Source organism: Leiobunum rupestre, chromosome 9 (assembly GCF_980474605.1).
Source record: "Leiobunum rupestre chromosome 9, qqLeiRupe1.1.hap1, whole genome shotgun sequence".
In the NCBI taxonomy this organism is placed as follows: domain Eukaryota; kingdom Metazoa; phylum Arthropoda; class Arachnida; order Opiliones; family Sclerosomatidae; genus Leiobunum; species Leiobunum rupestre.
In genome coordinates this window covers 26066877-26120095 of record NC_143392.1, presented here as the reverse complement: position 1 = coordinate 26120095, position 53219 = coordinate 26066877, and the positions used below count along the sequence as shown (strand labels likewise).

General features: G+C 36.7%; 2 protein-coding genes, 2 long non-coding RNA genes and 2 pseudogenes across 4 annotated transcripts; 2 read left to right on the top strand and 4 right to left on the bottom strand.

Annotated features, from left to right (window-relative positions):
* Positions 1–7575: 7575 nt before the first annotated feature.
* Positions 7576–8928, bottom strand: LOC149927015 (uncharacterized). Its single transcript, XR_016474137.1, has 3 exons — positions 8833–8928; positions 8461–8600; positions 7576–7628 (listed from the first exon to the last, which is right to left on the bottom strand). It is a non-coding gene; the product is annotated as an uncharacterized LOC149927015 (long non-coding RNA).
* A 3384-nt stretch (positions 8929–12312) lies between these two features.
* Positions 12313–13384, bottom strand: LOC149927014 (very long chain fatty acid elongase 6 pseudogene; annotated as a pseudogene).
* Positions 13385–21749: 8365 nt separating this feature from the next.
* Positions 21750–23046, bottom strand: LOC149927013 (very long chain fatty acid elongase 6 pseudogene; annotated as a pseudogene).
* A 4502-nt stretch (positions 23047–27548) lies between these two features.
* Positions 27549–30753, top strand: LOC149927012 (uncharacterized). The gene is made up of 2 exons (XR_016473768.1): positions 27549–30352; positions 30522–30753. It is a non-coding gene; the product is annotated as an uncharacterized LOC149927012 (long non-coding RNA).
* Positions 30754–33921: 3168 nt separating this feature from the next.
* Positions 33922–38133, top strand: LOC149927011 (uncharacterized). The gene has a single exon (XM_090157787.1). It carries the CDS (start codon positions 33922–33924, stop codon positions 38131–38133), a length of 4212 nt encoding a protein of 1403 aa, XP_090013913.1.
* Positions 38134–42640: 4507 nt separating this feature from the next.
* Positions 42641–49684, bottom strand: LOC149927010 (uncharacterized). The gene is made up of 10 exons (XM_090157786.1): positions 49622–49684; positions 49323–49369; positions 46124–46296; positions 45851–46064; positions 45559–45771; positions 45151–45422; positions 43525–43750; positions 43225–43341; positions 43060–43161; positions 42641–42982 (listed from the first exon to the last, which is right to left on the bottom strand). Exons 6-10 carry the CDS (start codon positions 45390–45392, stop codon positions 42641–42643), a joined length of 1029 nt encoding a protein of 342 aa, XP_090013912.1. The 5' UTR covers positions 45393–45422; positions 45559–45771; positions 45851–46064; positions 46124–46296; positions 49323–49369; positions 49622–49684.
* Positions 49685–53219: the final 3535 nt, after the last annotated feature.

Sequence of the window (53219 nt, the reverse complement as noted above, 5' to 3'; positions counted from 1 at the left end):
GTTTTAAAACTTAGTGAGACCGAGCTCGAGGCATTCATTTTATTTTATTTTTTATTCGGGATTGTATCGTGTGGGACAAATTCAGTCCGCTCGTCCACCTGATTAATCAGGGTGAGATATGTGTAACGGCCACGCCAACGTGGGGATACGTGGGGACAGGGGTGGGGACACCCGTGGCCGAAGTATTCCGATCAACCGTTGATCATTTTATTTGTAAGTAACTATTGTGAGCCTGAGCCTGAGATCACATGTCGAAATGTAATTGTTGCGAGCCCTAGCCCGAGACCACCCATCGATTTGTAAATATAGTGAGCGCGAGCCCGAGAGGGTTTGTAGGTTTTTAATCTACTGAGCTCGAGACCTCACATCAGCGGGGAAATTTAGATTTCGAGCTCGAGCCCGAGACCCGGTCAATAATTGGTGAGACCAAGGTGAGCCCGAGACCATCCGTAAGCTCATATACGAATTCAGTGAGGTGAGATCGAGTCCAGCTCTTATCGTTGACCTATGGTGAGAATAACGTTTCATAAAATAATTTATATTTATTGTAAATAGTACACTATTATTATTGACTGTAAAAATGACAATTTAGAGGAAACTAACTTAAATTTAGTTGTAATTAGAAATTAAAATTAATTTAAAATATAGCTTACGTTATCCATGCACCCACATTATCAATCAATTTGTTAAGACTAAGATTTATTACACGTTAAAAAATCTAAAATATCAAATAGAATGCACAAAAATCCGATTTAAATGAAATGAAGTTTGTTTTGTTAAATGAAAAAATCAACAGCCTTGGCCTCAAGTCGAACCGACTTTAAATCACCCTAACAAGGCAATATAGCGCAAAGCTCCAGGAGCCTTTAGGCAGATACCAGTACTAAAAACTAGTTGGGTTTTACCTTAATTAAAGATAATGCCGTGGTATTAAAAGCTATTCTCGTAAATGAAAGCGGATCGAGACTCGTTAATGATCTTCAATATAGAGGTAAAGCAGAGCACTCTACAAGTTTGAACTACAACGTCGGGAGTCACGTGAGCCTTTTACACATTTTTACCTCTCCGAGAGGTTTATAACCTCGGAGGGAAATTACAATCACCGTGTCTGTTTGTCTGGAGGCACGCGTTCGCAGTTTTTGGGATTTGGTAAAACGATTTTTAAAACTTTGTTATTTCCAAAACCACGTATCTCTTTTTTTGCGGTTTGTGTACATAGCTCAGGGGTTACGTGTTTTTGGAAATACGGACGTACTTTTTTCATGGTCCTGTAGTTGAATGATATGCGAGTTTGTGTTTTGTATGCACTGACAAGGAGACGACCCGAGGTGTAAACCTCCGATTTTGTTTAAACTCGGCGAAGTAGTAGACCTTAACGTAACTTCAAAATTCCCAAAGGGAAAAGTTACGCTGGACTTTCGTTGTGCCATGGCAACCGAAAAAGTTTTTGACAACACCAAATACAAACTTCTCTATGTGATTTAACATTGGAAAATCACATATTTCCAGGGTCCCCCCCCCCCCCTATGAAAAGACAAAAAAAAATTCAAAAAATTAAATTTTCAAAAAATATGTAAATTGGGAAAGAAAAATTATTTTTGGGTAAGATAGACTATTTTTGGGTGATTTGGTCGTCGTTGGGTAAAAGCGAGCGAGGTAGGGTAAATTGAGGTAAGTTAAAATATTTCTGAATAATTGCTAATTAAACTAACAAAATAGAAATTTATTTAGATAAATTCGACTAAATGGGACCAATTTAAAAAAATTGGGTAAACCCGAAAAATAAATTTTGGTATGTTTATGTTAAACACGATAAATATTCGACAATATAAGTAATAACGTGTAAATTTTTATTATTTTTAGTTAATTCGTCTGCATTGGACAAAATCGATTAAATTGGGTAAATTCTGATAATTTAAGGTAATGTTAATATATTACGGAAAATCCGAGTTAAATTCGGTAAGATAAAGTAAAGTTCGGTAAGTTACGACTAATTTGAGTAAATTCATCTAAATTGGACAAAGTTGATTAAATTGGGTAAAGTCGATTAAATTGGGTAAGTACTAATAATTTAAAAGAAATAATGTAAGTAAATGCAAGTTAAATACGATAAGATGAAAACCTAAAAATATATAAATTGGGAACATTTTACTATTTTTGGGTAAATTATTCTGTCGTTGGGTAAATGAGAGCGAGCTATGGTAAATGTTCATAAATTGAGGTAAGTTAAAGTATTTGTGAATATATAACAAAATATAAGTTAATTAAGATATATTTGACTAAATTGGATCAATTTCCATAAATTGGGTGAAACCGAAAAATTCAGTAAAATTTGGTAAATTTGAGTGAAATACGATAAAAATTCGACAATATAAGTAATAAAGGATAAATTTTAATTTATTTGGTTTAAATCGTCTAAATTGGACAAAGTCGATTAATTGGGGTAAATACTGATAATTTAAGGTAAATGTTAATATATTACGGAAAATACGAGTGAAATTCAGTAAGATAAAGTAAAGTTCGGTAAGTTACGACTAATTTGAGTAAAGTCGATTAAATTGGGTAAAGTTGCTTAAATTGGGTATAGTCGATTAAATTGGGTAAAGTTGATTAAATTGGGTATAGTCGATTAAATTGGGTAAATTCGATGAAATTGGGTAAGTACTAATAAATTAAAAGAAATAATGTAAGTAAATGCAAGTTAGATACGATAAGATGAAAACCTAAAAATATATAAATTGGGAACATTTTAATATTTTTGGTTGAATTCTTCTGTCATTGGTTAAATGCGAGGAATTTGAGCAAATACGAATACAGTAGGGAAAATATGTAAAAGTAAGATAAATGCAGGCAACATAGGCAAGACCAAGTCAAGTTGGGTGAACTCTACCTAGTTTGGGTACTTTACTTTACTTTAAAAACTTGTCGAGGTTAACGGTAATAGTTAGTGTAGGGAGCTGTTGGCTCGATCGCGTGGCATGCAGGGCTTGCCACCACCCTCCTACGCATTGTAACCCGGCCACCTGAATTAAAGGCTTCAAAAGTCACTTGATGACTTAGGCCTAAGGTGGTGCCTTGGGTATTAGCCTAGCTGATTATTATTATTTTTTATTATTATCTGGAAATTGCAAATTAATTTTTGGAAAATTCATTTCATTTGAGAGCTGTCAATTTATTAAGATTAAATCTAATAATTTGGTTAAAGTTTAATAATATGGGTAAATTTAAGTAATTTTAATAAATTATTATTAAATATGGTAAGTAAGTGCTAATAAATTTAATATTTTCGGGTAATTTAAGATAAAACATGTAAACAGTTTAAGTTCACGGCCTGATTGGTAAATCGAAATAATTTTCGAAAAAGTAGGTTAAAAAGTATTAAAAATTAATTTTGTTCTTAAAACACAAAATCAAATTCTAAAAATGCATGTGGTAAACTGGTATCGTAGTAGAAGCATAAAATTCCTCTGCAATGAGAACATTTTATAAATCTAATTTTGGGGCAGTCAGGTCGTGTATATAAATGTGAGTCACTGGTGTTAAAAGTAAAACAAGCCTCTTTAACAGGGTAGTATAGTGGCTTGTTGTTACTAAGTCCGGACGAAAAACATTAATATTTTATAATTGCTTGAAATATTTTAGCGGAAAATGTATTATGGAGTAATGAATGTAATCTAATTTTCCTAAATTATTTTTTAATTTACTAGTTTTCACCCAATTTAATCGACTTTGTCCAATTTAGGTGAATTTACTCAAATTAGTCGTAACTTACCGAACTTTACTTTATCTTACCGAATTTAACTCGGATTTTCCGTAATATATTAACATTACGGTCATAACCTTAAATTATCAGTATTTACCCAATTTAATCGACTTTGTCCAATGCAGACGAATTAACTCAAATTTACACGTTATTACTTATATTGCCGAATATTTCTCGTGTTTAAAATAAATATACCAAAATTTATTGTGTTTTTCGGGTTTACCCAATTTTTTTAAATTGGTCCAATTTAGTCGAATTTATCTAAATAAATTTCTATTTTGTTAGTTTAATTAGCAATTATTCACAAATATTTGAACTTACCTCAATTTACCCTAAATCGCTCGCTTTTACCTAACGACGTACCAATCACCCAAAAATAGTCTCTCTTACCCAAAAATCCAAAAAAAAATTCCAATTTACATATTTTTTTGAAATTTTAATTTTTTGAAATTTCTTTGATTTTTCATAGGGGGGGACCCTTGAAATATGTGATTTTCCCATGTTAAATCACATAGAGAAGTTTGGATTTGGTTTTGTCAAAAACCTTTTCAGTTGCCATGGCAAAACGAATGCCCTGCGTAACTTTTCCCTTTGGGAATTTTGAAGTTACGTTAAGGTCTACTAATTCACCGAGTTTAAGCAAAATCGGAGGGTTACACCTCGGGTCGTCTCCTTGTGAGTCTTTTTTTCGATTTTGAGAGACATTCGCGAATGCCTTGTCGAAGGCTTTAGTGCCACATCCAGTAACATATTTTTAATCCAAGCTGCTGCCGTCTGGATTCAGGCAACTAGGTGCCGTACCGTCAGGTCAGAGTCTCACGCCACGGTCAACTTTGACACTCGTGCAATAGCGCTACCACTAATTTAATAAGACATTTGAGAAACAATCACAACTTGGAAATAACTATTTCTAACGAACAGGCAAAAACAAAGAATTACATAATAAAAGTCATCGAAATCTGAAATCGTTAAAAATACTAGTCAATCTAACCAAGGCCGAAAATTTGAATTGGTAAAACAAATGCGATTGAAGACTTCTTTCGACATCATGGTATAATCCAAGAAAATGAAAATTTTGCCCAGTGATTGAACCTTGGCACAAACCGGTCGACATGATGTTTATGATTTTACCATGAAAATTATGAAGCAAATAATTCAAGAAACTCCAAAAGTATTGGGAGGGAGGTTTTCCTACATCCCCTACACTCTTCAGTGCAGTGTTCCTAAGTGACTTCAACGATACCAAGTCAATTCTTAAACCGTGGTGGGTTTTAATATATAAATTCAATTTTTCTAAAATTGTTCTTTAGTTTTAATGTATATTTTCCAAATATTCAGTGGTGTAGTCCTAAGAAAAAAAAGAACCGGGGCCAGTGTGAGAAATAAGGCACTATCACAGGCCAATCGCCAGTTTAAAAATGAAATGCTTGGGGTGTTAGTGGCCCTGGTGACCACTTAATTATTTCAAAGTTTTTTCCCTTCAAGATTTTAGTTCATTCAAGAACGTATATATGTATAAGAACGTTGAACAAAAGGCATAGCTTGGGTCATGATGCAATCGGTTTCAGTATAACTCCACCCTAAAATCCGCGTGCAGCGCGCGCTGGCACTAGAAACGGTTTTAACCTTTAGCGAGCGCCACATGCGGTTTTTTTGAGCGGAGTTATTCTGCAACCGATTGAATCATGGCACCAGGCGCCAATTTGATCGTTCAACTCTCTTATACATATATACGTTCTTGGTTCATTAAAAAAATACTATATTAATCCTAAAATTGTTTGGTATTTGCTTGCTATGCTGTGTGCTTGGTCTTGTGTCAATTGTGTGTATGGGTGGGGGACTGGGTGTCGTGAGTCTGTCTATTCTACACTCTACACATAGTTTAGAAGAAGCCTTTGACTGTATTAGCGTCTATGGGAAGATAACATGGAGTGCCAACTCCCTATGGGTCGTGCAGCCCGAATTGACCTCGCGAGTCGCCGAGGTTCGGGGCTTCGGGCGCCTGGTGCATTGTAATAAATACCCATAATAACTAACCTAACTAAGCCTATGCCCTAGCACATATTGTCAAGAATAGATAATTTGACCATAAATTATGAAAGAATTGAAATTGAAATAATTGCATCGAAGAAATTCTAATTTAGCGTTTCTCTATTGATTAAAAACATATGCGCCACCCAGGTTTCGAACCCAGACCATTCGGCTTGACAGGCGGACGTTCTACCACAGAACCACCGACACTTGTTACGCCTTATTGAAAATTAGACCTTCAGCTTTGTCGGAAGCGTATATAATAGAGTACGATATTTTGGTTTAATTGAAATAGAATTGAAATTGAAATTATTGCATCGAAGAAATTCTAATTTAGCGTTTCTCTATTGATTAAAAACTAATGCGCCACCCAGGTTTCGAACCCAGACCATTCGGCTTGGCAGTCGAGCGCTCTACCACAGAACCACCGATAGCTCCTTAGGTTCACTGAAATTAAGACACGCATCGTAAGCATAATAGGTAATAAAGTCATTTTTTATTAATGAATTTATGAAGGCCTAATCTGGTTTTTTTAAAGGTTAAATCTTGTTTTAGCGCAGTCAGCCGAGATAAGAGGGTTAAAGGGTAGACCCTGTGCGTGGTCCACTTTGTTAGTTTTTTTGTTATTTATTTACGGGTATTTTTAATGACCTATATATAGTTGTGTTAATTCGAAGGAGATAATTTAACGTTAATTGCTTTAAGAGCTGGCGGTTAGTCAAGTGGCTCTCTGTGCTTTGTTGATGGTATGGTTTTTGCTTCTTGTAAATTTATTTGGTGTGGATATTTGGATATCTACGATTTCTAACGCAGTCAATGATTTCCTGGGTGTGCGAGTCATTATATGATATTGGAAATTGGACGGCATTGGTCTTTTTCATGCGGTATGTGTCACAACGTCAACTGGAAGTCTACGAGCGTTGAAATAAAATGAGCGTTAAAGATGCGGCAAGTACTTCGTAAGCGAGAAAAATACAAATACTATCTGTAGATATTTCTTTCATTAAAATTTGCTTAGTATTATATTCAACTGATAAACATGTACTGTAAAAAGGGTTAAATTCAATTGTGCATTGTTTTAGTAAGTCTACCTCGCTGTTGTAACTACTAAATTTATAATATTCTGAATAAATTAAACTCGATTGCTTCGTCTCAATTATTTAAATTAAAATTAAAATTTTATACCGGGCAGGGTTTGAACCGAGAATACGTTTTTCGTAAATAACTCTGAATTGCGGAGATATCTTTGGGGTTCGTGTCGAGAAATTAATACCACTAGGGACCATTCTTCCGAGGAGAGGTATATTTTGGCTTGCCAACTTGTTATAAAACATACTTCTGTAAATATGGCACACATTTCTGTATAACAAACTGAACAACCTGTGTTTTTAATAAACGTACTTCTGTAAATATGGCATACCGACACCGTTCTGTAGGACAAACTGAACAACTTGTGTTTTTATAAAACGTTCTTCTGTAAATATGGCATACAGTTCTGTTGCAAAAAAACGGAATTCTATAAACATTTCAGATAATTTCGGTAAAAAACACTTAACCCAGATTTTCTGAAATACTTTGAATTCGGTTTTTTAAGGAAACGTCTTTTGAAAAACGAACATTCCGTTGTGATAAAAAACGTATATTCTGCAAATATTACAAAATATTGGATACAATTTCGAAAAAATCATTTATTCATGAGCCAATTTCCCAAAATTACTACAAAATTTTATTTTTAATTAATATCCAATCATATTGGGATATTTTGTTTATAAAAAAAAGGATCTTCACGTTTATAACCTCTTTCGGATTCTCTGGATTTATCTTGGCGATGCATCTATAATATTGAAAAGAAAATTAGTTAAACCTTGACCTCAATAATTTATGTTTAGTAGTAGAGTCAGCCCGCATTCAAAGAAAGGACTTATTATACAAGGAAAGATTATTCCCTCTTAATGTTAATACGGGTTGCCAAAACGTTTTCATTTAAAAATTCCCCAACTTTTCCAGGTTTTCCCTGGCCGTCTAAAACAATTTTCATGGACCAATCAGTAGAGTAGCTAGGGGGGCGGCACTTTTCACTTCATGGCAACTGAAGCGACGGTCAATACTCCATTTTAAACTAGTTTTGAAAACTATTTCTCTGCAAAAGGTCTAGCTACGCCACTGGGACCCATAACTTCTTTTGAAGTGGTAATTAAATATGAACAAGAGCACATAATATGCTGACATTAGAAAGCTATAAAGAAGTTAAAGACAGTAAATCTAATGTGGTCACCGGCCAGTGATGGTCGTTGTTCTACCCCTGTGAGAACAGTGTCAGAATCTGACAGGCGAGATGCGCGAAACTTCAAAGGGAGAGGAGCGTGAGAGGAGTTTCACAAAGTACGCGTTTCAGATTTGTCAAAAACGTCCAAAATATTAGAAAATAATTCAATATTATTGTAGTACAGTCCAAAAGAAATAATTCAAACAATGTCATCTTCACGAGTTCTACTACAGTCGAACTATGGTCCCCAGAAAGCTTAGTATGGTTTGCACAATCTTTGCGTCAATGTCCGTCATGTGTTCTACGGCACCCACTCCCATATAGTAAAATTTAGCCAACGGGTTTACTTAATACAATAGGTGTTTCAATAAAATAATAAATAAAAATTAATTAAGCTTACTTTTAAATTAGTGCCTCACCACCTAAGCTCCAGTCTACGTCACTATTTACATTCCTTAACATCAAAACTGGAACACTAGCTTCAGTCCGGAGTCATGAGCAGTGTTGCCACTCTATGATTTACAAAATTCCAAGATCGAGCTCGAAAAAATGCCAAGAAATTAAAAGCGCGAAATTTGAAAGCAGAAACGAAAATTAAGCGTGAAAATTTTGTTTTATACAGGTCACCATGTTTTATAAAAACAAAGTAGTGGGCTCAAAATGACTAAATTTAATTACATAAATTAACTATTTATGTTTTACGTTATTTTAATTTTGGTAATTTTTGCGCAAGTTGTTAAACTGTAATTTAAAAAATAAGACATTCGGTTACCATAGAACTTTCCAGCGGCCAACGCGAGAAGTTCGCTAAACTACTGGATTTCCGTCTGCTAATTCGTCTACTCACAGTCTAGAGTAGAGAAAAAACAACGCAATTTTATTTGATGTTGTGATAACTGACCGCTCTTTTTCTGATACATCAAAATAATCACGTGCTTGGTTGATACTTTGCCGTGGCGTTGTTGATTTCTTTTTTTTTTTGCACTAAAGGTTTGAATAGTTCTTTCTATAAAGTAACATGGCCTTCTTGTTTTAATGTAGCTCTTACGTCACTGCATTTACCTTCTCCAACACTACGAGCGCGCGCTTGCATCACGAGGAGCTTCCTATTTTCTAACGCTCGTGCAAATCGCGCGTGCTCACCAAAGTAGTACAAATAACAGTTCTGTAAGTAAAATATACATAAGGATATTGTACAAAAATAAAATGACTGAACTGTTTTACTTGCTTACAGAAACGTACTGCAAAAATTTCGCACACATTAATACTGTACAAAAACTCTGTAGAAAGTACAGAAATTTCTCTCAGTGTAGTACCCAGGTCGCACTGCCCATGATTTACGAAATAGAAGCCAGGCACGCCCTAGAAAGTTGGAAAAAAAAGAGAGGCAGGGCGCGCCCTGGCAAAACGTAAAAACCAAGGCGGGGCGGGGCCCTGCCTTTGAAAAAAACCACCGGGGTGGTGCCCTGGCCCGCCCTGGCCCCACTACACCACTGAAAATATTACTATTTGTAAATATTTAAAATTAATCCTGTGAGCTTAGCTCATCCCTGATGTAAAAGGGACCCCAAGTTGGGGTGTCAAATAATATGGCTAAAAGTGGTAAATAACGACATGGCGAATAATACTTTTAATGGCTAATATGACAAATAATATATTTTAATAAAAATAAAAAAATACAAATGAAAAATATATTTAAGTTAGTTTAAAAGTTAGTTCAATATTCCAATTAAATTCATTGTGATTTTAAAAGGAAAAGCTTTAGTTACTCTATTTAGTCAAGTTACTTTCCTTAGTTGTGACAGATATTTTTACCTTCAGTGTTTACTAGTGATATCATCTGAGGCTCGCCAAGAAAGTCTAGATAAATTTATTTCACCATCATACTTATGATGATAATAAACGTTTGTGAAATAAACTTGTAATTACTTATTTTGGCTTATTTACATCATTTAAACGCATTTACTGATAATTAGTAACTTTTTGCCGTATTTGCCACTTTTTGCCATATTTATCTCTTTTTGCCATTGACATGGACTTTATTCTATAAAAGTGACATTTGGGTAACGCTGCTTCACTGGCTTGATAAGAAGATATGGGAAAACCAAGAAATATCTTTGGGCACCTCTTACTTTTCACATCCCCACACTGGAGAAGAATTTAAAAGGGATTTCGAAGAAGCAGTGAGGTATTACGGCTTGGAAAAAAAGACAAGTTGCTGTAACAGACTGTGGAAGCAATGTAAATAAAGCGTGCACTCTGTTAAAGATCACAATACTTCCATGTGTCGCTCATGGCCTACATAATCTAATAACTGGGGATTTGCTAAAGTTTTGACAACCCAATAAAGATCCTTATCCCGAATTCGCTAACAATAGGAACAAAATTATAAAACTACTACAGAAAATGAGAGATACCTACAGAAAGCTAATCTACAAACAAGACAAGAAGAACATCAAGCCGCTGACAATGATAAAAAAAATTTCTTCTGTCGAAACTCGAAAGTTTGTCGAAACTCTTGTTAAATAACATTTTTAAAGCAACACGACCCCAGTCTAAGTATTCGGCTTAGTAGTTAGTTCCTTTTGGTTGTCATGTAGCCATGTACCCCGTTTCTTTTTGTCGTCCTGTAGTCATGTACCCCGTTTCTTTTCGTAGTCATGTAGTCATGTACCCAGTTTCTTTTTGTCGTCATGTAGTCATGTACCCCGTTTCTTTTTGTAGTCATGTAGCCATGTACCCCGTTTCTTTTGATCGTCATGTAGCCATGTACTCCGTTTCTTTTTGTCGTCATGTAGTCATGTACCCAGTTTCTTTTTGTCGTAATGTAGTCATGTATACCCCGTTTCTTTTGATCGTCATGTAGTCATGTATACCCCGTTTCTTTTGATCGTCATGTAGCCATGTACTCCGTTTCTTTTTGTCGTCATGTAGTCATGTACCCAGTTTCTTTTTGTCGTCATGTAGTCATGTATACCCCGTTTCTTTTTGTCGTCATGTAGTCATGTACCCAGTTTCTTTTTGTCGTCATGTAGTCATGTATACCCCGTTTCTTTTTGTAGTCATGTAGCCATGTACCCAGTTTATTTTTGTCGTCATGTAGTCATGTATACCCCGTTTCTTTTTGTAGTCATGTAGCCATGTACTCCGTTTCTTTTTGTCGTCATGTAGTCATGTACCCAGTTTCTTTTTGTCGTCATGTAGTCATGTATACCCCGTTTCTTTTTGTAGTCATGTAGCCATGTACCCCGTTTCTTTTGGTCGTCATGTAGCCATGTACCCCGTTTCTTTTGGTCGTCATGTAGCCATGTACCCCGTTTCTTTTTGTAGTCATGTAGCCATTTTACCCCAATAATTAACTTTATCTCACAATATTGGGATAAATTGAGTACGTGACGACCAAAAGAAACGTTTTAAAATATACTAAAATCTGAATTCTTAGTTTTGGCCCGCGCTTTGCTTAAAATTATTATTCTTGTTAATGTGGAAATCAATACGATGATGGACACTGACGATGAGAGTTCCATGACTAAAGATATAATATCAGTTGCTACAAATTCGTCGAATTTTCATTCTTTCAAGCGAGAAGTAGCTAGTCGATAGAATTCAATTCTAACAATGGTTTTTCGGAAAAGTATGGTTAGTCTTTCTTTTAATTTCTTTAATGCGTAGTTGGACAGTAGAATTTCAGAGTATTTCTGGATTATATCCAGATTTATTGAAGACATTTCTGGAAAAAGAACAGTTTTATGACCTTATAATGAATTCTTAAAACAGAAAACTAATGGTTTTGCCTTTTCGAACTGAAATAGAGCGCACCTAAGGCCTTAAAAGGTATAACAAGGAGCGGCCATGTTTGAAAGTAACGTAAACTACCCATCTTACAGTTATTAACGATATTACTTTTTCTCAGGCGTGGTTCTAGATAATTATAAACTAATCATTGTAGGCTTATTTTATGAACGAGAGAATTCAAGGAAAAACTACTCTTTTTATCTTATAACAAAACTTTAGTTTATTATTGTGGCAAAGCATAATGCGCGTTCCGAAAATAAGTATCAATATAAAATGAGAAATTATAGCAAAAGTTGGCCCTCCGGTATCTAAACGTGATTATCTATGCTGTTCCCCTTTGGATGACGAAAGCCCTTAGAATAAGGCACCATCTACTATCGTATAAAATAAATAGTTCACAAGTCTTTAGCTAACATCTCTTAAAGGAACTATAGTGATATTTTAATATAGGCCGATATTAACAGAAATTGCGCATTTGAAATAAACAAATGTATAAGAGAAAAATGATTACCATAACTTAAAAAGATAGTAACATTCAATGCGTCCACTCGCTCTCGCATCTCACGGAGACTTTAATTGCTACTCGCTAGGGGAAGATTGCCTTCGCGTGATGACGTCACTGCGTAAAATATTTAGCAAAAAGACTTACATACGGAACAACAGATCGTCGCTCTGGCAGCTTAAGAATGTTTCTTTCGTTCAAATGCCAAGGTCGTCGATCTTTTGTCAAAAACATAACTATGGACAAAGAAATTAACGAAGAACACGAAGAAAGTGCCATACCCGAACAAAATGGCCGCGAGAGTTTCCGGGCTCATTTGACACTCCCCACCATTTATCAGAACGAAAGCCGCGTACACACCGCAGGCGAGAATAATTACCATTTGGGATATTTGGGCTGTTGTGATTACAAAGGCGATGGCACGGGGAATTTGGATGGTCATTGCTCGCAGGGCGTAGTAGCCGTACATCACCGCGTGTATGGAAAGGTTCAAGCTCATCATCCATCTGGATATGGACGGGTAATCGGACGAAATATAAAAGGAGAGGCACAGCGTGACGACATGGTGGAACCAATGAAGAGCCTCGAGTTTCTGCTTGCGGGCGACGATGAAAGCCGTGTCCGCCAATTCGGGAATTTTGGACAGGATGAAGGCCATTCCCCAGAAGCCACTAATTTTGTTGGCGTCGGGAGTTCTTGTACAAACGGAATAAAGAGGACCGTATTCCTTCAGGACGTGGATCAGTTCCGGGACCACTCTGTAGGCGCCTATCAAACTGAACACGGACAGGACGACGTTCCAAACGATCAGGAATTTGCGAACTCTCAGTGGTGGACGGTTCCTCATGTACGCTTTGCCGGCAAAAACGGCGCTCAGGTAAAAGGCGCCGATGTACCAGCAGAGGTTCCTATTTTGGCTCAACCATTCTTTGTTTTTCAAGACGTCGAAACTCTCCTCAAACGGAAATATGAAATCGTACGTCGGAGAGTTTGAGAAGCGGATTATTCGGCTGGCGTTCGTCTTCATGGTCGCTTTTGAAGTGAGTTTACGCCGTTCGTTTCAGGGTCGCTACGGAATTTATTATGTATTCTTTATCAGGTGATAATCATTTCAAAAATTTTCCTTGTCAAACTACAAAGTTGTCTAAAATTTTATATCCCTTCCCAGACCGTCAAAGAGTAAATATTCTTCCTCAAACGCGTGCAACAACTTGGAATTAGGACCGGGACATCGATGCCGAATATGAAAGTGACGCGAAGCAGTATACACGTTAAATAAAACCCCTGTGGAATACATTTCTCGCCTAGCTGCCGAAATTTAAGTGTATCTATCAATATTTCATACAAATATATAACGATATATCATAAGTATATAAATAAACAAGAAGTGTACTTCTTGGAATTTTGTTGCGCCATGTAATTTCGTTTGCTCTCCCCCCTTTCGCGCGGATGGAAATAGTTCGGTAATGCTGCTACAACGATCACTTGACTTTTTCGGCCACTTTACTAGGTACATAAGAAAAGTAGTGGCAATGAGCTAAAAAAACAATTCCTCTGATTGGTTGGTAGATCGGTTTTTTTAGTAGACGCTCCCAGAATTTAGAAAAGTCGTTGGAGATATTTTAGAACTTGGAAAAAGGTATGTAAGGTAATTTTTTCTTATTTATAGTTATTGTGTCAATAGTAATATTTTTATAATAATAATAATAATAATAATAATAATAATAATAATAATAATAATAATAATAATAATAATAATAATAATAATAATAATAATAATAATAATAATAATATGTATATTATTAGCTAAATATGGTTGACAAACCCAAATTAGGCCCAAAATTTTCTGTAGACTTAGTAAATTGTGATGATGAATATTTTAAAACTGATGTCAATGGTCTTCGTCGTGGTTTAATAGATAAGTTAAATTCTGTAAATAAGTTAGAAGAATTAATCAATCTGCTAGGTGAAAGATATTTGTCGCTGAAAGATAGTCACAAGGCAGACTTAATTACGACGTAATTGTCATGATAACTAACAACAACTTGTTTCAACCGGTTATAAACTACTAGGGCACAACCAACGATATAGAGATTAGTTCGAAATAACACTAAAAACCGGGATAAATTCAATTAAAAATAAAACATCATAACAATAAACACCTTTAATATATAAATCGCGAATAAAATTAAGAAACACTACTTTTAAAATTCATACAATGTTTACAACACGGGAACCGTGAAAATTCGTATCGGGTGACGCGAGGGGCTGATCACTCCGTGTAATCAGTGTACAGAGCCGTACCTTTGACTGTACTAATGGGATTACGCGTAATCTTTGAAGTCCCTGCCTTTGGTAGTGCTAATCTAAGCGTAGTCCGGTGTACAGACTTTCTAAGAGTGGTTAGCCCCTCGGGGTGACGCCATTATTTGTTTACTGACCAGTGTTGCCAATGTTTGAAAGTCGAATTCCCACACCCCTATTTAGCCCCGCTCCCAACGAAAACTCAACGGAAAACATGCCCTTATTTTAAAAAAGTGTGGAAAAGGAACTTTTTAAAATTAAATTTTATTGATTTAACCATTTTTAAACATTTTGGTTGTTAGGACTTTGCATTGATTGATTGTAGTATTACGAGGCGCCTCCTTTATATTGTTTTTAAAATCCCAAGATTCACGAAAATACACTGCTCTAAATAATTTTGAGCTTTCTATTGATAAAAAAAAACATAAGATAAATACCCACTGACGTGAAATTCCCACAAAATCTACGTCACAAATTCCTTTTTCCCACAGAGCCAAAATGTACCCCAAAAATTCCCACAATATGGGAAATTTCCCACAGTCGGGCAACACTGTTACTGGCTTCGGAACCAGACTTGGAAATAGTGATATTTTTAACAGGGGTCCTACGGGCTCCCGACCCCCCATAACTTTATTTTTATTGAGAGCCACTGGCCCAAGGGGGTTCAGAAGCGGCGTAAAAAAAAATTTCCAGAAATGTCCATGATATTTGTAATAAATATTTTTTATTTAATTTGGGAGCCACGGTGGCCCGCAACCCCCGTTCGAATGATTTATTTTAAGGGCCACCTGATTTTTTTTAAGAGCCATTGGCCCCAAGACTCCCGCTATTTCCAAGTCTGTTCGGAACACTACTTTTTCTAACCTCTATTCTTAGTGGTGACCTCAATTTTACCATCGTCTGCTTCAAAAATTTCATGGAAGGCTGGATATATTAATTTTTATAGAAATATTTTTTTTGAGCTTTAAGGAAATTTTTCTAACACTTCAGGTAAACCATTGCGAAAATGAGGGTTTCCAAAATTTTGTAATACATTTCGTAGGCGCTCTAATTATGATAGAATTATTTGGTTCTTAGGACGTGAACTACAATATGCACTCAATATTCCAAAGGAACCCGATTTTATGATAATTCTTTTGTTTGAAAATTCGAAATGTGGATGAAATAAGGTCAAAAAGCAATAATAGTTAATTTTACGAACATCTTTGTGAGACTAGAGTCAAGATGAATGTAAGCTTTTAATGATGTTTCATAAAATTATTTATACAGGGTGTCCACTAAGAAATAAAAAATGATAACTAACTGAAAAACTTTTTTTTAAATTCAAATTTCTATGGAGCCTTCCTCGTGCAAGGGGATATTTACTAGTATAAAATTGAATGACCTTGAAGACTTGGTTCAAGGTAATTCAAAAACTATCCCGAGAACCGTTGGGTTAATTATTGGGTTCCAATCAGAAAGTTGTTGCTCGCCATTAGTTCAAATAACTTTGATTTGACGAAATTTGACCAATCGGAAGCCAAGAAATTGAAGGTTAATGAATTGAATTGATTGTTTGGTTGTCATGACAACAAGAAAGAATAATTAATTATTTTAAAATATATTTCTTTTAATTATTTTAAAATATATTTATTTTAATTATTTTAAATATATTTATTTTAATTATTTTAAAATATATTTATTTTAATTATTTTAAAATATATTTATTTTAATTATTTTAAAATATATTTATTTTAATTATTTTAAAATATATTTATTTTAATTATTTTATAAAATATTTAATTAAGTAAAGTGAAAGTCCGAAATTGTCTCAAAAGAGTCAAGGTCAAATAGGAAGACTTTAAATTAAACATCTTCGACATTGACGACCGAATTGATTTTCAGGCAAGGCTTAGTTCGGTTAAAATTACTATTAAAAAATTGGACTTTGTCAAACCAAGAATGTATTTATTTATAATTAGGAAGAATGATTATGTTGCGACAATCGACGGGCACGTTGAACGCCTTTCCCCCGTCTCGCGCGGGGGGAAAGACAAAACGTCACCGGCGTTTGATTTCCATCGCGTTAGGTGACGTAAATTTTAAGCAGCCAATGAAATACCGGGACTATTCGTTTTATTTTAAGCGGAGGAGCGTACTGGGGGGACCAACGGGTGGATTGAGAGAAAGGCTAAAAACCGTCTCGACATAGATATTCTCCCTAGGTATAAATAAATACATTCTTGGTCAAACTTAATATAAATATGTTACTTATGGTTTAAATCACGAAATAGAAATGCGTCTTGGAAAAATTTCTTTGGCAAGCGTGCGAAGGTTAATTTCCAATTTTCCATCCTTTTATCGGGAAAATAGACATAACGGCGTCTGTGAGTATACGAAGGTATAACAAAGAGCGGACATGTTTAAAAGTACGCCATCTTACAGTTTTTAACGATTTTACGTTTTTTATTTAAAAAACTGACTAGACGCAAAGAAGTAGGCTGTTACTTATTACTGCCAACAGGGGAGACTTGCTAACAGAATCGCACCACGTGATACCTACGCACATGCGCACAATGATATAAGAATTTTTAGCTTAGAGGGATGTTGTCAGATATTTGTATACCGGTGCTCCAAGCGCAATCATGGCAGCCTGCTGCACCTGTGGTCTCATCATTATGCCCTACGCCAGCGTCCACAAGCTCGGACAGGTATCAAAAACTGTCATGGGTAGCAGAACCCTACTACTGACGCAAGCACTCATCCCGAGAAAAGGCGCAGCAATGGGTAAACCAGCTTTCTCTTCGCGCACAGCTGTGGGATAGAGAGTGGAGACTATTGTACCTCTAGCCAACACAGTACCTAGGTAGGTAGAGAGCCAAGTCCTTCAGAAAAGGCTCCTAAAGGGGAACGAGGTGCACTGTAATTCGGCACAGCTCGCACCGGAGATAAAAGTGTGGCTCCAAAAGGCCGGAAAACAGGATCACTGCGCCTCATAAGGAGACCCGCCGCCCCACAGCAGGCTACCTAATCCTCCGAAGTGACCTGGAAGCCAGTATCCTATCCGTTCAACCCAGTTTCTAGCCCCAGCCTGACCGAAGTCGGAGGTGGAGATAGGACCATTTGACCACGGCTAACATCTTCCAGTGCGCCACCAACCTTATGGGTTACAAGAGCCGGACCCCGTCATCCCGGTAAAGCCACCAGTCATAGCACACCGTGACCCATTAAGGGCCTGCACAGAGGGATGGGAATAAGAGTTTCTATAGAGCCAAAACCCTAACTGTATTAATTAGTTAGATCATATTTGGCAAAGAATATCCAAGTCGCATTGTCATGGTAACAAATACACGGTAACGAGCGTTTTCTGTTATGCGTAAACGACAGAATAAAAGGAAAAGAAACTCAATTTATTTTATAGTGAAAAGTTGGTAAATTATTGTTGCAAGGCATAATGCGTTCCGAAAATAAGTGTAAATATAAAATTCCTCAGATGAGAAGTTCAAGTTTCCTTTCGTAGCAATAGATGGCGCTCTGGTATCTCGACACGATTTTCTTTACTGTTCCCCTTTGGATGACGTAGACCTCGACGGCACGAAATTTTGATCGGCGGCGGCGAGCCGGTCAATTTTAGTCGGCGGCGGCGGCGACAAAAACACCACGGCGGCGGCGGCGTGAGCCGGCGTTTCTTTACAAAGAAAAATAATTTTCAACCAGAGAGTAGAAATCAACCTACCTGTGGTCCTGCTCCTGATTTAATTTATTTATTCCGAGTATAAGCTTATTTTATTTACGCTAGTTTAGAGTAATAATTAACAACTTATAATAATTCAAACAAATCTATTTTTTTTAAAAGTATCAGCTACATTATGTAAATACTACCAAGAATGGATTCAGGTTCCTACTTGGTAGTTGGAAAATATATACTTTGCCATATCCAATTTCCGTCTTCATAACGTTGCAATTGTCCAAAGTAATTCGAAGCTTTGCTACTGCCAGTAGCGGCGCCAGCAACAGACCGGGTACCGTAGGCCTCCCAGCAAACACAAATATGTCTCATGGATATCCAAGGGATATTGTTTTTGGATATCCCGATGTCTATTAGATATCCATATATACAGGTTTGACATTCAGTAGATATCCATTAGATATTCAGATGTCATAGCAATGGAGATCCAGGGGATATTGTAGGGACTTACTAGGGATTATAAAAATAACCAACTACAGATATGTAAATATATATATCCTAGGGATATCTGAAGTACATTCTTTAGACATCTAATGGATATTAGGATATCCTTCGGAAATCGATGGGATTTCAATAGGAGGTTTGTATATCCTTAAAGGGGGTTTCCCCCGAGATCTTCGGTTTCCCCTTCCCATAAAAACTTGCTGAGGTTAACGGTAATAGTAAGTGTAGGGAGCTGACGGTTGGCTCGCGTGGCATGAAGGGCTTGCCACAACCCTCCTACGCATTGTAACCCGGCCATTTGTTACTTGATCACGCACAAGCAAAATTGCTTATGTGGTCGAAGGTGAGCTGAGCCTACTTGAAATTTTGGTAGGGGCCTCCAAAAGTCGTCTTAAGGGGCCTCCAAAATTTAATATATGGGCCTCCAAATTATTTAATATCAGAAAATTCTGCAATTTGTTTGAGAAATAATTTATCTATTTATTAATTTTTCAATATTCAATGCGAGTGATTCGCTTAACGACACTGCTGTTTATATTCCTTCCAAATAAACAGTAGTTTATTTTTTAGTTCTAATTTTTTCGTCGCGTACCAATTGTACCCAAAAGTTGCACCACTTAAAATTAAATAATCCACGTGGCCCGTGGACGGATTTGAAAAAGTTGTGGTTGGGGGCCTCAACAATTTGGGGGGGGGGGCTCCAAATGGTTGGCCTACGTCCCCAAAAATCCTGGCGCCGCCACTTTCTACTGCTGATTTTATGCAAATTACTTTAAACTTCCCACGCTCAAAATCATTATTACTCATTGCTCGTTTAATAGAGTTAAGAAATACAACGTCTAATAAAATAATACACAACTGAAATGACGAAACGCTAACAAGGAGACTACCCGAGGTGTAACAACAATTTTGTTCAAACTCGGGGGGTAGGCCTTAATAAATCATAAAAATTCCTAAAAGGAAAAGTTTCAACGGGCATTAGTTTTGCCATGGCAACCGCAAATGTTTTTGACAACACAAAATGGAAAATTCCTTACCGAAAAAAACATGGGATTTTGAAAATTCTAAGGGTGGCCACTTGGAAAATTTTCCAAAAAATTTAAATTTTTTAAAATGCAAAAACTAGAACACATTTATCAAAATTGAAGAAAAAAAATAAAATTTATCAAAATTTTATAAATTTTTTCAATTTATTGAAAATGGGTAAAAAAAAAGATAATTAGGCTTAAGTTTCAACTTTATCCAATCGTGTTGGCGCCATCTGTTTCTATACGCAGACACTTTGGCCAAATATGTTAAGGTTTAGTTTTCCAATAACACGATAGATGGCGCCAACACGATTTGATTAAATTCATTTACTAGGCCTAACCTCTAACTCAACAAATAATGTCCCGCGAAACGGTAGGTCCAGGAAGGTGGATTTGGATCTCCATTTATTCTACCTCATTGGTGCAACCGAGAGACCCTCCTTTAACTTTTGCAGACGACGGGGAGGCAAGCGAGCCTGGGGCAAGGTTCGTCGAGGCAGCGACTGCGATCATGGGGCTATATAGCGTCCAAGCTCCGAGGCGAGCGCACGAAACATACAGACGGGTTAGAGAAAGGACAAGATTTTCGTTGAAAACCGCAAAAAGCGCGTGGCCGCATTTTAGACAGATTTAATCGGCGTCGCGCTGGAAAATAATCGGCGGCGGCGCGCCGGCGCGTACTTCGGCGGCGTCGGGGTCTAGGATGACGGAACCCTCTAAAACTGATGCGCCATCTACTATCAACATTACAACATTACAACACCATTAATTCAACATTAATTTCAATTCAATTTATTTCTAAGTTTTAAATAATACAATCAAAGATAAATATTATAATGAAGGGTTACAAAATCTTTAAAAAAATATAACTAGAGTACAAACAATTAAAAAGAAAAATAATAATTTATTCTATTAGCCGAAAAATTATTTTTTTAATTTCGGATTAAAGAGTTTGACACCGTAATAAAAAAAGAAGTAAGTTTTTTGGAGGTTTTACATTTCGGCGTTATTAAATGATAGTAATTACGAGTGACAGAAGTCTTTAATTTTTTATAAAGTTAAATTTGTACCCGGGAATACGTTTTATTTCCTTAAATATGACGATGAGGCAATTAAAATCAAAAATATTGTAGACTGACATAATGTTAATTTTGAAGAAAATTTCTTTAGTATCAGCAATTAATGGCAGATTAAAAATTGACCTGATAGCTTTTTTTTTGGAGCCTATGAATTCTGACTAAATTATGCCTGGAGGTATTTCCCCAGAGTGCGATTCCATATGACAGGGTTGAATTAAATGGAGCGTAATATAATTCTAGCAATAAGTGTCTAGGGATAGCTAAGCGGTTATAGTAGAGAGCGCCACACCTACGCGCCAGAGTTTACACACGTGGTACACCTGCGTATTAAAGGTAAGCTGGCTATCCAGCCAAACTCCCAGGTTCTTCTAAGAAAAGACTCTCTTAATTACCACATTGTTTATACTTACATTAAGGTTAGCTAGATTGATTACTTTGCCTCGATTGTGAAAAATCGGATAAAATAAATAACATCTCTTAAAGCAACTATAGTGATATTTTTTGGTATTTATTTGTTACATTGCACATTTTAAATAAACAATTGTATTAGAGGAAAATGATTACCATAACTTAAAAGGATAGTAAAATTCAATATTTTTTTATTTTAAGGCCTGTTAGTACTTCATAAGAAACATAATAATACTAAGTATGACATTTAGCAAATATATTCAGCAATTGATATTCATAGTTATTGCGAAATCATGGTTAATTTCAGCACAGGGTCAAAGTTGGTAAGAAAATTAGCATAAGAACACTAGAATATGTCATAATTATTTCATTAGGTTATTTATGGTAACAGTTTTGGCATTATATAGTAAATTTGAACCGACTTAAAATATCAACAAAAATAATAATAATAATAATACAGTCATACCCCAAGTCGATAATATTTTCAACACAAACTTTACGGTGGAATTCATCGCGTTTTGATTTCTCCTCGCTAGGGGGAGATTGCCTTCCCAGTAAAATATTAAGCCAAGAGACTTACTTACGGAACAGCAGGTTAAGAATGTTTCTTTCGTTCAAATTTCAAGGTCGTCGATCTTTTGTCAAAAACATAACTATGGACAAAGAAGTTAACGAAAAACACGAAGAACGTGCCATACCCGAACAAAATAGCCACGACACTTTCCGGGTTCATTTGACACTGCCCGCCATTTATCAGAACGACGGCCGCGTAAGCACTAGCAACGAGTCCAAGCACCATTTGCGATATTTGGGCCGTCGTGATGACAAAGGCGATGCTGCGCGGAATTTGGATGCCCAGGGCGCGAAGGGCGTAATAGGCGTACATCACCGCGTGTATGGAATAGTTGACGCTCATCATCCATCTGGTCATGGAGGGATAGTCTGGTGAAATATGCCAGCAGATGCACAGCGTGACGACGTGGTGGAACCAATGAAGAACCACGAGTTTCTGCTTGCGGACGACAATGAAGGCAGTGTCCGCCAATTCGGGAATTTTGGACGTGACAAAGGCTACTGCCCAAAAGCCACTGATCTTGTTGGCGTAGTCAAATCTCGTGCAAACCGAATGATGAAGACCGTATTCTTTCAAGACGTGGACCAGTTCCGGGACCACTCTGTAGGCGCCGATCAAACTGAACACGGACAGGACGACGTTCCAAACGATCAGGAATTTGCGAACTCTCAGCGGTGGACGGTTCCTCATGTATACTTTGCCGGCAAAAACGGCGCTCAGGTAAAAGGCGCCGATGTACCAGCAGAGGTTCCTATTTTGGCTCAACCATTCTTTGTTTTTCAAGGCGTCGAAACTCTCCTCAAACGGAAATATGAAATCGTACGTCGGGGAGTTTGGGAAGCGGATTATTCTGCTGGCGTTCGTCTTCATGGTCGCTATTGAAGTGAATTTACGCCGGTCGTTTCATGGCCGCTACCGAAATTATAATGTATTCTTTATCCGGTGAGAATCATTTCGAAAATTTTCCTTATCAAACTACCAAATTGTCTAAAATTTTATATCCCTTCGAAAACCGTCAAAGAGGAAATATTCTTCCTCAAACGAGTGCAACAACTTGGAATTATTAGGACCGTCCCCGACCGGGACATCGATGCAGAATAAGAAAGTGACGCGAAGCACTATAAACGTTACATAAAACCCCTGTGGAATACATTTCCCGCCTAGCTGGCGAAATTTAAGTGTAGCTGTCGATATTTCATACAAATATATTATGATATATTTTTTTATATACCTTTTTTCTTACCATTCAGGTAGCCCTATATCATAGTGAAAATGGGGTTTTGCAAAATTTTGTAATACATTTCGTAGGCGCTTTTATTATGATAGAATTATATGTTCTTAGGACGTGGACTACAATATTCACTCAAGATTTCAGAGAAACCTGATTTTTTTGATAATTCTTTGTTTGAAAATCCCAAATGTGGAGGAAATAGTCGAAAAGCAATATCAGTAGATGAATTTAAGCCTTTAATAACGTTTCATAAAATGATTTATATATATTGTAAATAGTACACTATTGACTGTAAAAATGTCAATTTAGAGGAAACTTACTTAAATTTAGTTGTAATTAGAAATTAAAACTAATTTAAAATGTAGGTTACGTTATCCATGCACCCACATTATTAATCAATTTGTTAAGACTAAGAAAATGTTAAAAAATCTAAAAAATCAAATAGAATGCACAAACATTCGATTTAAATGAAATAAATATGGTTTTGTTTAATTTAAAAAATCAACAGCCTTGACCTCAGGTCGAACCGACTTTAAATCACCCTAACAAGGCAATACAGTGCAAAGCTCTAGGAGCCTTTAGGCAGATACCAGTACTAAAAACTAGTTGGGTTTTACCTTAATTAAAGATAATGCCATGGTATTAAATGCAGTTCTCGTAAATGAAAGCGGAGACTCGTTAATGATCTTCAATAGAGAGGTTAAGCAGAGCACTCTGCAAGTTTGAACTACAACGTCGGGAGTCACGTGAACATTTATTACGTCTACTTTTCCCGTTTGTACATTGGAGTCGATTTTAGCAACTTCAAGAGGGAGCCGTATTTTCTGTCGATCTTTCGCGACACGTCGTATTTCGTATTATATTTATAGTGTTTAAAGAGAAATACAGATAAATTATAATTTTCCGACTCAACAAATCGAGACCGAGTCATGACAACTTATTAAATACTTGTTTGGATTTAAATACTCTTAGCCCTTGGGCAAGTAAGACTAACTTGGCTAAATAAGTACGAGTATATAAAGAGAGACGTTTGCTGTACACCCGGGCACACGAAGAAACAATACTTATACCCATACATAACGCCTGTTTCAGTATTGTTCAATCGACATTTTAAATACTTCGTGTACCCTGGATTAGCGAGAAGTGTGCAATTTGTTAAAATTCGATTTAAAATATACTTGATTGCGTTAGCCGGAGAACCGAAAGGTAGAATAATCCACAATGAAAGAGGTAAAAAAGCTAAACTGTTAACAAATTTGAAGAAATGTCCTTCAAAATTTTTATAGAATTAATACAAAACTTTCCTTCTGGCTAACATTAACTGCTGTGTTTCAATTAATGGACTTTTATTTTTGCTTTTCCCCCGGTACAAGGGGGCGGGGTACGTCACCAGCCTCCATTTCAATCGCGACAGGAAACTAATGAGACACTGGCTTGATTTGTTTTTGTTAGAGGGAAGGAGCAGGGACTTAATTTTATTTTTAAATTCACGGATTTGAAATTTTGTAATTTGGTTATGGATTCGAAGATCTTTGATTTTGTGGATTTTCCAACTGCAATTTTCAAAAATACTACTGTATTTCAAAAATTCCAACTGTATTTTAAAAATTCGAACTATTTTTCAAAAATTCACGTATATTTTTAGGTCGGCTTATGAATTTTTATCGTGGATTTTATGGATTTATTAGGTGGATTTCGTAGATTAAAAAAATATAAAGGTTCGATTCCTGCCCCAGGTCACTTTGGTATGGAAACTTGCGCAGAAGTATTCGGTATTCCTTGGTAAAAATAAACTTCTATAATATAAAATTATTACCTAATTTTTCGGTGAATGTTGTAACGAAATACGAAACTAATTCTAATATAAAGTCCCAAAAAACTCCTTGACGATAAATATTGTTTTTACACATATATTCATCGTCCCACATATCGTTTATTGGAAAATTTTCCACGTTTTATAACAAGGTTTCCCAAAACAGCACACTTTTTAAAAATAATGGCCTAAAATCGAAAACGACACACTCTTGAGGTCAGGCCCGGACTGGCCATAGGGCAGATGGGGCAAATTCCCGATGGGCCGGTCTGGGCAAATTCTTGGTGGGCCGATCTGGGCCGTCTAGCCAGCGTCTAGTCTACAATGCCCGAGCCGATTTTAGGTGCCAGTCCGAGCCTGCTTGAGGTGAATTATATATTTATTTAAAACTTAGTTGGTACATATGTTTCTTATCCTTCTAGAACAACTGTGATAAAGAGATAAAGCTTAAATTTATTTGTTTATTAATTCATTTAAAATAAATATTAAATTAATGTCAAATTAAAACGATGAAAAAATGCCCAGATGACTTTAAACATAGGATTCCATATCTTACTGATTATAATTGTGTTTATGTTATTATGTAATTACATTAGTCTGTTTTCTTGTAAATTGTATTTTAATTAAACCCAAAATTTATTTTTTAAATAAAATTGTATTGCAAGTAAAATAAACTTAAATCATATACACTTCAAAATAATTTCCTATTTATTTTTAATTGGCCTGTACTTCAGCATGACCATAATAATATCTATTTCTGTTCTTCAAAAGTTACATCTCTTTTGACTAAAATTTCCATAGCCTTCATAAACAGCTTTGTCGTGATTATATCTTAATATAATATTTTAATGAAAAACATTATTTAAAGCTTTCACAATTTTATACAATTAGCTTACCATTTATGTTGTTCAACATTTTTCCAACAAAATAACACTCCAACTAATATTTGATTCAGATGGTAATTTTTCGAAACAGTCTTCAACAATAACATCTATTTCCTAGGCAATAAATTAGTAATATAATACATGAAGGCTGCCCTTTTAGTAAGCCAAAGCTAAAAAATGACATACTTTATCCTCAAGACTGCAGACTCAAGTTTATTTTCTGACAAAGATCCCTGACATCGTTTCATATTTATTATTTAACTAATTACTACGTAAAAATTACATTACATTACCTTGTAAATTTAATTTATAAGGAAAAACAGTAAATCAATTTATAATTGTGGCCTCCAACTCGGTTCTACAATTTTTGTTTTTCAAAATGTCACAATACTAACAAGGAGACTACCCGAGGTGATTATCACCGATTTTGTTGAAACTAGGTGGGTAGGTAGACCTTATAGTAACATGAAATTTCACCAAGTGAAAAGTTGCAATGGGCATTAGTTTTTCCATGGCAACCGAAAATGTTTTTGACAATACAGTTCGTCTATTTTCCCATTGAAAATAACATAGGAATCTAAGCACTTCTAAGGGTACCCCTGTGAAAAATTTCAATAAAATTGAATATCTATTTTTTGGTTTTGAAATATTCAATTTTTTTGAAATTTTTAGAAGTGCTCAGATTCCCTCCGGTAGTCTCCTTGTAAGTGCTTATTTATTCCGGCCGCAGTTTTTGAACATGATGGGTTCAATCATTGAGTTGGGAATTAATATTCCCAACTCAAAGTGTTCAATTATGATAAATGTAATACTTAACCCGAAGGGGTTTATTATGAACTTCTGCTACTATAGATATTGATGACGGTCTTAGGACATATACATTTAAAGGTTTCAAACTAGAATAATTTTTATCTATAAAATAAAATATTTTTTGATAAAACAAATTGTGCCGTTGTTGACTTTAAAGTTTTTGAAACTCCGAGTCTCGATTCGTAGAGTTACCTCATACCCTACCTATTACAAGATTTGTAGCCGGAAGTACGTCTTCGAGGCTACTACGAGGTGACCAACACTTTTATGGCATTTTCTCCGCCGAAACTCGTGCCTAAAGGCTACCCAGCGTAGCAACAACACGTAGTTACTACGTGTTCTATCAATAATCCTAAGACGCGTGAAAACACGTTCGCTAAACGTTGATCATTTAACTACTTACCACGTGTTTTTAAGGGTTAATTTACGTTTCCTTTTCGATTGTTAAGTTACAGACGCTTTGATTTGAGAAACAACTACGTTGTTTATGTATTTGAAATATACTGTATTAAGCGCTTATTGTTCGTGTACAAAGCGGCTATTGTTCGTGTAAAAAGCGGCTATTGTTCATGTATTAAGTGGTTATTGTGTGTTAGGCGGTAATATTTCTTGTATTAGGCTATTATGGTTCGTGAATTAAGCTGTTATTGTTCGTGTATAAAGAAGCTATATTTAATGTATTATGCGGTTATATTTCATTCATTTTATGGTTGTTGTACTTTTACTTTGCTCTTATACTCTTATTATTCGTGTTATAAGCAGATATTGCTCGTGTATTAAGCTGTTATATTTCTTGTATTAAGCGCTTAAGGCTCGTATATTAAGCGGCTATATTTCTTTTATGAAGCGGATATAGTTCGTGTATTTAGCGGTTAATTTTCGTGTATTAAAATATTATTTAGCGTACATTATTTTGTATGCATTAAGAGGTATTTATCGTGCATTCATCGTTTTTTTTTGCATGTATTATTTGATTATTTGGCGCGTATGAATCGGCTATGATGCGTACATTAAATAGTCATTTTTAGTGTTAATCGATATTTTTCGCGCATTAAAAGTTTATTTTGCATGCATTAATTAGTTGTTGTTCGTGTGCTGTGCGACGGGTCGGACATTCATCAAAACTGTGTACGGGATTTAGAAATCCGAGACTTAAGTTAAGAAATCTTGAAATCTATACGTTTGTCCCGGATTTCGGGATTTTTCGTCGAATTTTGAGATATATCGTTGGATTTCGAGATTTCTCGTTGGATTTCAGGATTTCTCGTCGGATTTCGGGATTTATCGTTGGATTTCGCGATTTTTCGCGAATTTCAAGACTTCTAGACGGATTTCTGGATTTCTTGCCGGATTTCAAGATTTTAAAAAATCTCCGGATTTTGAAGAATTTCAGGCTAGATTTTGGATTTCTTGGAAACTGTACGGGATTTCTATGCGACGAAAAGGTACAAACAACTCGATGTTTTTTCGTCTAATAGTAGATAGAGTACGCCCTTACCGGTACACCGGGCTATAAATCTGACGCATGTCAGATAGAGTACGCCACGAAATTGTAATTAAAATAATTTAATTTAATTTATAATTGGTATTATTAATAGACCTCAAACAAGATGTTTTTCAAAACATATTTGAAAATCGTTTATGGATTCTTGAAATAGATACCTTTTTTGCCGTTGAAAATCGAACCATCTGTCAGCCATAATTAAAAAAACTGCTTAATACATGAGAACCTCCGCTTAACAAATGCCAAATAATCACTTAATGCACGCAAAAAAATCACTTAACACACGCAAAATAAGCGCTAGTCACAAGAAAAATAATCATATGATGTATGCAAAATAACATCTTATTACACGAAAACTAACTGCTTAATACAAAAAATAACACCTTATTACAGGCAAAATAGCCGCCTTAATACAAAAAACATTGTATTGGTTTTCAAAATCAACCCGAATTGAACTTAATATGCGCTTTTTATAATCATTTTTGGTTAAAATCCGCCTATTTTTCACTGAAATATGAGGTCATGAAAAAAAAAAATTGGTCATAGGAGACAATAGCTTTTTATTCCATTTATTTGAATCGTAAATTGGCAAAAAAAAATATATGTTGGAATTACCCACCTGAAGAAATACAAATACTGGTGGCGCATAATATCCAGACATAATTCAAAATGAACAACTTAAGCGAAAACAGTTGTACATATTATTACATAAGTGTCGTACGTAGGGGCTTGCTATGAAAACTATGCCAATATATCGGTAGAAATAGTAGTAATAATGTGAGTAGATAATAATTAATTGTTAGTAAATCGTACATTTAGCATTATCACTCTGACTGCGTCCAGAAAGGGATGTTTGGAAGATTAGTGAAACTTCTGTAGTAAGGAAAAATTGTTCAGTAAAAAGAAATTGCTATAAAATGAATATTACCTTTAAGTATAATGGCAATGAATTAACTGAGTTTGGTGCTCTTGCTTTACAAATAATCAATCATAATTATTTTTTTTCTAACAAGACGGGGGATGTTTTTCTAAGGTCTTATATTCTGCAAGATACAGCAGGATAAAATTATATTTCAATTCTCCATCGACACGTCGGCCCTTAAATATTAATGTTGTTAGTGCCAGTAAATAAAACAAAATCTGGTTTTACCTCGAATGGACGTATTTTTAAGCCCCAGCCCTTGTGGGTTAGGACACCAGGCCAACGTGCAAAGATATCACCCAAAATATACATGGGAATGTGTAATATTGATGTGCGCCAAGCTCATTCAATAGTACGCGTCTGCAAATAAAGATTGGGTTTTTACAAAGAGTGTTGTCCCTTTGGCTCTACAACTTCATCATTTTGAACCGGAAAACCGCACGTGTTAATGAGCGTTACTGAACGTAGCCCAGTTTTGTGGTTACTAGACAAAACACTTTGAAAAGATCCTTAGCTATGAAAATAATGCCTTTTAAAACCTTATGTTCAACGACTGTCACGTACATATTGCATACCTGCTTCTTCAAAGACGATCTTATGGTCAATTCTATGTCACCTTCGATAAAAATTATTATATCTTCCGCTAAGCCTATCGCTTCAATTTTCACGATAGCAGCAGCAATAACAACTCCCATTGGAGCTTCACCAAAATTCACTTTACAAATGACTATATAAATGTCGGTAAAATTTCACCAGAAATTGAGAATACGAAACAAGTAATACGTCACACTAGGGCAGCCCTTCAATTGGCCAGGTCCTTGGGGAATGAAAAGGGAAATCAGTGATCTCTCGTCGAATGGTAGCGCCGAAGCAAGAAGGCGTTTCCTTTCTTACTTGCGGGGTCATGCAGAATACGGACAAATAACTGTTACAAATATATATTTTAATCGCGGCTCTATTACCCACTAATTTTGATATACTTTTCGATGTCTCTCCCATTTACCCATAGCAAAACACCAATTTGTTTTTGAATTAGTAGCCGAAATTTCAGTCAATTTGCGCAAACATTTGTTTTCTCCAAATGGTTTTAGAAGTAGCCCAAATTGGGCGACTTTTCACCCAATTGGCAACTCTGCGTGATAGAAATTCGAGTTCGATAACGAAGAAGGTGGTCGTTCCTAGGATCCTATTGGTCGTTCCGAGAGGTAATCTTACAGCACTCTGAGCCAAATTTAAGCCGGGAGTATGCCTTTGCTACTACTATGAGGTAATTGATTCCAAAGTTCTCTATAACGATTTAAACCATTTTTGATTCAAATTTATTAAAATTCAATACTTTTTCCTTTTAAATTAGTAATCACAGCTAATATGGTATAAGTTCTAACCAATTATTTCTTTAAAATCCGCGGATTAAACGTTAAAAAACCCAATCCTAGCGCCATCTACAGTTCAAAACCGGTAATCAGTTCAAGGCCAAAGAAAGATCAACTACAACTCTTATCAAACTACGTTATGTCAACAATAAACGTGCATATAAACTGTGGAACAACTGTGAGAAAAAAAATTAATAACCGAAGACTCAAGAGAACTAACTCCGCATAAAGGAGAACTTAGCCCTACAACACATGTAACCTTCAAAGATATATCTAATAAAATAATTGAATTGAATTAGTTTGAGAGTCGGTTGTGGTATTATATGTGAAGTGTTAAAAGGTAATTGTGACGTGTCAAGACCAGTGTGTGTGTATAGTGCGCGGTCAGAAGTTACCTAAGAGGACTGATCTTAAAGAACAAAACGTAAGACTGTTTCCATTAACTTTGTAATTATAAATAATTTGGTCCCGAAGATCAAAAGTGTCGTTGTACAAAAAAAAAGCTTAAGTTATGTATAATGAGCCAGGCTTAGCTCGGGGGTTAAGTATAAAAAGATATATCCGATAGTCAGGAACAACAAGTTGGCAAGCCAAAATATACCTCTCCTCGGAAGAATTGTCCCTAGTGGTATTAATTTTTCGAGATAACCCTTAAAGATATATCTCCGCAATTCAGAGTTATTTGCTAAAAATGTTATCCCAGTTCTATCCCGCCCGGTATAAAATTATAATTATAATTAAAATAATTGAGACGAAACGACCAATATTAATTTATTCAGAATATTATAAATTAAGTAGTTACAACAGTGAGTTAGACGCACTATAACAATGCACAATTTAATTAAACCCTTTTTACAGTACACGTTTATCAGATGTATCGGTGGTTCTGTAGTAGAACATTCGCCTGTCATATAGAAGGGCTCGGGTTCGAAACCTGGGCGCTGCATTCTTTTTAATCAACAGAGAAGACGTTACATTAGAATATCTTCGATGCAATAATTTAAATGGAACACGAAATTTCGTTCTATTTAAATGAAACCGGATAAGCTTAAATCCACGACGTAAACACAATGAAGGTTGCTCTAAAAATGGGCGTTTCGTGGGAAAATAAAATAATCGTAAAAAACAAAAGACAAAAATTTAAAACAAAAAAAAACCGTACCAAAGAATAAACAAAAAAACCTAATCTCGATCGGCAAAAATAACAACCTTATCTCGATCGGTAAAAATAACTTACGAGCCTTCCTTTGTGTAAAACCCAAATACTTATTTAAAAAAAAAAACAAATTGCGTATCCAAAAAAAGTCGAACCTACAACCAATTAAAAAGTTAAGAAACGTGTATTTATTATACAGAGTAAAAGGCATCAATGACTCAGCTAACAAAGCGACCCGGGTTCAATTCCCGCCCACGATTTAAAATAATTTATTTTACATAATTTATATGAATAGGATAAATTGACGTTAATATCTTTATAACAGCGGCAAGGACTTTTGTCAAGGCAGTTTTCTAAAAACAATGCTTGTTGAAATTTGGATTTTTGATACCTAGCGATTTTGGGCTTATTTTTATTAATAAATTTGATTTCTGTATATTTGAATATTAAGTGTATCTGTTATTGTTTGAATATCGAAATTGTAATTGTATTTGTGATTTTTTATGTTTATATATTTTGTATTTGGAATTTGTTGTATTTTTACTATATTGCCTGTATATGTACGTGTAATTTGGACGATCGACCTTTTTCGCTATAGTAAGCCTTTCCAAGAAATAGAAACTGGGGTTTTTCCACGGTTTAGAGGCGAATGATGGAAATCTTAGGCACTGGTACTCTCTCCCCAGTGGGAGGCGGCTAGCTGCTTCGGACCGGCTCGTCTCTCAAATCTCGCGTATGGAAAGTTTGCCAAAGGGGGGTTTCTCAAGGTTGAGAAACGTCCCAACAATCGGAAGAACCATCAGTTGCGACAAATCGCCATCGGAGTAAGATCTAAAATCAAGAACTCTCCTCCGCGAATGCGTGTACTCAAAATAACCCTTATTTTCTCGGAATAATTCATTTTGTATTTTTACCTTTTATAAATTGTTTTTCATTAAATTCTCAGTTTTTCATTTAGCCTAATTTTCGTGTCTTTAGTCGCTCATTTTTTCCCATTATAAACAATCATTTGCGCGTAATTAGAACCGCTAGTTTAGAATGTTTTCAGTCCGTTCTAAGCCAAAATAGTTAGCTCTCCCAAGCCGGACATTCCACCACACAATTTGGTGCCGAAACCCGGGACTACGCGTATAATCAAGTGGTTTATCGGACGTACTGTGACCAAGATCAGCGAAAATGGCCGAAGGAACAACACCTCAGGATCCAACGCATCAAGCCGTTCAGATAATAGATCCCGCCCTAACAAATGCGAATCCGACTCTGAGGAATTTAGTCAAGAAACGTGGAACTTTGAAATCTCACATCACTCGGTCGCTGAACTCCCTTAAAAGCGAGTTGGAAAACGCTTCACCAAGACTGGCAGAGATACGCAACGCCCTAGCTCAATTAAGGCCTCGTGAAACTCAACTTCTCGCTTTCGATGAAGCCATCGGAGACATTCTAGAAGGCCCGGAGTACGAAAAGGACGCGGATGCAGCCTACGATTATCACTCCAACTACTTAGTAATTGTGGATCAAGCGGAGCGATCACTAGCAAGGACAGCACCACTAGTAAACACAATCAACCGGAACGGAGGAAGCAATTCGTCCCCCGTTTTCCAGCAAGGTGACGGTTCAGGAGGTGACGAATTGAGAGTCATCAGTCACCAAACGCAACACGTGAGACTACCAAAACTCGAAATAAAGAAGTTCAGCGGAAGTATCAGCGATTGGCAACAGTTTTGGAGTCACTTCGAGGGATCAATTCATCGCAGCTCACTCAGCGACTCAAGCCAATTACGATTTAGCAATTAGCATTCTAAAAGAACGATATGGACGTAAGGACATTGTAGTTAGTGCGCATTTAAACAATTTCTTTAAATTGACCGCGATAAAAAACGCCAATGATGTAACTAATTTACGAAACCTTTACGATACATGCGAAATTGAAATAAGAAGCCTAAAATCGCTAGGGGTAGATTGTAAGTCATACGACAGCTTGCTCGGTCATTTAGTTTTCGGCCTCCTCCCCACCGAAATAGCGCTCGCGTTTAGTAGAGAAAATAAAGCAAGTTCAGAAATTAGTGTAGAAAAATTACTTCCATTTCTAAGAGACGAATTAGCTTGTCGCGAACGCGCCTATAGTGTGCGCCGCCAAGACAAACAAGATCTCGATCGCAAACCCAATGCGCGTGAAAAACAACCATTTTTTCACGCCAAGAGAACCGCGGCCAAAAGACCAATTCAAATATACCGTCAGCGGCGGCCCTCAACGTCGGCATTAAGGAAAGGGTATGCATTTTTTGTGATAACCCCGCACACGGACCGATGGAATGCGACAAATTCTCAACCACTGAAAGAAGGGATATCGCCCTAAAAAGGAGATGTTGCTTCATCTGCCTCAAAACGAATCATTCGGCCAAGCGTTGCAATCTACGGTCACGACGATTCTGCAAATTCTGCGGCCAAAGTCACCACTCAGCGGTCTGCGATTCGGAAGAAGCCAAAGACCATATAAATTCGAAACTGCGAGACGTCAGTAAACCCGGAGCGGAGCCTGAGAAGAATAAGCTAAGCGTTGGGGTTCAAATGACATCTGTAGCCAAAAAGGGGGCGGTCCTACTCCAGACCGCATTAGCCTTAGCCAGTAGCCGAGACAACGGAGATGCTGTCCGAATACGCTGCCTCTTGGACGCCGGAGCGCACCGTACCTTCATTAAGGAGAAAATATCGAGACAGCTTCGACTTCCAGTTATCGGCGAAGAGGAGTTGGAAGTTTTCGTATTCGCAGAAGCGCGCCCAATCAAGGTCAAACGCAGAAGGGTACAGTTAGAGATTCGAAGTCTACACGACCCCAGAAAACGGATCGTCATTCAGGCTTTAGAAACGCCCGACATAACCGGAGCCATTTTTTCGGTACCCGACCAAGACATCGTCAAGGAAATGGGAAACCGTGAACTGCCTATGGCGGACGGTCCCATAATCGATGGAATCGAAAACACCAGTTCTCAGCTAGACCTACTAATTGGCACAGAATTCTACTGGAAGATATCCACCGGAAAAATGGAAAGACTCTCGGACACGCTCGTTCTACTAGAGACCGTCCTCGGGTGGGTCGCTCACGGAGCAACATCCGCCGAATACTCTCAAGCCAGTATCAACACCGTCACGGTAATGCAAGCTGTTTGCGAGGAACAATCACTATCGGATCAACTGAGAGCATTCTGGGAGCTAGACTCAATCGGAATTTTAGATACTCAGAATGAATCAGAAACCAAGACACAGTCTTTAGAGGAGTTCGAGAAAAACATAAAATTTCAAGATGGAAGATACGAGGTTTCACTTCCGTGGAAGCCGAATCAAGATCGTCTAGGCAACAACTACGCTATCGCAACGAAAAGAGCCGAATCACTCCTTCGAAAGTTAAGAGCTAATCCCGACCTTCTGAAACAATACGACGGCATCATTCAAGAACAACTCCAACTAGGAATCGCCGAAGAAGCTCCAGATATCGACGGGAGCCCACTTTATTACCTCCCACACCACGGCGTCACGCGGGAAAGTGAAACTACCAAATTACGGATAGTACAAGATGGTTCCTCGCACGCAGAAGGCTTGCCATCCCTCAACGACTGCTTGGAAACTGGAATAAAACTGAACCCAGAACTAACAGAAGTTCTCCTAAGATTCCGAGAAAGCGAAGTAGCCTTCATCGGAGATATCGAGAAGGCATTCTTGCAAATCTCGATTGCGGCCAAGGACAGAGACGCACTACGATTTCTCTGGGTAGACATCAGCCAGCCAAAAGACAACTTCAAGACTTACAGAATGACCCGAGTACCATTCGGGATCACATCCAGTCCCTATCTATTAGCAGCAACGATCCGCCACCACCTGAAAAATTATGAAGCCACAGAACCATCCATCACCACACTAATCGACAAGAGTCTCTACGTCGATGATCTAGCCTCAGGAGCAAAATCACCACCTGAGGCATTCGAAATAACGAATAGATCGGTGAAGATCATGAACGACGCGGGAATGAACCTGAGGAAATGGCACAGTAACTCGCCCGAACTAAGACGTCTTTGGGGTAATCCAGAAACAACCCCCGATTCCAGCCAAGTCAAGGTCCTCGGAGTTCCGTGGAACAAGGAAAGCGACTCATTTCGCTTCGAGGCTGAAGCGCTCATAAAATACTTGATTGGCAAGAAAAGCACAAAACGATGGATAATCAAGGTCGTAGCCAGGATATGTGATCCTTTGGGATTGATATCTCCCTTCGTCGTAAAGGCCAAGTTTCTCTTTCAGGCATCATGGGAACGAGGACTGAAATGGTATTCTCCGCTACCGCCTGACATGGCCGAACAATTTGATTCGTGGTGCGAAGAACTACAAGACCTGCACAAAATAGAAATACCTAGATACTATTACAACGGAGTAGATCACAATGAAATCAACAAAACGGAACTTCACACCTTCGTAGACGCTAGCGAAAGAGGTTACTCCGCAGTGTCATACGTCAGATATCAATCCGCCGACAAAACCATTCGAACGACATTAGTGGCGTCCAAGGCCAGGCTGGCTCCTCTCAAAAAGCTCACGCTGCCACGCCTCGAACTGACGGGTGCTCTTCTCGGAACGAGATTGTCTGCAACAATAATCAAGACATTAACAGATCCACCGAAGAAGATTTTTTTTTGGACCGACTCGCAAATCGCTCTACACTGGATTCAAAGTTCCGCCCTACAATGGAAGCCATTCGTATCCAACCGTGTGCGAGAGATTCAATCGAAAAGTGATCCGCAAACTTGGTTTCACTGCAAGGGTAAGCACAACCCTGCCGACCTGCCAACGCGAGGCCGAAGCCTCAGGGACCTGGAATCGAATTCGCTCTGGTGGAACGGTCCATCATGGCTAACACATGATCAAATAAGTCCGCCCCGTACGGAATCGAGAGAGTTAACCGACGAAGAATCACAAGAACTGAGAGCCATCTTCAACAACCCACTTATGCAAGCGGTGACGTGCACGCAGCCCGCGAGCGAGGCGCCATTAGACATCACCAAGTTCAGCTCGTTGACTAGGTTGTATCGGAGGACAGCTTGGATCAAACGGTTTATCAACAATACCAGAAACAAGGGAAACCGAAACGTCGGTCATTTAACAGCGGAAGAAATATGGCAAGCAGAATCATTTTGGATTAGTCACGCGCAACAAGAAAGCTTCCCAAACGAAATCAGTAAATTACGTCAAGGCGAGCAAATTTCTGCAAATTCGAAACTCGCTACTCTACACCCAAGACTAGACGAAAACAGCTTACTCTGCGTTGGAGGGAGACTCGATAACGCGCAATTATCGTACAAGGAGAAACACCCGTGGATATTATCCTCGACACATCCTTTATCAAAACTTATAGCGCACTACAACCATACGCGCGTAATGCACGGTGGAGTCAATGAAACCCTCGTTCAAATCAGGGAAGGGTTTTGGATAATTAAAGGCCGCCAATTAGTCAAAAGGGTTGTCAATCAATGTTGCGTTTGTCGTAAATTTCTCGCCAAACCATCCTACACCCACATGGCGCCACTTCCGCAAGATCGCTCTAATCCGGCTCCTCCTTTCTCGGTCACCGGTCTCGATTTCGCCGGCCCCTTATACAACAAAAATGGGCAGAAATGCTACATAGCGCTCTTTACTTGCGCCACGACTCGTTCCATTCACCTCGAATTAGTCAGTGATATGACTGCTGGGAATTTTCTTCTCGCTTTTCGCCGGTTCGTGGCACGTCGTGGCATTGTGAAGAAAATCTTCTCTGACAATGCTAAAACCTTCAAGAAGGCCGAAGCGGAGTTGAAACAGCTACTAAAATGTCTTTCGAATCCTGACGTGACCAACTACTTTGGAGAGCTTCAAATCTCTTGGCAATACATTGCCGATCGCGCTGCCTGGTGGGGCGGCTTTTGGGAGCGCCTTGTACGCTCCGTGAAGAACGCAATTCGAAAAACCCTAGGCCAAGCGAGGCTTTCACACGAGGAACTCGAAACAGCACTCACGGAAGCAGAAGCCGCCATTAACTCCCGGCCAATATCATTTGTCTATCAAGATGCCGGTGAACCTATACCTTTAAGTCCGTCACACTTCCTCGTTGGCGTAAGGTTAACAGCCTTACCATCCAGAAGCTACAAGCGAGACGAAGGCATGCAATCGACTCAGGCCGAATTAACTAAGCGATGGAAATACAGACAGCAACTCAATGAGAGATTCTGGCAAAGATGGAAAACGGATTATTTACTGGAATTGAGGTCCGCCCATCATCGAACGAAATGCATACCTACTAAAGCCATCGAACCAAGCGACGTCGTACTCATTGAAGAACCACGAATGCCCAGACTCTGTTGGAAAACCGCCGTAGTCGAAGAAACTTTCAAAGGTCGCGACAACTTAACTCGGTCGTGTATGTTACGTCTTTCAGACGGAACTCGTCTTCGTAGACCAATTCAGCTAGTCTATTTGTTAGAATCAGCCTTAACTTCTTGAACATGTAATGTTCCAGAGGGGGGAGGATGTTGAAATTTGGATTTTTGATACCTAGCGATTTTGGGCTTATTTTTATTAATAAATTTGATTTCTGTATATTTGAATATTAAGTGTATCTGTTATTGTTTGAATATCGAAATTGTAATTGTATTTGTGATTTTTTATGTTTATATATTTTGTATTTGGAATTTGTTGTATTTTTACTATATTGCCTGTATATGTACGTGTAATTTGGACGATCGACCTTTTTCGCTATAGTAAGCCTTTCCAAGAAATAGAAACTGGGGTTTTTCCACGGTTTAGAGGCGAATGATGGAAATCTTAGGCACTGGTACTCTCTCCCCAGTGGGAGGCGGCTAGCTGCTTCGGACCGGCTCGTCTCTCAAATCTCGCGTATGGAAAGTTTGCCAAAGGGGGGTTTCTCAAGGTTGAGAAACGTCCCAACAATCGGAAGAACCATCAGTTGCGACAAATCGCCATCGGAGTAAGATCTAAAATCAAGAACTCTCCTCCGCGAATGCGTGTACTCAAAATAACCCTTATTTTCTCGGAATAATTCATTTTGTATTTTTACCTTTTATAAATTGTTTTTCATTAAATTCTCAGTTTTTCATTTAGCCTAATTTTCGTGTCTTTAGTCGCTCATTTTTTCCCATTATAAACAATCATTTGCGCGTAATTAGAACCGCTAGTTTAGAATGTTTTCAGTCCGTTCTAAGCCAAAATAGTTAGCTCTCCCAAGCCGGACATTCCACCACAATGCTTATTAATAAGCATCGGTGGCTCGTTGGTAGAGCACTCATCTGCTATACAGAAGGGTCCAGGTTCAAAACCCGTCCGATGCGGTCGCAAATTGATAATAGGACGTAAACAATGAACATTTGTTGGACACCCCACCTTATGGACGTTGAGACGTTTATCGTAACCCTCAGCATACGGTCCGTCCGAAAAGTCAATTCATAGACGTTGGAGAGTAGAATACACACATATACGAAACACGAACATTACAATAACACAACACTTCACAAATGCACAATGTACAGCAACACAACGAAAATGATTACTAAGTCACAACTGTCGCGACAGTGAGCGTTGACGAACAAAATACCAAAACAGCCCAAACGCAAATATTATCCGTTAACGCTCACCGTTCGCAGGACAGACACACCCACACACACACACAGACACGGTGATTGTATAACCCCTCCTAGGTTACATAGTACCCTCGGAGTGGTAACAAGTTGGCAAGCCAAAATATACCTCTCCTTGGAAGAATTTTTAATTTTCAGTGAAGCGTAGCTGTATCCGTGGTTCTGCGGTAGAACGCTCACCTGTCGTGCAAGAGGGCTCGGGTTCGAATTCCGGCCGATTAAAATATTATACTACACCCAATGACAAAAAGAGGGCGCTTTTGGAAAAACCTTTTCCCTGATTCTAAGAAACTGGGTACGCAGTGATTACCCTTTGCCCCGAAAATGCGAACGTGTTCGCAGGCCTGACAGACAGACTGACAGACAGACAGACACGGTGGTTGTATAACCACTCCTAGGGTACAAAGTCCCCTCGGAGAGGTAAAAAGTGAATTGTACCCATAGATTAAGTAATAATTGGTTAACTATCCACCCAAGTCATATATGATAGTTTATTTTGTACTTTTTATACCAAGACTAATTACTAAATAAAGTTTATTTGCATTTGACCTTTCACTCAACTCTCATAATTCCACAGTACGGTTATCCCGAATCTTATCAATTTCGATCATAGCGGCGGACGAGTTACAGTCGCGTCAATTTATTTGCGCGTGTGTGGCGAATTTAAGTTATCTGTAGATCCTTCCTACAGTTACGGCACGACTTTGCTTACGTTTTCGCCCACAAAAAGGAAAATATAATTTCGTTTCCCCCCCTCCCCTGGGGCAACGAAATAAAATAGAAAGAGGACCGGAGAAGAGAAAAAGAGGTTAAATTGGTCGTTCGCCTGTAAGTTGAATGGAGCAGTTTTCAAACCGGCTGAAGTCTCCTTGATCAATGTTTCGGACACCATCAAAATAATTATTGCTACGCTACGAACTGAAGAACGCTACGATGCTGTATGCTGTTTTTGGGAAGGCGCCCAACAATTAGAACCTTCGTCGGTATCGTAAGTGATAAACTTATTTCAAAAGGGATTAACCAGCCTTCGCGGCATTAAACTAATGTTAGAGTGTTTATTGAACCACTTATCAATTGAACGTCGTTAGACAAGGCCCATAATAGATTTACAAAATTCGTTCACCGTCTAGATCGCAAAACCCCATATGAATGAGATTCCGTTCTGAGACTATCCAGTCCTTCAATTCGACATCGGGTTAATGACCTAGCATTCTTACACGACATTTATATTGGTCGTATCGATAATTATCTGACTAAATATTTGGAGCCCTCTCGGTCCCAACGTACCCGTGGCCACTCTGCTAAACTACAAAAGTCATCAGTATCCAGTTCATTTGGACAATCCCATTTCACTAATCGTGTTAGTAATGACTGGAACAATTTACTCCTGATCTTGTACAAATTCCTACCTCAATATTTTTCAGGCAAAATGTTAAGGAGTGGTTAAATAAACGTGCGTAGATTACCATTCACTCTGCACTCAACTATCTCCAAATTCTATATTTCTGTATTATGGCTTAACTGCTCCCCTATCTACTTATCTGTGAGGCCTACCAGGGAAAAACCTCTTTTAACTTAAAGTATGGAAATTATTAGTCCATAATTAATAGTCTTGCTCTGTATTCCATTAGGGACATAATTGTTACAGTGCCATTGAAGACTTGCCTGCTTAGGTGTCATTTATTTTCGATTATAATATGGAGGAATAAAGAGAGATTAAAGAACATATAAATTTAAACGAGGAGGGGGCGAAGAAAGAGGAAAGAGTCCTGGACTCGTCGAAAAAATAGATCGGCGGGGGGGTCCGGGTCCAGTGGACTCTTTTAAAAAAAATCTACGTTGAATATTCCGGTAACGAGAAGAGTCAGGTGCAGTAGGACTCACGAAGAGCTTTGCAGGTCATTTCTGTCTGGTATATAGTAAATGAACTTTTATTTCAAATCGTTGACATACGCCGTTTCCTCTCATGGCGAATGCTGCAGTAAATAATGTACCACTGATTGGATCAACGATTCCACCACCATTTAAATCCTGTCTCGCTCGTAGGAAATGTCTATGAGAACTGGAGATTGTTTAGAGCGCAATATGAAAATTATACGATTGCTACGGGAATCAACAATCTCGCAGATAATGTTCAACTTGCAACATTTTTGTCAGTTTGTGGTCAAGATTGCTTTCCAGTGTATCAGTCGTTAGTCATTCCTCCAGCTCAAGCAAATGATGTTCATCATATTATTGCAGCATTGGATGCACATTTTCAACCGCAACGCAATGTAATTTATGAGCGTTTCGTATTTTACTCTGCTAAACAAGAGTCATCGGAGAACATCGCTCAGTATTGTCACAGGCTTCGACAACTTGGTCAGTCCTGTAATTTTGGAAATTTACTGGATGATTTCATACGAGATCGAATTGTTTTAGGCACCTCCGACTCCAAATCTAGGTCTCGTATGCTGAGAGACCCGAACTTGACTTTAGCTACGGCATTGGACATTTGTCGCACGAATGAATTAGCAGAAAAACAGCTGAAACATCTGGATGACAGTGAATCGGTTCATTACGTAAAAAAAGTCAACAATACTAGCTCCCAGAAACTTAAGGGTAAAGTATCAAGTCAGGCTAATGCCCCCATGCTCAAAAATAATTGCTATTACTGCGGAACTCGTCATGCACGTAACAGACAAAGCTGTCCTGCTTTCGTAAGAAGTGCAGCTCGTGCAAAGGGTTAAATCATTTTCACAAGTGTTGCAAAGCACAGGAAAAGAAAGATTCGACAGAAAACTCGCAGAAATCGGCACGTTGTCACCGCAGAAAAGATCTCCATTATGTCGAGAAATCACAGACTCAGATGACTCGATCTACAGAGACAAGTATTACATTAGTTCGGTTGGGACCAAAGGCAAGAAATATTTTGCTACACTTCAAGTAGAGGACGGAATAGACATCCATAATATACAGTTTCAAGTGGATACAGGAGCCACGTGCAACGTTATTATAAAAACAAGTTTTCGCACGAGTTGTTCAACACTACGCTATTATGATGGTAATTTAATCGAATCGCTGGGAGAAGCTGCAATTCAGTGTGTCTATGGAAATACGTCTTACAACATCATCTGTCAAGTGCTGCAAGAAACCACAATTCCTTTATTGTCGGGCGAAACATCGGAGAAACTGGGTATACTTACCATAAATGTTCCTCAAGACGAAGACCTAGTTCATGCATTACATATTCCAACGGAGCCCGATAGTCTTCCAAGCCCATTTACCAGGGAGAAAATTTTGGAAGAATATTCAGATGTGTTAGAAGGTCTCGATTGTTTACCAGGAGAATGTCACCTGGTCGTAGACCACAATGTCTAACCAGTACAAGATCTCAATTGGATGAACTTGTTGACAAAGGGGTTCTGGCGAAAGTAACCGAACCTACAGATTGGATCTCTATAGTCGTGTCTTAAGACCCATTTGGCACAAAAACCAAGTTCTTGGGCGTACTCTTTCGGGTAATCCAACTCCAGAGAATAATAAATTGCTAATAAGCCTTGTAATATTACAGATAATGTCAGAGTTTTCCCCGAAAAATAAATTTTCTCCTTAAAACCCACAATGGCACATTCTGAGCAGTGGTTTTCTTTCATGACAACTACTGCCATTGGTGCACCGGAACTTCTGCATTGCAGTTCCTCTTCAAAATTTTCAGTCTAAAATTATAATGTTAAAATAAAATTAGAAGCGAATTGATAAAACCACATACTGGTATATAAATATCGACACTTACTTCAATTAGGGTTATTACTTGGAGTGATTTCACTCCACGGGATTGAAAGATTCCTTTTTTTTTTTGGAAAACGTCAAAAACTTCAAAATTTCTGTTTTTACCCTATTTTTTAAATATTAGATAATAGTATAAAAAACCAAATATTAAAACTTCAGATAAAAATACCTGAGCTTTTAGCTCTTCATGGGAAAGAGTAACAATGATTTTGATAAACTTCTCCATGTTTCTAGAGCATTCTTCGAATAACTGCGTGCCAATTGTTAAATGAAATTCATATTGAAACTATGAGAAGAATGCAAAACGAAAAGTTATAAACAAATTTGAACTAAAGACAAGGCCTGGTTGACACCGGATTGCAATTTTCATCTTATATTGGTGCATTGATTAGAGGGCACACAAAAAATTGCAGTCTAATAAAGACTGTTCATTTTATGATTAAATCGTACAAGAAAAAAAAAGACTTACAACTTTCCAGTTATCGAAACAGTGATATTTTTCAAAAAGTAAACTGCATGTGAAGTCTTCACTTTCATGAAGAAATTTGGTTCGATTAGGATATGTTTCCCTTAGCAGTGCCTTAATAGATCCCCAATCTTTAGTTTTTTGGTTCCACTCCTTTTTAATTTTTGCAAGCAGGTCATTTTCTCTTTCTTCCGAGAGCAGCGAGCGTTTGAAGTTTAATCTGGTGTAGCTATGGTTTAATATTAAAAACACATTAACCATTTATCATATAGGATAACTTCTACATCAATTGTTTTTAAACAGAGTCAACTTATACTCAAATTCACTGAGATAAGATAAAACTGCCAAGCTGAGGGTCAACTAACGCAGTTATGATATTTTCGGAAGTTATCATTAAAATTAACTTTTTCTTTGATAATTTTCGAATTTTTAACTAAAAACTGTTAAACACTCTTATTCTTAAATTAAAACAGATACTCTTAATGATAACTCAGTTTTTCTTTAGCATCAACGTTTTTTTAAAACAAATTATTCACTTCTGTAAAAATACCCCTTAGGTGACACTAAAGATTCAATGTCGCTGCGCATCCTAGGCTCAAGTATTGCAATTTCAAGTACAATTTTGTATAAGTTAGGGCAAAAACTAATGTAAAATTAAAAATATATCAATTCAAAATAAAATATTAAGCTTCATAAACAATTTGTTAATTTTTATAGTTAATATCTTCTATTCATTAGTATTATGAAGATAATAACAGCTAATAATGATATAAATAATATTAACAAATAAACGTTTAAATATTACTTTTCTTACGTTTTAATTTAAATATGTTTTCGATTAAAAAACGTTTTTTAAATGTTTGTAAAACTAAAAGTTCAATAATATGGTTTTAATACTAAAAAATAAAAACTTTAACTAATTAAACATTGAGACATCATGGTATTTCTTATGCTATTTCTTATTCTGTTTAGTGTAATAAGCTATTTCGAAATTTAAAGGTAATGGAATATTTAAAAATAAGGACACTATTGGAATTAAACTGATAAAATCGGATAATAATTCTTAACTTTTGAGAGTGATTTTACAATATTTTAATGTTATCGCAAGGGAAGGTAGAATTACCTGTTCTAGAATTTTTTTTGAAGATGTTACTAAGTGTATTGCTTTATATGGTCAAAAGTAGCAATGTCTACATCTTATTAGGTAGTAATAATTGTAGAAAATTACGTATGACCTTTTATCAGGATTTCAACTGAAATTTTTATATTTTTATTTATTTCAAATGTATACCTAGCTAAGAGATTGAAAAAATTATTTTTTTAAAACTAGATCTGAACCATAAAAACACTTGGTTTTAGTCTGTTATCAGCTCTTGAGGAACATATAGGGAATTTCATTTACATTTGGTCAGACATCGGATAATAATTCTTAACTTTTGAGGGTGATTTTACAATATTTTAATGTTACCGCAAGGGAAGGTAGAATTACCTGTTCTAGAATTTTTTTGAAGATGTTACTAAGTGTATTGCTTTATATGGTCAAACGTAGCAATGTCTACATCTTATTAGGAAGTAATAATTCTAGAAAGAAGAAAGAAGAAATATAAAAGATGTTCTCTTTCTGCTTACCAAATTTTCTTTTTCTTAATTAGATCTTTCTTTTCGCTTGAATAGAGTTTTGTTATCTGTTTCTTGTTAGATGCATCAACATGAACTGAATTATGGTTGGTAGTAGGATTTTCATTTTGTTCATAAGAGTTTTCAATTTTTTCATTGTTGTCTGCGTTTGAATCAAAACTTAGTTTGGCAAGCTTTAAAAACCCCTTTGGGTCATTCGTCTTCGATTGTCTTTTGTTTCGTTCTTTCCTCATTCGAAGACTAAGGCACTTTGTGAATTATCTCTGGAAGATACATGTATGTTTGATTATCATAAATATTTAATTTTATTATATGTTTGATTATGATTTGAAATAGTAAAGATAAATTCATAATCTAAAAGTTAACATTTAGTATTTGGCTTAAAAGTACACAACTTACCCATGGTGTACTTCCACTCATTTCCAACAAAGGATATTTTTCAATCATTGACATGCCAATATTTTTGTACGCACTTCGGCTGCAAGCGTCCTTATACTTTATGTAATGTATGGCACATTCTGTGATAAATAAAGACCAATATCCCTTGGATATTAAAGATCCGGTTTCTAAAGCACTCGATATAAGGGGTGAAAATTTTGGCAGTTCATAACCCTAAAACAATTATGTGAGAAGGTTTAAAATTGTCATTGAAAAATTGAAACAACCGGCAATTTTTGAAAACTAATTTTACCTGGAAATGTTGACCATCTTTCTGACTCAATACTGAGGAACAGCTGAATTCTGATGAAGGCGTGGAACCAATTTGAAAAATATTTTCTGTCGGAATCATTGGTTCAATTTGAATGCCAGTTTCTTTTTTTTTGGTTAAATAATTGCCATAGTAACAGTATCAGCAACCTCCATTTTTTCAGAATCATTAACAGCTGTTACTTCTAAGTTCGAAACTGAAGATATATAAAAATCTTTACTTTTCTGTACTGTGGTTTTAGGGTTCTCGTTTTACCTTTTTCATGTTTAGAGGGTGGACACCCACAGTAACTGCAATTGTTGCATTCTTGTACAGATGGTTTTTCGTATTCTTCGCATTCGCCAACACATTCTTTACACGCCCCCCTATTACAACCCCTGCTATCAAGCATAGTCAATTGATAAATTTTTTCAAATAAGATTCTGGCTCTGATTGAAATAAAATTAAAATTTTAAAATTATTCTTAAAATATTATTGAAAAATTTCTTAAAACATTGGAAAATAAATTAAATGTAAAGATTATATTTCAAAGAAAAGGTCTAGGTTGAAAAAACGATTTTGCAGTTTGAAAAATCCTTAACAATAAATAAAAACAACGCAGAGTGATATTCTAACGTGAAATACCATTTATTTTATTACATATATATCATGATCTTCCAATTTGGCAAAAAAACATTTTTTCAACCTGGACGGCCTTTCCTTTAAATTGGTTTTTCAAAATAATATTAATAACATCTTAGATATAAAAAACTAATATTTTGTGAATAACCAAAATTAAAATTAATCAATTAGACTCTCTAGTTGTTCTATGAAACAACTATACTTGTTCATCATGTATTGATCTTGACCAAAAAGTCGGATTGCTAAAGGCCATGGGTTTACTAAGGATTCCCTTTTAATTGTGGTTCGAGTGTTAGAAAAAACTACTCTAAAGGAATTCAAATGTGGTACATAAGTAGATGTTTCAGCATTCCTCACGATGAAAAGATGACAAAGCTTAGTGGCTATGATTTCGTCAATAATTGCGAATGCAGGAGATTTATTGGCCAATGGTGAGATAACTAAGCCTGCACCATGTCGGTAAACATGGCCATGTACTGACAGTTCTTTCAAAATCATAATATTATCTGGTGCTTCATCCCCTGCAAATTCTAGGCAAGGAGCAACTAAATTTAGCATATCTCTATTGAGTTCACGAACTTCAATTTTATTTGATATTTTAAATTCATCGCAACCATACAAAAAGTTTTCATTGGGGGATCCTATTGAATTACTTTGGTAGTAACAGCTGCGCAGAAGGTGGTAACGACTCATGCTGAGTGCAATATTTTTAAAAGAGCCCCACTTTCTTCCCTTAAAAATGTTAACGCATGCACCATTGATGCCTAAGTGGACCAAAACGCTGTATTTGTCTTGGAAAATGAATCAGGTAATGAAATTTAGGTGTTAGTCTAATCTGTGGATATTCTGTTACAAACAGTTTATGGTGGGCATTAATGGCTATAGCTAGTTCTGTGCAACTCTCTTTCATAGCATAAGGACTAGTGCTTAAAAACGTTATTTTAGTTAATAAAATAAAACAAAGTAATTTTTTGTCATCTGCAGGAACCTTTTGTGCTAAAATAAATGGCAGTACTTCTAACAGAGTTAGACATGCTGATGCTGTTAGGCTGATATGACCCTTTTCCGAAAGAGCTTGGGGATCTATCGAAGTTGGTTTTGAGTTGGATTCTAAGTAAAAATATTCAAATCTCTCTAACTGGGTACTTAGCCATGATACAGAAAACAACTTATCAACATTAACAAAATGAACCAGCATTGCCTTAATTTCTAGCAAAACAATACCCTCCAGAAGAACATGCATTGGATCATGCACAGCAGTCTCTAAGTTTGCGTCTTCGAAAAAAAATAAAACAGATCTGTTATATATACCATATTGTTTACTCCATTCTATTCGATTGGCCTTAGTCTTAATTTCATCTAATATATCACACATATCAAGGTGTTCCTCATTACTTCTCAAAATGAAATCTGATTAAAAAAACTTCTCAAAAATATCAGGCCTTTCACCATAACAGGATCGACAGGGTTTCTGTGCGAAAGCCACACCCTCTTTAAAACCCCATAGTTGGTTTGAAGCTGGAGTATCAGCTGGAGTTCCAACTATTACTCCTTTAAAAATAGTTCCATTTTCTAAGAGATCTACGCCCTGTTGAAAGTTATTCATGGTTTGAATAAAATCTGACAATATGTTTTTCATACCGTACTGCCGGATATCACTAGATCTAGCAATTGCTAAAAGTTGTTTTACATGAAGTTTAGAACGAAACTGGGGTGGAATATTAGTGATATCGTAGGAAAAAATAGTAAGCTTATGAGTTTTTCTGTGTGTGCCAATTGGATTTACGGCCTCAATGTCATCAACATGAAGTATAATTTGAAGACATAAAGAGTTTGATAGCCTATGCTCTTTAAAAAATCACCGTCACACCAGTCTTGCATAATATCATTATCACTTGCGTGAGAGTTAAGTAACCAAAATTTTACATCAGGTACCCTAGCAAGAGCCTTTAGGCTCTCTAAAAATGGTATGCAATAGCCATAAAGGCTGTTTGGTTGTAGCCTTCCCCTGACTCTTTTCACTTTCCTTCCAAGGTACACTGGTTCAACATCCAATAAGTTAAACTTCTGTGTATAAAATTTCTTTCGTGAGTCATTAATCAGTAATGACTTTACGATACTAGTGAATTCAAAATTGTGTCATATCTTGCATCTCTAAAATTTATATTTCTATTTTGACCTTCTGGTACTAATTCAGCCATATTAACTATTTCACTCCTAATGAATCTACCAACTTCATTCAGCAAATAGAGAGTCTCTTCTGCGATATTGTTTATGCATTTTTGACTTAAGCCATGTTTTGCTTCCAATCTAAGGAAAAATTGACCTAAAATATCACGAACAGAGTCAATATTTCTATCTCTGTTAAGCGGTCTGGGATCTGGTTCAGCATTGTTACCAATATCAGTATCTGAAGATTCCTCACTATCCAGTACCTCATTTAAAAATATTTCTCTCTCTCTTGTTGAAAGTTTGGCCTAGGTTCCTGGTATGCATTTGTATGAAAGCGATGACAGTGTACTTTAAAAGCTGAAAGACTATTTGTTTTATAAGGACAGAGTTTACATGAAACGCATATGGAACTCTCGTTTCTATGTATATTTATAAGATGGGTGTTCACCGATTCAATTGAATCCCCAATGAAACCACACATACCACAATCATATTCTCTACCCTCCATTTCAAAATTTAAATATCAAGACAATAACAGGTTATTGAATAACCTGTTTTACAAAGGCTTAGGCCTAAGTAGTTTAAACTTTAAGCAAGATATAACTTGGCTCTAAACTCGCTCAAAACATTTCTTATCATGAAGCATTAAATTAAAACTTACTTAATTCGCTCACGCAATGATTTTAGTTACTAATAATAGAAGTTAACCTGAAAGTCATATTTTAAAAAGGAATTTAACAACAGAATTAACACAAGAGGAATAATTTAATAGGCGGGAAAAGAGGTATGTTGATGGGTCATGCTTTGTAGTTCCTAGAGTATGATGGAGAGAAAATACGGTTGGCGATCGGATCATTTCGGATGTGTACACAGAAAGTTAACCATAAGCTCTTTGAAAGATGGTAGGGGCGTGTAACTGGCGCCAGCTTTCGGAAATATTTTCAAAATTAAGGTACGTACGTTTTCCCATACATAGGGGTCGGATAAATCGTAGGTCCCGACAGCCGACATACACTCGTCTATAGTAATATATAACAAATGCGAAAAAATTAAAAATGACCAACTAAATGGGGGAAAAAACTGATTCAATGGGATAAAAACGCGGTACTTCGGCGGATAAAAATAATTTTGAAATACAAAATTATAATATCTTTTAGACAGTAGAAATTTTCTAGTAAAAAGGGAACAAAAGTGGCATGGGCGGAATGTGGCAGATTTGGCCCAAATTGCGCAGTACCAGTGGCGAAACGAGGGTCGAGGGAGTAAGGCGCCCGGTGCAAAATTCTTGAATGGCGCCCTAAATTTTTTAAGTAAAAATCACATAAAACATAAATTTGCCGCATATATTCCGTCGACAAAATAATTCTTAGAATCTTAGACAGTTTTTGACGCGCCCTAAAGAGGAGCGCAGGGTTCAAGTTCAGTGGCGTAGCCAGATATTCGTCAAGACGGGGTCGAAATATGTGAATGTTAAGAGGGGGGTCGTAAGGGGGTGGAAATTTAGCACAGTCGAAGGTAGTCCCAAGGGGGGGGTCTGCGCCACTGTTCAAGTTGTCGACTTGCGATTCTTTCCCCGGGCGGTACGCTACTGCACAGGACCTCTGAAACTCTTATACATTGTATGCCGCCGCTAAAGGTGAACTAATTCGAATTAGGTGATGCCACAGTTGTTTTTCATACTTTTTTGCCCTTAAAGGGACTGGCAACCACGCTCGTGCTATAAAAAATATAGTCTTAATATTTATTGGAAAAGTAATTTAAATTTTAACTTTAATCTTTAATTTTTTTAAACCCTTGATATTGGGTGAACATTTTTAATTTCTCTTAATTGAATTTTAGTTTCGAAATCTGTTTATGACTAGAATTATTCTAGCCTATCGTATATATTTTCAATCTTAAGCATTGTATATTGTCATTAATTAAAAGTTCTGCTACTGACGAGGGGCAGGTCACTTGAACTACTTTCATTTTGGGTGTGTCTTAATCATAGTAAAATGATTAAATCAGGGTAATCGTTATTAAATCAGGGTAACCAAGATTTAAAAATCTAATCACGATTTTAAAGATATTTAATCATTCTAATCATGATCTAATCTTTTTAATCAGGATTTTATAATTTTAATCAGATTTAATCAGATTCAAATATTATTATCATAATTAAACTTGATTTAATCAACATAATCGTAGTTAAATTGAATTTAATCAATCAAATCACTATTTAAACGAGATCTAATCTTTTTAATCACGATTTAATCATTACTTTATCATGCCATGGCAGAACTTTTTAAAAACTTTTAATTGTTCTATAGTTAAACCTCTCATCAAACTCAATTTCAATATTTTTTCAGTTGGGTCTTACATTTTTAAAAATTTCTTACACTCTGAAGTAATAAATATTTTACAAATCTTAAAATAAACTTGAAAATCCGGAAATCTTAACGAAATTCAGTTGTAATTGTTTTTTAAATCAACCGGAAAATTAAATGTCAACACGAAAACCATTAAAATATCTCGAAATTAATTCCGAAAACCATCTTGAGTTTCAAAATCCGCTATACAAAATTTGAAAGTGTCGGACCTTTCGAATTTTTCACGTGATATCACGTATATAAGTTTAATAATAAATATAAATTGTACATGTAACCCAAGTGTACAGAATAATGATCTCTAAACGTCCCAAGTTCAGTACAAAGTGTTCTACATGTGTACCATTTAAAAAATATAAAATGGTTTACTATAAGATCACGTGTAAAACCATTAGATCACTTACGGTTCAGATTAAGATCATATTGTATCACACTGGATCACAGTCAGCTTGCATACAGATTACATTCGGCACACATAATGTGTTCTATATGTGTTCTCAAATGATCTTAATGCGCCCTTTCAATTTGCAGTGTACACTAAGCTGGGCTCCAAAGCCGTAAAATATAATCAAGCTTTTTCGAAGCTCTGGTAATAAAAAATAAATAATTTGTTTGACAAAATACTTGAATTATTTTACAACTAAGCAAACGTTGCAATCGCTAATAAGAATACACTTCAGAATTTGTAGTTTTAAAAATTTCTCTATTCAAAATTATTAAGCACTGAAAGAACACATTGAAAACGTATGTGTTCTTATAGTGCATTGGGAAGTGATCCACATGTGTATGTGATCTTATCCAGTTAGGATAATGATCTAGTTGTATACATGTGGAACACTTCATTAGGATCACAAATGGTACATTACTAGAACACATGGGCTCATTATAAGAACGGATTCCACCCATTTGGAGAACGTGTACTAAATGTGTTCTTGAAGCGAATGTGATCTTATTCGGTTACAGTTTTTGATGATCTTATAGTGATTTTATAGTGATCTACATAAGTACTTTCAATTTGCAGTGTAGTATAGTGGTTGTGAAAAGACCTAATAAAATAAGAATATGTTTAGATCCCCAAGAACTTAATAAAGCTCTGCAGCGACCAAAGTTTCCTACGCGTACTATCGAAGAAATTCTTCCTCAAATGGCGGAAGCACGCGTTTTTACCGTTCTGGACGCGAAGGACGGATTTTGGCAAGTCAAACTGGATGAAGAAAGTAGTAAACTTACTACGTGTTGGACACCGTTTGATCGTTATCGCTGGTTGCGTATGCCTTTCGGATTAGCCACATCTCCTGACGAATATCAGAGACGGCAACAGGAAGTATTACTTGGTCTCAGAGGAGTGGATAATATTACAGATGACATTATCGGGATAGGCTGTGGAGCGGACATAAAAGATCATAATAGCAATCTTAGAGCTTTGTTTGAACGCGCTCGTTCAACGAATTTCAAGCTGAACAAATCAAAAATGAAGCTACGAATGACGCCAGTTCCATACATCGGTCACTTATTGACGTCAGACGGTATAAAACCAGATCCAGCGAAGGTGAAGGCGGTGAGAGATATGCCTATGCCAAACAATGTGCAATCCTTACAGAGTTTTATTGGATTTGTAACCTACTTGGTGAAATTTCTACCTACACTTTATCATTTCACGGAGCCGTTAAGACAGCTTACTCGGAAAGGGGTTTAATGGATTTGGACCGAAGAGCATACTAACGCGACAACGGCCCGCCTTTTAGTTCACGCGCTTTTAAAGAATTTTCGGATTTATGGGGTTTTTAACACGAGACATCTTCTCCTTTTCACGCTCAAGGCAACGGCAAAGCCGAGTCTGCTGTAAAGATTGCCAAAACGATGTTAAAAAAGCTCCAGCAAACGAAAGACGATTTTTACCTTGCGCTGCTCGAGTGGAGAAATAGCACAACGACTACAGTCCAGGCGTCTGCGGAGTCAAATTTCGTACTCATGCGATCAACTTAAACCTTCAGTACCTAAAGACGTCGTCAAGAAATTATAATGCAAAATTAAATATTTATAAATTATATTAATCTTATATTTAATTAAATATTTATAAATTATATTAATCTTATATTTAATTAAATATTTATAAATTATATTAATCTTATATTTAATTAAATATTTATAAATTATATTAATCTTATATTTAATTAAATATTTATAAATTA

Bases quoted from the DNA above. Each gene is read 5' to 3' on its own strand.
- LOC149927011 (XM_090157787.1), top strand. From the start codon at position 33,922: ATGGAATGCGACAAATTCTCAACCACTGAAAGAAGGGATATCGCCCTA.
- LOC149927010 (XM_090157786.1), bottom strand. From the start codon at position 45,392: ATGAGGAAAGAACGAAACAAAAGACAATCGAAGACGAATGACCCAAAG. The intron at 43,751-45,150 runs GTAAGCAGAAAG...ATTAAACCATAG, and splicing joins ATTAAGAAAAAGAAAATTTG to CTACACCAGATTAAACTTCA. The intron at 43,162-43,224 runs GTATTTTTATCT...TTTAAAAAATAG, and splicing joins ATGAAGAGCTAAAAGCTCAG to GGTAAAAACAGAAATTTTGA.